Source organism: Peromyscus leucopus, chromosome 17 (genome assembly GCF_004664715.2).
Source record: "Peromyscus leucopus breed LL Stock chromosome 17, UCI_PerLeu_2.1, whole genome shotgun sequence".
NCBI classification, from domain to species: Eukaryota; Metazoa; Chordata; class Mammalia; order Rodentia; family Cricetidae; genus Peromyscus; species Peromyscus leucopus.
In genome coordinates, this window is record NC_051077.1 from 8704930 (window position 1) to 8777018 (window position 72089).

Genomic DNA, 72089 nt, shown 5'->3' on the forward strand with positions numbered 1-72089 from the left:
AAGGCTCCGGAAGACGGACCCGGGCCTCGTTCTGCAACGATCGGGGCGGGAGGGAGCGCTTCCTATGCACTCGGGGACACGGGTGACCCTCCGGCACGCGAAGGGGCTGCAGCCGCCCGTAAGCTGCGGCGCTGAGCTCCTCCTGCGCTCCACGACCCGAGTCGGCTCACGCGTGTCTTGCAGGGAGCATCCTCGGGTCCCCCCACGCCGCTCTCTTCAGGCCGGCCCAAGGCTGAACCAGCCCGCCTAGGCCCCAACCCACCTTCTCACACCTTCCCGGGCTCAGCCACAGCCAACATCCGCAGCCGAGCATGCGTCGTGACGACAGCCGGGTCCGGGCCAATCAGAGCGCGTGTTACGGCCATAGGCCGGCCAATCAGGAGGCGCCTTGTTGCCTCGGAGGTCCCGCCTCACGCCGTCTCCCCGCTGACAGGCGCGGCTCGCCCCGGGGAAGCCCAGCGAACGCGCTGAGGACGAGCGCCCCGAGGCGAGCGCGCCCGGCAAGCCGGGGCGTGCCCTTTCCGCGGTGGCGGCGAGCCGGGGCCGCCCCTGTCCCCGCCGGGTCCGGGGCCCCCGCGGCCCATGCTGGGGGCGGAGCCAGGCTGGAGGGCGGCGGCGCGGCCGGCCCCGCGCGGTGATTGGCGGGCGGCCGGCGGTGGCTGAGGTCCTGGCGGCCGCGCGGGCAACGCAGGCGGAGTCGGCGGCCGGCGAGCCGAGAGGATGCTGCTGTCCCTGGTGCTCCACACGTACTCTATGCGCTACCTGCTCCCGAGCATCTTGATGCTGGGCTCGGCGCCCACCTACCTGCTGGCCTGGACGCTGTGGCGGGGGCTGTCGGCGCTGCTGCCCGCCCGCCTGTACCAGCGCGTGGACGACCGGCTTTACTGCGTCTACCAGAACATGGTGCTCTTCTTCTTCGAGAACTACACCGGGGTCCAGGTGAGGCGCGTCCCCCCCCTCCGCTCCCCCGGGGACGGTGCAGCTTGCAGCCCGGCGAGCACGTGCTGCAGCACCCGGCCCTCCCGCCGCGGGGCGGGGTGGGGTGGGGTGGGGGAGAAGTTTGTGCTTCTCACCGGAGGGTTCCTTCTGGAACGTCCTGCAGAGGCTAAGTGTGTTCCCGGGTCCACCCCACCACCCCCCTCCGCGCCCCGGCCGGCTGTTCCTGCCCGTCTCGGTGCCTGGCAAAGTAGGGCATTGAGTCCGAGGTGGGGATGGTGGGACTGGCCCCGTTTGCACGGCCTGCCGAGGGCTTTTAGATGAGGAAGCCCTCTAGACGCTGACCGGAGTGACAGTTGTGAAGGACAACTCTTCGCCTTGCGTCCCTCCCGGGTGAAAGCGAGAGCCTGGCGAGGAAATGAATACATTGGTTACAATAGGAGCCTCACTGTGGATACAGTTCTCCGCCAGCTTCCACTGGGCTTCAATGCGGGGCTGATCGCTGCTCAGATTGCTTTCTTCCTGCTACTGTTTCTTTTTTTCTGTGGAGGTTGAACTTGGAAAACAATGAAAGTAGAAAGAAGAGGTCTCCCAACATGGCTTAGTGGTATGAAGTCTCATAAAAAAAAAAAAAAAAAAAAAAAAAACCTTGCAAGTGTGCTTCTCTTTTAGTTTTCAGTTTGCAAGAAGAGCTCTGTTTGGGATCCCCTCATGTTCAGGATGGACAGAATGGAGCTGTATCATTTATGTTTTAATCCTCCCCCCCCCACACACACACGCACACACTTCGCAGCACTTTTCATTCTGGGTCAGGGGATGCAGTTGGGGAGAGATCCTTATTGAGTTTGCTCCAGTTGGAAATAATGTCTGAGGAAGGGAATTAGGAGAGGCGAGGAGTCACTTAATATCTTATAAGTGTTTTCCTAGGAAACAGAAAAATCACCGTTCCATGTCGAGGTTTCTGAGCAGTTGCCTTTTAGAATAGGCTATCATTCAGAATTTTCAGGAATTCCGGCTGATGGCTAGAATTCCTCCCTCTGCCACTTTACCAAGTGTGTCAAATGAATGTATGGTATAATCATGGTAAATATTTAATTTCATATATTTTCACTAGCTGTCGGGACAGCTGGGAATGTGACTTAAAGTTGCTGACCTTGCACATGACAAGTACCCCTCAGAGCCTCAGGGACCTCAAGTGCGGCCCATATTCTTGCTGCAGAGAAATTCAGGATGAGTCAGAGTGAAGCAAAGTTAGAGAGTTTATTGATTGGGAGAGAGGGCATGCATTTGAGGACAGTCGAATGGAACATACCCCAGTGTTACAGCAGCTGCGGTAGAGGTGATTTGAGGACTTTTGGAGTTACTAGTATGAAGGAGGTAATCTTAAAACTAAGATTAAGAGAAAGAGAAAAAAAATGTGTTCTTCTCCTTTTCCATATCCAGCTCTAGAAACAAACTAACCAGGGTCTCACCATGTAGTCCTGGTGAGCTGGAGTTCTGTACATAGACCTCGTAGTCCTCAAGCTCACAGAGATCTGCCTGCCTCTGTCTCCTGAGTGCTGAGATTAGAGGCATGTGCTACCATGTCTGGCCTCAACTTTCTTTAGTATATGAAACTTAAAGGGGGTTCATGATGGTACTGAACAAATTTACACGAGGGAAAAATATGGCTAGACAGGAATATAGATCAAAATAAAATCATAGTGAGTAACCGTTCATTGGTCATAAGAGTTTAAAGCATAGGCTTTTTTCTTCCTTGGTTCACTAGCCATATTAGTAATCTTATGTGTAATAAATAGTTTTAGAGAATATGTACAGTGTAAGATAGTCTCCAGGCAGCTGTATCCAAACTCTTACTTACAATTCCTCCTCAGTTCCACCTGAGGAGGGAGAAGGTGAGGGTGAGGACCTCTTTTGTTGTGCAGAAGCAGATTGATTGTGTGGTGTAACATTGGATTCTGTGAAAATATAGGTGCTTTCCTATTCTCATTTTTGAGATCATATTCATTACTGAAATTCTGAATAACTTGTGTATCCTTTCAGGTTTAAAAAATCTTTGTGTGCATGTACATGTGTGTATGGACTGCATGTCCGTAGGTATTCATATTCATGATTATGGGGCACTGTGTCATGGCATACATACAGAGGCCATAGGACAGCCTTGGGTGTTGATCTTCGCCTTGTACTTCAAGTCAGGGTCTCTTGCTCCTCACGTGTGTGCCAGCTCAGCTGGCTTTTGAGTTTCCAGATCCTCTCCTGTGTCTGCTTCCTTCTCACTGCAGGAGCACTGGATTACACACAGCGGCTTGTCTGGCTTTCTGTGGGGTCTGGGGATCTGAATTCAGGACCTCATGCTTATGTGACAGGTGCTCTACCCACTGAGCCATGTGCCCACACCAGTGTAGAGCTTTTTTCAGGTTCCGGTAGTTAGTCACTACTGAAAGTGAGCAGTGTGTCCCTTTTCCCATTTATTCCTTTAGGGTAAGTAATGGGATGTTTCTAAGTTTTATTAATCTAAAATCCATTGAAAGGGATGGACTGGAGGGACTGGAGAGATAGACGTCAGTGCTTAAATGGACTGCTCTTACAGCAGACCCGAATTTGCTTTCCAGAACCCACATTGGTTCTTTCACAGCTACCTGTAACTCTAGCTCTGACCCCCTTGGGTACTAGTACTCACACACACATATCCCCACCCCTCCATATGCGTACTTTAAAATTATTTTTAATCTTAGAAAAAGGGGAGAGGGGAGGAAAGAAAAGCAACTGGAGTCTCTTTAACATTGTAAAAAGTCCATTTCTCGAGGCTACTGCAACAGATTACCTCAGGGTTAGTGGCTGAAACAGATCAAGTTATTCTCACAGCTCCAGAGGCCAGAAGTCTGAAGTCAAGGTTTAGTGTGGATTTCATTCCCTCTAGGATTTTTGTGTCTTTCAGTTTCTGGATGCTGGCCACTCTCTTTGACTAGAGGCCTATCCATATCTGCCTCATAGTGTCATTTCCCCTTTTCTGTCTCAAATCTCCATCTCTCTTTGTATTGTGGTGACATTTGTCATTGGATTGTAACCTATAGGCCCACCTGGATAATCTAGGATAACTTTGATCGCCTCGAGATTCTTAATTTCGTCCTCAAGACTAGTTAAAAACAAAAATAAACAAGACATTTATTTACTTGTGTGGGTACACTTGTTCACGGTGTGTGTGTGTGTGTGGAGACCGGAGGACAACTTTCAGGAGTCACTTCTTGTCGGTCCCAAGGATGGAATTTAGACTGTTAGGCTTGGCAGCAAGCACCTTTACCCGTGGAGCTGTCTTACCAGCCTCAGAGACACCTTTTCAAAATAAGGGAGTGTGCACAGCTTCTAAGGCTTAGGGTGTGGATGTAAGGTTTGCGGGGGGCCACAGTCCAGTCCTTTACAACAGTGAGTTCTGAATACTCAATATTTTGTTTGTATTTCTTAGTTTAGTGTTATAGCTTAGTATTTGTTTTTGCTTTCTTTGATATACAAGTAAAAGGCTGGCTTCCTCTGCTCTGGTTAGCTTAAATAATCTCCTATAATACTTGATTTTCTTATTTATGAATTTGTAAATTTACCTCACATGCCTTAAGCAAAACATGTGATTAGTTGTCTAATTTTCAGATCAAGCTGATTTCTGAATAACAACTGACTTCTTGATAATGTTTTGGTACTCTCTTCTTTTTTTAAAATTTTATTTTATGTGTGTATGAGTGTTTTGCATGTATGTATATGTACCATGTGCCTGCCTACAGGAGCCAAATAGGGCATTGGATCCCCTGGGACTGGAGTTACAGATGGTTGTGAGCCACCATGTGGGTGCTGGGAATTGAACCTGGGTCCTCTTCAAGTGCTTTTAACTGATGAGCCAACTCTCTAGCCCTCTTTTAATTCTTAATTGATTTTGAAATGACTATCTCCTGATAGCTGATAGTGTACCAAAACCCAACAATATGAGCAAACCTTTCAAACAAGACCTCATAGCAGATGTGGCATAACCTTTGTTTGTTTGTTTTTCAAGACAGGATTTTTCTGTGAAGCCCTGGCTGTCCTGGAACTCGATCTAGACCAGGGTATTTTGAATTCACAGAGATCCATCTGTCTCTGCCTCCCAAGTGCTGGGATTCAAGTTGTGTGCCACCACCACCTAGCAACTTTTTTTTTATTTCAATTTTTATTCATACTTTTACATGGTCAGGTCATAACTGACTTTAAGATTATTTCTAGACAGGTTCTTTATAGAGTCAAATAGAACAATTCTAAGCCTTACAAATGAATTTTTTTAAAAAAAGAAATATGGCAAATGCACAATTTCTGCAAATAAAATTGTACTAACCCTTCTTGGTATCAAGTGAACAGCTTAGGCAGATATCCGGACATTGCCCATGAATCACATAGACATGAGGAAGAGATAACTTGTATGTTGAGAGTTTATACATGATAGGACGAGGACATTGGCATTTGGTTTTGCTTTTGTACGAAAAGAACTTGGATAAGAGGCCATGTTTGTCTTTGAGCCAGAGTTGAAGACAAACTTGTGGGGAGCTGAGTAGGAAGTGTTTAATGCTGGCAGAGGGGTGACTGGGACATCTCCAAAAAAGAAATAGCAGCAACTGTGTCGTGCCATCTTTAGTTGCGGTAAAGCTGAATTTATCACATCTCTGATCAAAGACTCTAGATGAGTACTCAGGTTGAGATCGGCACATAGACTGTAGTAGTCATGATAGAAAATGAAATATCTTTATTTTCTTGTTTATATATATTTTTTTCAGACAGGGTGCCACTCTGTAGCTCAAGTTGGCTTAGAATTCACTTGAGGGGCTGGAGAGATGGCTCAGGAGTTAAGAGCACTGGCTGCTCTTCCAGAGGTCCTGAGTTCAATTCCCAGCAACCACATGGTGGCTCACAACCATCTGTAATGACATCTGGTGTCCTCATCTGGACCTCAGGGATACATGCAGGAAGAACACTGTATATGTAATAAATAAATCTTTAAAAAAAAAATAAAACATTCACTCGAGCTTATAGTGATCCTCCTGTTTCAGCATTCTAGGTCCTGGGATTAAAGAAGGAAGCTACCACACCTGGCTTTAACATTTTGAGTGTATATTGTGTGTATGGTGCTTGTATGTGAGTGTTCAAGTGAAGATGTACACACAGGGAAGCCAAAACAGGATGTGGGTTGTCTTCCTCTATTACTCTCCCCCTATTGCTTTAACATGGGGTCTCTAAACTCAGTCAGAAGCTTGCCATTTTCAGCTAGGCTAGCTAGCCAGCACATTTTTGGGATTTACCTATCTATCCATCAATTTTGAAATTATAGGCATGCACAGACATGCTTGACCTTTTTTTAAGACTTGGGAACTTGTGGTTCAAACTCGGGTCCTGATACTTTCAGGGCAAGTACTCTTACCTGTTGAATCATCACCCCAGTCCTTTTAGCTTTTTTTTTTTTAAGTTAATATGAGTGGGCTGGTCAAATGACTCAGTGGTCAAAGTCACCTGCCACCAAATCCGATGACCTGAGTTTGATTCCCAGCACCCACATAGTAGAAGAACTATTCTTAAAAGCTGTCTTTTGACCTCTACAAGCACAAACTCGGGTTGGGCCATATGGGGAGACGGGAAGGGGAAGGGAGAGAGGAGAGAGGGGAACCAGGTGCAGCAGCCTGGAGGCCAAAGGTACAAAAGGGCGGGTAACCATAATATCTGGATTATATAGGGAAGAGTTTCTGGGGAAAGGGTAGCCCAGCCCCTGGACTGGAGAATTCAGGGTAGAGGGTGGGGGGTGGGATGGTGAGAGTGAGATATGCTAGCCATGCCCTGTAATGTTAAGGAGAACCTGGAGGCCAGGTCCACTTTGATATGTTAAATAGGCATCTCAGCCTTTTGTCCCCGGGTTTGAAACTTAACACTAAGAAGCATGAAGTCCTGAGTTCAAATTCCTAGCAATCATATAAAAAGTCATGCATGGCTGTGTGTACCTGTAGCCCCAGCACTGTAGTGGATGGAGACAGGATCATTGGAGCTTGGTCACTACCATCCTAACTTCAGTTTTAGTAAAGACCCTGTCTCAAGGGCAGAAGGTAGAGAGTGATAGAGCAGGGCCCCAGACGTCCTGCTCTAGCCTCTAGGAGTGAGCATGGGCATGCACACATGTGTATACACCACTCATACCCACACCCCAAAATTAATTCATGTTTCAAGTATTCAAGTATTTCTCTTCTCATTGCAATGAAATGCAGTAAAAACTGGTTATTGGTATTTGAACATGTCTCCTCAATACTGGTGAATGTTTTTGTCACCATTGTATTTACACCTAAATTTGTTGTTAACAATTAGAATTTACTTTAAAATATAATTCCCATTAATGGCTTTGACTGCTATTCCCATCTGGCCCAAATATTAGTGTTGTATTAATCAAATTGTAGTAACAATGAGTCTTAGGTTATTGTTTATTTACATATTTATTTTGGGATACAGAGTCTCACTTTATAGTGGACACCAACCTTGAATCTGGATATCCAGCTTGGGTCTCAAGAATAGCTGGGATTATAGGCCTCTGCCATCACCCCTTTATGTAAAGTAAGTTTAAAATTTTCAATGGACCTGCTTTATGTTATAGAATAGTTTGAGAGTACTGGGAACAAATAGTGGTTAGATCTGAGTTGCTGCTGTTTGTATAATGTGCATAGACTCTAGACTTCTCTAGGCTCTGTAGCTTGCACAGAAGCTTCTTTCAAGTTCTCAGAAACAAAGGCTTCTACCTGGCGGCCATATAAAGCTGGTTTGTTCTTTCTGACTTATCGAGCATCCTAAACTTCCTGAGTCAAGTTTGCATCTGATTCTTGCTGAAGGCAGCTAAATTCCTGGGATGAAATATGTTTACTTAGAGTTGGAGGGGACTCCTAGGTCATCCAGTCTGATCCTTGTATCAGGTCTGAATTCTTTCCACTGTCAGTGATCTTAAAAAAAAAGTTAATTGTTTATACCCGCAGTTTTGTTCCTCTTATTTATCATCCTTGTGATTCTTAAACACACTAAATTACTTGCTTTGTTTAGCTGGGAGCAATAGACCTGGGTAGACCTGGGTGTGCCTTTGCTTAAGCAGATTGAGCAAAACCTTTGGTTCAGGAAATTGAAACATTTCCCAAGTCTAATTCTAGTCTAACACAACTTAAATCTGGCTCAGAAACTGGCTAAACTTAAGAGATTTATAAGATAATTTTAGAAAACTGTAATTAAAACTTTATTTTTATACTTTTTATAAACATAAAACAAACCTAGTATTTAATGTTTCTGTAAAATAATGTTTTTATTTATTCTTTGAGAATTTTATACAATACATTTTGACCATATTCTTTTTCCTCTCCCAGTTCTTCCCAGATCCTCTGCCTTGTGTAGTCTTTTATGCCTTATTTTTCTATTTTAAATAACAGATGCTATCTTAGTTGGCATTTCTATTGCTGTGAAGGAACACCATGACCATGGCAACTTTTATAAAGGAAAACATTTAATTGAGGTGGCAGCTTACAGTTTCAGAGGTTTAGTTTAGTTCATTATCATCCTTGTAGAGGCATGGCAGCATGCAGGCAGACATGGTGATGGCTACATCTTGATCAGAAGGCAACAGGAAGTCAACTTTGACTGGGAGTAGCTTGAGCATAGAACTCAAAGCCCACCCCCATAGTGACTCACTTCCTCCAACAAGCCCACACCTACTCCAACAAAGCCACACCTCCTAATAGTGCCACTCCCTTTGGGGGCTATTTCAAACCACCACAGATAGAATGAAACATTCAGACATTTTGAGAAAACCGTATTTCCCCAAATGCTTACTCTACACACATCTTCCTTAGGTCTGTAACTAGTTTGGTGTGAAACTTTAAACTTCTTTGAAGAACTTTAAATAAACATTGGAGTTGGGAGAGATGCCTCCATGACAGCAATATCTTGGATGGGTTTTTATCATGGCATTGCATATGACTGTACTTTCATGGGAAAGCAAAGGGAAGCATGGCTGCTTTTTTTCTAAAGTGACCCAAGTTTGAAGAGCTGAAGAAACTTGGGAGATGACACTTCTTAATGGAATTAGAGGTTAATTCTTTCTGTATTTTCATCTTACAGTTTCTTAGACAGTGGTTGATATTAATAGCTAGAGAATCTAGCACTAAGTAATATTCCCAAAAGGGTTCTCAGAGCTTGGGTTTTCATCTGGGTATCCATATATCAGCATTCGCATGTGCACTTTGTTTCAGGTGCTGTGCTGGTGTCTGATGGGTGAAGAACTGTGTGGAGTTCACATTCTAGTGGGGAGACAAGCAGTAACAAGATGACTCCCACTGACTGCTATGTGACCCTGTTTACCATAGGGGTGGAGGGTGGGGCTTTAGAAAGCTGCTCTGAAAAAGTGCTCAGAGTGTGTGTGTGCTCTGAAAAAGGATCCGTGTGGCAGCTCTCAGGGCAATCCAGGTAGAGATGCTGGTCAGGGTAGTCAAGGAGTACGTATGCCGAGAATGACGGGAATCCTCCCAGGTCTGTTTCAGAAATAGCCAGTATGGGGGCTGGAGAAATGGCTCACAGCGTAAGAGCAGGTACTCCGCTCCCAGAGGACCTGAGTTGTGTTCCATGTCAGGTGGCTTACAACCATCTGTGACTCCAATTCCATGGGGATCCAATGCCTCTGGCCTTTTCAGGCACCTGTACTCATGTGCACATGGCAATACACCTGTACACACAATAAATTAAAAACAAATTTTTTTTTAAAAAGCAGGTGTGAATTTGTGATTGGTAGCAAAGCCTTTACTGAATTCTACCGTATATCAGTATTGTTTATGAAGATCATTCATCCTACACAGTAGGCACCATTCTTAGCTGTTTTTGGACAGAAAACAGGTCCAGACAGTTCACAATGTAGTCTTCAGGACAGTCCAGTTTGGGGGCTGTGTTTGAAGATGCTTTTACAGGTGGTGACTAAAGTGAGTTCACTGTTCTTGGGGTATTCCTGTTATAAAAAGCATGGAGAAACAATCACAGAAAATACTTGATATTTGAAACTGTTGAATAGTTGTTTACTAACTCTTCCAAATAGAGGGAAAGGAACACTTCAGAGTAACTTCTTCCTTGGGCTATTCACTGCTGCTGACAAATTCCTTTGAATCTTCACTTCCAATACAAGGCACATAGTTATATGATTGAGCTAGGCAAAGTGGCTCTCAGTTGATACTAGAGAGACTGACTGTGATACCAGAATTACTGTGAATACTTCAGACATGGCATGTAAGACATTCCAGTTCTGTCCTGCCCTGCCGCACCATTATCTGGTTTCCCTCTACACCGTCTGTCCCTTTTTGCATTATAAAAATAATCTCTGTGGTGTACTTTTGAGCTGAGCCTCTACACTTAAGGTGCAGCTCACACTTGTGCTAGTCCTCATCTGTCATCATCACACCCTACTCTTTACATTATTAACATATCATTTTGACATGGATTTAGTATGTCATTTTATAATGTGTGTGTGTGTGTGTGTGTGCGCGCACACACACACACACACACACACACACACACACACACACACACACACATTCTCCTTTCCAAGATTGTAGTCTCAGAACTGTCAGTAAAGGGCAGAATACCTTAGGGAATCCCACTCTAGAGGTCTGTGACCTTGTGATGTCTTACTTTTAAGGAATGGGGGTTCTAGAATGGTTTGCTAGGATGGTTAAGTGTTTATCTAGCAGGGTTCATAATTGCTGAGACTATTGAACCCCAGGAATATGAAATTGGTACAGCAAGACAATGTAAAAGAATTCTGGGACTGCCAAGGAACAGAGAAACATTTGTTTGCTGGGTTTGAAAGCATGTGGTTTTAGAATTTTTAAAACTGCAACACACCAAGGTTTCCTTTATTTCTTCCATGACCCTAAAAGCAGCTACAGATAGAAGTGTTGTGAAGGTGTTTGAGTGTCTGTGTGTACAGATAAGAGGTACAGCTTTGCTGTTACATCTTAGGCTGGGAATTCAAGGATAGGAAATAAATGAGTTCACATCTAGAAGAGCTGCATTAAGTTCTAGCCATGTAGTAGATGGTAACCACAGTTAGGGACCAGTGTTTTGCACTGATAAAATGGCTATCATTCAGGATAGAAAGAAGTCAGTTAATAAGAAAGAACAGTAACGGTGTAATGAGATAAGGACCAAAATAAAGACATAAATAACTTTGGAAGTAAGGAATAACGCAGCTGAATCCCAGAGTTTCTTTAAACGGGATTGGGGCTGTTCTTGGTATAAGTTAGTGATTCTCTGTGACTTGCAATGAATGTCATTTCTCTGTGCACCTATAGAATGACTTGTTCCTTTTCTGAGTGTGTATTGCTGTAGGACATGTTTGTGTTTTTTTTATTCTTAATGGTTTCTTATATCTTACCCTTATGATTAATGTTCAGAATGAAAAAGCTTTGTAAGTTTCTTTTAAAAAGTTTTTTTTTTTTATTTAAAATAGGATTTTATATAGCCCAGGCTGTCCTCAAACTCATTATGTAAGGTGACCTTGAACTTCTGATGTCCCTTAGTGCTGGGATTTCTGTGGTGCTTAGCTTCAGATCCAGGGTTTCATACATGCAAGGCCAGCTAGCACTCCACAACTGAGCTTTCCCCAGGCCCCCTATGTGAACCTTTGTAGAGAATACTTTCGTTATGACTTTGGAATCTTGGAGAAGCCTGGGTATAATACCTTTTCCTTAGTCACACTGTATCAAGTAAGCCTCTCAACCTTGGTGTTCTTACCCTTAAATGGAATACATTTGTCATGCTGTTTTGAAGACTTTAATGGTTAATCTGCACTGTCAGCTTGACTGGATTTAGAATCACCCAGGAGATATGCTTCTGGATCTGTCTGTGAGGGTGTTTCCAGAAAGGTTTAACTGAGTGTGTCCTCATCACATAGGGATGAGGCAAAAAGAGGAAGCCAGGTGAGCAGCAACATTCACCTGTTTTCCAACCATGGACACTGTGTGGCCAACTGCGTCACACTTCTGCTACCGTGCCTTTCTACCTTGGTGGACTGGATCTACTCTTAAACACACCCCATTCCCCCAGACAGGGTTTCTCTGTGTAACCCTGGCTGTACTGAAACTCTCTAGGTAGATCAGGCTGTTCTGAAACTCAAAGGACTAAAAGAGTGTGCCACCTTGCCTGACTAAAACAAATCCTTCTTAAATGGCTTCTTTCAGATAATTTGACACAACAAGAAAAGTAATTAATAAAAAATTAAATGAGATAGTATATTGTCTAGTTCAGAGTCAGAAAAAAATGAACCTTTCTGAAGGACAGTATCAAGAGACATGCATGCTGATTGTATGAGTTTTGTGATATGTAAGTTTCTACTCACATACCACATGGTAATTGTTTTGTATTCTGATCATTAATCAAATTGTGTTTACTAATTTAGTCTTGTTACAAAGTATAATTTTACTAATTAGTAATATAGCAAATTTGCTCTTTACTTAATGAAACATTGCAAATGGGGCTCAGAAAAAGACCACAGGTTTTGTACATACTACAGTAGAAATTTCTCAGTCAAAATCTTGTGTTTCTTTACAAGGGCATGCCTAGAACAGGTCCTTAGGTGATTCCATTAAGCAAACAGGAGGAGTGTGGTTGCACCAGTTAGCCTAACCAGTCAGCATGGTCTCTTAAAGCCACAAATGTAATGTGAGAGCATTTTTTTTAATATGTAGGAATTCTCTAAAATAACTATAGTATAATAAGTACATGAACCAGGAGTTATTACTATAAATATTGTGCAGTGGTATGTGCCGTTCTTTTATGTGACTGGCAGAATTATTATTTTTTTTTATACCAGTAACCCCTAGAAGATGGCTATTGTATAGGCCTTGGGAAGTTTTCAGCTCTTGAAACCTGGTGACTACTGTTCTAGTTGTCTATGCTGTCCATGGTTGGCTAAAGTGTTAAATGGTGATTGTTTCGTGGACATAAAAACAAATTTAAGAATTCATTTCTAATGATTGTAAAATAGGGTTTAAACTATACATTCAATCTTAGTCAATGTCCTTGTAGCTGCATTTCAGTGCGATTGGAGGAATATGGACTAGTTAGCTGTTTATTTTTTATTTTTTGGCTTTTTGAGACAGGGTTTCTCTGTGTAGCTTTGCGCCTTTCCTGGAACTCACTATGTAGTAGTCCAGGCTGGCCTTGAACTCACAGAGATCCGCCTGCCTCTGCCTCCCGAGTGCTGGGATTAAAGGCGTGCGCCACCACTGCCCAGCTTATTTTTTATTTTTTACTTGATAACAGTTTTGAATTAAAAGTATATTAGATACAGAAAATTATTTAACTATTAATCTTCCCTCCCACCCCCCACATGCTACCATACTGAGCATTAACCATTGATTTTTACCAGATGATGACTGCCAGGTGTACCAGGTATATATAAAGTAGTTTATGTAGTCTCATTTATGTCGGTATAATCCTATAAGGAGCAATTAGTATATTATACTTTATAGCTAATGAGATAGGTGTGGAGAAATCAGGCATAGCACATCCATTCTTGGGTAAGCTGGAGGACTGGGATTAAAATCTGTGTCTTCATCCAAGTCTAATACTTTGCAGCCTGTGGTCCTAGTGATCATGTTGCACAAAGGGCAACCTCTTCTTCAGATTGTGTATCCAAGACCTGTGAATTAAATGGGCAAAGGCAGGTTAACTGTAGAAAAAGTGTCAGGTTTATGGATGTTAGTATTTTTACATGGGGGAGGAACTGGGAAGAAATGACAAACCCTAGTCAAGGGGATGATGAAAAGTGCAGTGACATGTGAAAGGAAGAGTCTATAAGGGATATTGAGCTTTGAGGAAATGCTATACACCTGCGGGTGGTCCTCATATGCAGACTCATACTGGTCAACAGGTTTTGCTGCTGTAGATGGGGAACTGCTTTACCTAATGGAAACTTGCTGTGGAATAATGCTTTTGTACACTGTGGGATGTTCTGTGTGCTGTGAATATGTGTTGCTCTGATTGGTTGATAAATAAAACGCTGATTGGCCAGTAGCTAGGCAGGAAGTATAGGTGGGATAAGCAGACAAGGAGAATTCTGGAAAGAGGAAGGCTGAGTCAGGAGACGCCAGCCCACCTTCCAGGGAGCATCATGTAAGAGCACACAGGTAAAGCCACAGAACACATGGCAGCATGTAGATTAACAGAAATGGGCTGAGTTTAAGTGTAAGAGCTAGTCAGTAGTTAGCCTGAGCTAATGGCCAAACAGTTTTAATTAATATTAAGCCTCTGTGTGTTTACTTGGGTCTGAGCAGCTGAGGACCAGGCAGGACACAGGAAAACTTCAGCTACAGGAACTTTATGTCCCCTTATAGGAAGTTACAGTCTGTCTCTAGGCAGAAAACTGAGGGCAGAGGACTCTACCAATGCCTATTTCTTAGCTGTTTTCACTCAGAATCATTCTTATGCTAAAGGGCATATTTTGGAATGAGTTATGATTTCTTTCAGTGTTATTTATATTTGAGAACAATGAGACTTTTTTCTCAGTATGTATTATATTTTAACTTTTGCATGCTGGAAATAATGGACCCTGCTGAGATAAGTGAAGAAGACACTTTTAAATGTTATTAGTTCTTTTATGTCACCATGACCAAAACACTTGACAGGGAGAAGTGCTTTATTTTGGCTCCCAGTCTTGGTGGTTTTTAGTCCCTCATAACGGAGAAGCCTGGCAGTGGCAACAGGAGTATGTTCACATGGTAATAAACCAGGAAGTGAAGAAAAAGGCCAGAACTAGGGGCCAGTATAACTTTCAAAGGCCAAACTCGTAACTACTTCCTGAAGGTTCCACCCCCCACCCCACCCTCAAAACAGTGCGACCAACTGGAGGACAAAGACCCAAAGCATAAGCTAGTGGGGACCATTCCAGACTCAAAGCATTGCCTAACAAAGCAAGAATGTGGTGTTTGATGGAGATCTTGGGTATTAAATTCTGTTTTACTGCCTTGAGGGAAGGGGAGAGGGAGAGAGGAGAGAGAGACACCTCAAGTAGTATACATGTAATAGAACAAATTAAAAACTGTAGAAAACTGATCAGCATGAGAGATTCTATGCAGGTGAACAGGCTTGACTACAGCAGAAAATTATTTAAAAGTATTTGATTGTCTGCCATCTAGTTAATTAATTGAAAAAAGGAAAATTAATCCTTTTCTCTAAAGGGACTTTGGATGAGCTTTACATTTATTTGCTTTTGTGTGTGTGTGTGTGTGTGTGTGTGTGTGAGAGAGAGAGAGAGAGAGAGAGAGAGAGAGAGAGAGAGAGAGAGAGAGAGAGAGAGAGAGAGAGAGAGAACGAGAACACAGCTTTCAGGAATTGGGCCCTAGGAATCAAACTCAAGTCGTCAGTCTTGGTGGCAGGTGTCTTTATACAGAGTCATCTTACTGGCCTTAGATGAGTTTTGAAAAAAAAAAAAAAAGGATGAATCTAAAGTTACTTAAATAATTATATAAAATTTAAAAACATATTTTCAAAATGCTTTGTGAAATATTTTGGTTAGAGTTATTAAAGTAAATGGGAACTAGAAGGTTCACAGGATGATGTCTTTAAAAGTCTCCAGTATATTTATCATGTTTTATTTATGTTTATTCTAAAATTTCTTTTATGTTTAAAAGGAGACAGTTTTACTGGTACAAAACAAAAGTGTAAACTTAATGATTCCATGAACATCTGTCTTTGGAAACTATCTGGGTGCTCAAGTCTAGGTTAGAAAACAGGCCACAGGAGAATGTGACTTGTAAGTCAGCCTGTACAAGATGTCCTTGGCCCTCTCCTAGGACTGTGAACAGGACACCCTGTGGTACAAAGTGGCTATGATAAATGAAGCCTGTGGTCGGGCTGAAGGTGGAAAGGCATCAGTGTGGAGTGAGTAACTGAGAGAGGCGCCCCAGAGAGGATCATAAAGAGTCAGGCGCATAGGCAATCATATGGTGATCTACAGTTTTTATATGTAGATAGTGTGTAAGTTCTTAACCCTTTAAATTTTCTTTTTAATTTTTTTCCCCCCAGTCTCACTCTAAGCCTAGGTGGCCTCACATTCATATAATCCTTTTGACACAGCCTCCCAAATGCTGGGATTACAAGTATGAGCTACTGTGCCTGGCTTCTTAGCTTTTTAAAATTTGAAAACACTACAACCTTCTAATTAGTTATATATTCATTAATAAAATAGTAGTAGCTGGGTCTGGAGAGGTGGCTCAGGGATAAAAAACACTGGCTGCTTTTCCAGAGGGAGCCAGGTTCTATTCCCAGGAGCCACATGATAGCTCACAACCATCTGTAGCTCTAGTTCTATGGAGCTGATGATCTTTTCTGGCTTCTGCAGGCACCAGGCAGGCATGTATACACAGACATACATGCATACACGTAAAACGATATTTTAAAATTGATAGTAATAACATCTTGACATTTTATATTTTTGTTTGTATATGGTGTACATGTGTGTAATATGCATGTTTGCATGTATGTGGGTGCTTGTGTGCAGGCACACGTGGCATGCCAGATGTCTTCCCGCATTGCTCTCCAATGCGCTCCAACCTTGTATGTTGAGGCAAGGTCTTTCACTTGAACCCAGAGCTTACTCATTTGGCTAGTGTAGCTAGCTGGCTTGCTCCAAGGATCCTGTCTCTACTTCCCTAGAGCTGGGATTACAGGCAGGCCACCGTGCCTGCCTTGCATTTCTGTGAGTACTGGGAATCTAAAGTCTAGTTCATATGCTGTGGCAAGTGCATTATCCACAGAGCCTCATCTCTAAAAATCTCAATCTTTTATATATGTATGTATGTATATTTTATGTATGTATATATATGAATTATTTATTTGTCTTTTCAAGACAGGGTTTCTCTGTGTAGCCCCAGCTGTCCTGGAACTTGCTCTGTAGATCCTCCTGCCTCTACCATCTGATTGCTGGGATTAACAGTGTGTACCACCCCCACTCTCTTCCCCCAGCTAAAATCTCTATCTTTTTTTTTTTTTTTTTTTTTTCGAGACAGGTTTCTCTGTGTAGCTTTGCGCTTTCTGGAACTCACTTGTACCAGCTGGCCTCGAACTCACAGAGATCCGCCTGGCTCTGCTTCCCAAGTGCTGGGATTAAAGGCGTGCGCCACCACGGCCCGGCCTAAAATCTCTCTTTTAAATGAAAACTTTTGGGACTATAGAGATGACTCAGTGGTTAAGAACACTATTGCAGAGGATCAGAGTTCAGTTTCCGGAAGCCATGTCCAGAACCACCCATAATGACAGCTCCAGGGGATGAATGTCCTTTTCTGGACTCTCAACAGCACCTGCACTTGCATGTACATGTACCCCTCATACATATAATTAAAAATAAATCTTTAAAATAGTTTCTTCCCCTTCATATTAATAAATGAAAAACATAACCTTTATTCTTCAAAGAATGGAAGAAATTTGAATTATTTTAGATAGAAGTGTTTATTCATTCTTGGAACTTTAGAAATGTAGAGTCTTTAAAATTGTGTATATTAGATACATAAATGCTATTTATGCATTCTTTTCTTCATTAATAACTATTCAAAGTACTTGTGATGATTTGCATCTCTTTAAGATTTACAGTTTGATTTTTCACTTTGCTTTTAGATCTTTTGCAGTTTTACAAGTTGAGGACTATTCTATAGTTTGAGTTTTTATTTCTATAGATTCCAAGCAGTTGTAGTTTAAATGAAATAGTTAAAAAGAGGCTAGTGCTCAGATATCTCCTCTGAGATAATGCTTTTTGGCTTCTTTATGTTTCAGCTGGATACAGCTGCCCTTTCAGTAAGCTATTGTGCATATGGGCGAAAAAACTACAATCTACTTGTGCATACATATACACACTTGAGTCTTGTATGTTTATATAAGTACATAGGTAAAATCTCTTAAAGGGATGTGAATTAAGTTCTGGGTGCTTTGTTTGTTAGAGGGATGAACTTTCTTGTATCCCATGTTTCTTGTATTCAAATCCAGTATATATATAAAGCTGAGGATATCCTTGACATTTTCTGATGCTCCTGCCTCCATCTCCCTGGTGCTGCAGGTGTGAATTACTATGTCTGGTAAACAGGAGCCTTCTGCACACTGGACTTAGCACTCAACTGAGCTACATTCCTAGCCTCATGAATTAAGTTCTATATGCTACTTTTCTTCCTTGTTTTCTGTCTTTAAGATTAGAGAAATTAATTGGTAAAAACAGAATAGGCGGCCTGTTCTGCCGAGCTTTGCAGTCATACTTGCGTCCGAGAACAGTAGTAGACAGTTCTGTGTTTTAAAGGTACAGGTGTAGACTCTTAAGCTGACCTTGCCATTAATTGATCTTTGGGTTTGGTTTTATTTTGTTTTCAACAAAAAACTTGTGCCATTAACCCACCATAGGTTGTTTTTTTGTGTTGTTTTGTTTTCTTGAATTTGGTCACTTTTCTGTTTTTCTTTTTTTCTTTTTTTGTTTTTCGAGACAGGGTTTTCTGTGTACTTTGCGCTTTTCTGAACTCACTTGTAGCCAGTTGGCCTCGAACTCACAGAGATCCGCTGCTCTGCTCCGAGTGCTGGGATTAAAGGCGTGCGCCACCACCGCCCGGCGGTCACTGTTCTTATACTTTATCATTAAGGATTATGCAAAAGTTAGCTAAGGCTTTTTTTTTTTTTTTTTTTTTTTTTTTTTTTTGTACTGTAATGCTTTAATTCACCTACGTGTAAAATCAGTGCTGAACCAGTCCAGAAAAGGACATTCATCCCATGGAGCTGTCATTATGGGTGGTTCTGGACATGGCTTCCGGAAACTGAACTCTGACCCTCTATAGCCCCAAAAGTTTTCATTTAAAAGATAGAGATTTTACCTGGGGGAGAGGGTGGGGGTGGTACACACTGTTAATCCCAGCAATCAGATGGTAGAGGCAGGAGAATCTACAGAGCAAGTTTTTACTTTAATGCCTTAACTCACCTACATGTAAAATCAGTGCTGATCCAGGTAGTCTTTGTTTCCTTCTGTGTCCTAGAATGTATTGAATGTACTATTGGTGTGTGTGTGTGTGTGTGTGTGTGTGTGTGTGTGTGTTGTGTGTGTGTGTGTGTGTCTGTGTGTGTGGTGTGTATGTCTATGTGTGGTGTGTTGCAGGATGGTTGGCATGGGTGTGTGTGTGTGTGTGTGTGTGTGTGTGTGTGTGTGTGTTACTGGATGGTGACCCCAGGACCTCTAGCATGCATGGCAAGCTTTCTACCAGTAAGTGAAGGCCATAGCTATGGTGTTATTTTATGACCACAGTGGGGGTACCACTTACTTTGTGGTTTCTTCTCTAGTCCTCTAGTCCTCATTATGCTTGTTTTATTTTTAAATTCAATACAGTCTCATAAAGGACAACCTTGAAGTTCTGTCTTTTAATCCTGTGAAAACTGCCTTTTAGTAGTTTGTTTGCAATCTACATTCAAAAGATACATTTTAGTAATATCAACCAAATCATCCACAGGAAATGGAGAAGGATGATGAATGGCGAGAGAGACAGACAGACAGACAGACAGAGACAGAGACAGAGTTGTATGTGTATAACTGACTCTTGCTGAGCAGCCCAGGCTGGCCTCAAATTCCAAATTCTCCTGCTTTATCCACTGAAGTGTCAGGGATTTCAGGCACCTTTGGATGGTTTGAGTGTTGTCTTCAGCATGGAAGCTAGACCTATCTCTAAAGAACCTTAGATCTTATCAAAAAAGTACACACACACACACACACACACACACACACACACACACACACACACACACATCCAAAACACTACTGTGTATCTGTAGTTCTTCTAAATTCAGCATGTACCCAGTAGTCCTCAAATAGTTCTAGTTTATTGCTAAGAGAAGGGTGATTGGTCATGAGCTGGCACCTTTATATTAACCCTGCACAGATCAACTAATCATTTGTTATTTACTTGTGTATAAACTTCGTTAGAAATATTTGGACATGTGAACATACTCACTGTGCAGTTTTCTAAGGTAACAGAGACTTTAGTCTAAGTCCTTGAAATCCTGACGTTATATCATATAGCTGTATTGTTTTCACAGAAGATTTATTAATGCCTTTTTCTTTTTTGTTGTTGTTAAGATATTAGAGAGCAGTTTCACAACCAAGAAGGTAATCCCTTCAGATATTGCAGACCCAAAGCTTTAGCTAACTCTTGCATTATCCATAATGATAAAGTATAAGAACAGCAACCAAATAAAGATGCCCCAAAAAAAGAAAATAAATGAGCATTAGCAGTCCTTTGTTTCCTTTATCATTGGATACTTAAGATCACAACAGAACCAGGACAGTGAAAACCTGTCCTCATCACTTGGTCTAAAGGTGAGATGTAGCCAGGTGGGTAGAGCGGCACACACTGCAGTCCCAGCACTCGGGAGGTGGAGGCCAGCCTGGGCTGCTTGAGACCCTGACTTGATGTTCCAGCTCAGAGAGACCCTTCTGGCTTCTCTGTTCCAGTCTCCTCACTCCTTAGCCTGAGTTTTGTTCCACACACTGGTGTACTAACAGAGGACTCCAACACACGGCTTTCATTTGGTCTTCTGTTCAGAAAACCTCTAATCTCATTGGCAAAAACCATACCCAAGGAATACACCAGCTCTCCATTTTACAGATCCTTAAAATATAGAGTATTTTTATAATATTTGTGTTATGTCTCATTATAGTTGATATGTATATGCCTGTCTTCATTGTATGGTGAAGTTTTATATATTATTAGCAATCAATACGTTTTTCTGGATTTTCTTACAGGGATATCAATCATCCTGTCTTACTTTATGATCATTAACCTGTCCTATATTTAAGTACTTTATAAGCATGAGCTATTTATGGTGTGTGGGGCTCTCAAGAGAGCTCTGATGTTTATTAGTCATGGATAGGGTTAGTTATAGTGTGTGCTTGTCAATTTTCTTTCATCTTTTTTATGTAATTTCATGCACATGTTTTGAATTATCAAAGTAATGATTTTTTTTTTTCTCTTTTAGATATTGCTATATGGAGATTTGCCAAAAAATAAAGAAAATGTAATATATTTAGCAAATCATCAAAGCACAGGTATGTATTTCATTTGCCTGAAATTTGGATTTTTCTACAAATGGTAAATGAGCATTAAAATATACAAACATACATATGTTTTAGAGACAGGATCTCATGTAACCCAAAATGGCCTCGTACTCTTTAAGTAGCTGAGAATGATTTTAAGCTTGGGATACACCTGCCTTCACCTCCCAAGCACAGGAATTACAGGTGTTTTGTACAGGTGTTTTGCTTATGTGGTGCTGGGAATAAATCCAAGGCTTCATACATGCTAGACAAGCGCTGTACCATCTGAGCTAAACCCCTAGCTCATCAAAGTAATATTTTTAAGGTCATTTATTTAATTGAACTTATTAGCTTTAGTTCCAGCTGGTTGTTAGCTACTCTGTGGGTTTAGGAAGCTAAACTGTAAGAGAAATATGTACTCTTAATGGCTGAGCCCTGACTTCAGCCTTAAAAATATTATTTTTTTTTAGCCGGGCGGTGGTGGCGCACGCCTTTAATCCCAGCACTCGGGAGGCAGAGGCAGGCGGATCTCTGTGAGTTCGAGGCCAGCCTGGTCTCCAAAGCAAGTTCCAGGAAAGGCGCAAAGCTACACAGAGAAACCTGTCTCGAAAAACCAAAAAAAAAAATATATATATATATATATATAATTTTTTTTATATTTAAACAAAGTGAGTTTTGTTTTGTTTTTGTTGTTAACATATGAATGTGAAAGGTATGGATTTTTTTCTAGGCTTTTCTTTTGCATATACTAGGCCATCTTTTTACTTCTCACCCATTTCCTGGAATAGTCTATTCGGTTTTCTGCTTGTAAGTTGTATTTCTAGTAGAAGTGGAATTGGTGGATCCATATGTATATATTTTAATTATTAATTCTTTGTCTAGCCTTTTATTTACTTTGAGACATACTCTTGCAATGTTGCCAGGGCTGGCCTTTAACTTATGATTCTCCTGCCTCAGTCTCTGAAGTAATGGATTGCAGTTGTATGCCACCACTGTCTGCACTTTATATTTCTGATTATTAAGTTGCTTATTGGTGTGCTGGTGTGTGACCGCTCATTTCCTGAATGCAGTGTCGTGTTATAATTAGCTCTCACATCTGTAGTTCCTGTTGCCTCTTGAGTCATGGTGGTTTAATTCTAACTTGCTATTCTTCCATCAGAGACAGCATAAGACTAGTTTCCAGTATAGAACTCTATTTACTTTCAGTCAGGTCAAATACATAAAACTATGTATTTTTAAATAATTATCAATAAATTGTAAAAGCTATACATTGAATCCTGTGGTCCCTTCATGAAGTTTCTTCACATGGGACGTCTAACAGGTGCAGAGCGTGAGCCAGGGCAGTCAGGTGATTAACCAAAGTATGCTTTAATTATCCAAGTAATTCACTTCCTCCAAAAATCACACTTTGTGTATTTTTTAAACCAATGGCTGCTTTGGATACATACCTTCTGTGTTTCATTTTTATTGCTTTGAAAAGAACAGTACCTAGAAGCCCAAAGCCCAAACACCCCAAACAATGATAATATTCTGAATGGAAAGTCACTTGTGCCTATGGCCTTGTTTCCCTCCCGTCAGCCAACTCGTTGGGATTTTGTTGCTTTTATACTACGTGCACCGTAGACAATGCAGAGACAAAGGAGTTGAAACGAGTTTGTTTTTCTCTGTTTGACACACTGGTAATTTTATCAGATTGATAGGACAGTGGCTGAAGCTCCAAAGCTGGATAGAAATTTTGATATCAGATGTATTATCCTGGGTCATGTTTATGAGACTGGCTTAGACTCTGCATTTGACTTTTAGCAGAACCACAAAATAACCCGGTGACTGTCTGCTTCTAATTGGCCTGTCCAGACATGCTGACCTTTTCTACCACAGCCTGACCTCCTGTTGTTGAGGGGAGTTTTTACCTGGCTCAAATATCCATGCAGTTTTCTTTAGCTTCTTTCTTCTAGTTTAATGAAAATAAGCTTTCCTTAACAGAACTGCAGTCCTAGCAAGGGCATATGGAACCACAAACTCCAGCACTCCTGGGGGCCATGCAGTAACAGGCCTGCTGAGGAGAGAGCTGAGGCTGGCATTTCACTGTTGTCCATGCTGGCCTTTGGTATTCCTTTAGAGCAGACCTCAGGAAAAGCATTGTAAGTGAGCAGCAGATAAGAATCCTACTTGGTGTTGGAAATTTGAAGGTGACCTGGGAAGCAAGAGATCCAAGCCAGGCCATACTGACTCTTAGTCTAGAGGGATATTCCCCCACCCTGCATCCAAGAGACCTGTTCTAGGACTGATGCCTAATAACACCCAGCCTTTAGGGGTTGAAAATGTTGTGCTCCGAGGTTCTGAATCAACCCAAGCAGACACAAGAGATTACTGCAGGGCAGGATTTAATGCAGGGCAACACAGAAGAAGTGGGGAAGGGGAGGATTTGATTGATCGGGCTGTAGATTGGGAGCTGAACTGTAACCCTGAATGTCAGTTGAAGCAAGTATTTAAGCACAAAAATCACAAACATTTGTTGCCAAGTTACAGCTACAGTTTTCACCAATCAGGATTTAGACATTAGGGACATACAATGCAAGCTTCAGTCCAACCAATCAGATTCATTTGTTCCTTCTGTTGTTAAGAGCAAGCATAATGTTTCTAGAGAACCAAAGATGCATAACGACTATTTTTATGATTTAGGGGATGAGGTGGGTCAGCTATTGAAAAGTTCCCAGCTTGCCTAGGGCTTGGGAACCTGGACTTGGTTTCATCCTTTAGGTAAAATGGAGTCTGAAGTCAAAATGACAGTACCAAGGACAAGGTGATTTTTCTTATTCCCAAAAAGAACACCTCTCTCCCCCACACCCCAAGCAGGCATTCTCTGTGTAGCTCTAACTGTCCTGGAACTCACTATACAGACCAGGCTGGCCTTGAACTCACGGAGATCAGTCTCCCTCTGCCTCTGAAGTGCTACCACTGACTGGCAAACACTCTTTTTTTAATTTTTAAATTTTTTTGTCAATGTGAAGATAGTACCCAGAGCTCCTTGCTTGTTAAGCAAGAACTCTGCCGAACACATACATGTACCACAAACTAAGAAGGCTACATTTTAATCACCTTTAAAAAACCCACAATTTGAGAACATGCCAGAGGATGACTTTGGATTGTATTAGAATTGCATGTTAGTCTGTATATGCTGGAGGAAGGTATGGATTCTGATATGAGAAAACTACACCTGTTTTTTGCATGTAATTCTAGGCTTCCAGAGGCTTCTAAAGCCTGGCCACCCAGTATGGGTTGCTGTATTTGTAAGAATCACAGTGGAACATCTCTGAGAATGTCAGAACTGTTGGTCCAGTCTTGCTCACCCTCACCCAGCACTTGCTGGTGATGCTCATGTAGAGTTGACATTTACATTAATCTCTCAGCTGCTGCTTTTACTTGACATCTTTGTCTCTATAGCCTTACTTACGTAAACTTTTGACTCCAGAGGAGTGATTCCTCCTCTCCCTCTTAATTGTCTGCTTTGACACTGTTTACCTTTTAAACTTCATTACTGCTCATTTAGTTTAGATGGCAGTTTCCTGACTATGTATGGTTGAGTAGATGGTCATAAACACTTGAGAGCTTTGCAGTCTGGGAGACCCTGTGTAAGTGTGCTCCTCCTGTAGACTTTGTGCCAATGGGCAGAGTACTCGGGTTCTCTGAGCCTGTGGGTTAGATGTGAGTGATGCCTAGTGATTGAGGCTTTAAGGCAGTGTGCAAATAGTTACATTCATAATCCCAGTAGAGTGCCTGGCATATGGGTGACATTTAGCAGTAGTGTGGATGATGGTGGTTATAGCACAGTGCTGGATCATGGGCACAAGCTCTTATGGATCATATATCATAACCCAAAGAATTAGAAACTAATGAGACATAACTATTCAGATGAGGAAAATAAGGCTTATTTGTCCATTCTCCCTGCAAGTTGAGGGGAACATGGCTTTGCTTATCCTAACTTAACTAAATTAAATTATTCTTGCCAGAGCACAGAATAAAAATATTTATGGGAATGCAGTACATTCCCTTCTATGTTTTAATCCAGTGTTACCTCCAAAACCTCAATGTGAGTGAATAGAGTAGACATGGTGAGTCTATGCTATGTCATTGAACTATCTAAGTTCTTTTGTATTTGGGACAAGGTCTTACTGGCCTGGAACCTGCGTTGTAGACCAGACTGGCCTTGAACTCAGAGATTTGCCTGCCTCAGCTTCCCCAGCTCTGAGATTAAAGGCATTGCCACCATGCCCCAGCGTGTAAGTTACTTCTTAAGTGTTTTTACTAAAATTTTCAAATTTAAGGGCATGATTCAGGGCAGTTTACCCTATACACATGACATATTTTTAAATATTTATATATTCTCAATAATTCTTAGAAGGTGCACCAGAGTCCAGAATATAGCTACTTAAATATGAAAATGAATTTATTATTCCCTAAGCTTTAAAAAAATAAAGTATTAGGAAAAGATATCAAATTTGGCTTTTAGCTATTTATCTCATTTATATCCAGGATACACACTGGCCAGGGAACACCATTGATTAGTGTTTCTCAACCTGTAAGTCATGACCCATTTGGGGTTGCATATCAGATATTTACATTATGAATCATAACAGTAGCAAAATTACAGTTATGACATAGCAATGAAATAATATTATGGTTGGGGTCACCACAACATGAGGAACTGTATTAAAGGGTCACAGCATTAATAAGGTTGAGGACCCTTGCCATAGAGCCTTCACAGAGTTAGTTCTCAGTGTCTATATAGACAACGTTTATATTAGATATTCTTCTCACGGGCTTGGTTATAAGATTTAACTAGAAATAACTGTTTTGTAATTTCTAATTTAAAATAGTTAATTAAGATTTTTCTTGAAAGTTGATTATTCATTATTTAAAGAGAGAAAATTCTAGAATGTTCCACTTGTATGTGCATTAGGAAAGAATTTTAAATGGTCAAGAGTTATACTATAACTATGGGAAAGTGCCCCATTTTGGTAAGTCCTTAAACTCCAGGCTTTGTAATATTTCCCATAGTTAGTTGGTTGCAAAGCGCGTGGACACCCCCAGTCCTTTTTATTTCTTCTTTTGAAGCATAGTCTCACTAAGTTACCTTGGTGGGCCTTGAGTTCATGATCCTTCTGCCTCAGTCTTTCAAGTAGCTGGGATTACAGGCCTGCATGTCAGACTGGCTGTAATCGTTTGTTGTTTTACAATAAATGTCTTCTCTAATTGACTCCATTTGTTCTCATTTTCATGGCCCTTAATACACTTGACTTCAGATTCTTAGCAACATCCCTATTTCACACCCTTGAATTCCTCTCTAAATCCTAGAAGACTTTTCCTTACCTCTCACCTTGATGTTTCCATTCTCATGGAAGGTTCAGCAGCCATTTATTAAGTCTTAAATTTTTCTGCTTTTTAGGACACTTTATTTCTGTTTATTTCACCTGATAAAGTTTACATGACCCCCAGGTATATAACAATAATATGATCAAACATTTACTAATAATAAATAGTAAAGAGATTTATTTTTAAATACATATAATTTTAGCATTTATTAAAGATGAAAGCATAATGATATGCTTGAATTTGTAAATAAGAAGTTGACTTTGACAGTATTTGATACTATAGGATGTAGACCATTTCAGTGTTTTTCAGAATTGATCAGGATTTTGATTTTGTAGTTGTTGATGCTAAGAAGGTTGTTTCCATAAACACATAGTACAACACTGCACAATTGTGTTTAATGCCATTCCAGAAATTGTTTGAAATTCCATTCTGTTATTAGGTCAAAATTTATTTAATGAAACTCAAGCTAACAATTAAACAGCAGTTTTTAAAATCAAACATTCAAATGCAATACAATTGAAAGGTATACTAGTTTGGTATTTACATGCTGAGGAATGGTAGTGGTGAAATATTAAATATCTTCTGTAATTAAACCATTATATTTCTGTAACAGCAGCATGGGGCATTTACCCACCAACCCCACAGCTCCCCAGAGTTTTGAGTGTGAGCAGCAGGAAATATTAGATAGAAGGATTTATAGCGGAGAATCTTGCGGAGATAAACAGATAGAAAATAAAGGATAGCCTCGAGAGGGCCTGGAACCTTTTCCAATGGGCCCTGACTGTCTCTGCTTCAGGGTATTTACAGAGATGCCAAGGGGTGGAGCAAAAGACCTCCTCCCCCAGCACAGCCAAGTGCAGACCATCTCAGATACCTGCACTCAGGCCCATGATCCTAATCATCCTCCATGTGGACCTGCTGGGTAAAGCCACGAGGATTGGCATTGCATGGTGGGACAGCTGTGTAGTAAGAAGCACATGAGTTACATGTTCAGAATGAAAGCTGCTCAGTACAGCGTGGGGGAGAGATCCCAGAAACACCCGAATCAGTATGCTTTTGATTTTGAATTAATTTTGGTCATTGTTAAAAAAAACTTTTATCCCCAAAGTTTTTTCAACCTCTAAAGTAACCTTTTATAGGATTGCAACCCACAGTTTCAAACACTGAGAAATAAGGAATGCATTTCTACCTAGCACTGTTTACATCACATGAGATCCTTGTTTGGGTGCTGTTCCAGTTGAACACTGTGTCCATGAAGTCATTAATAAAGAGGTAGTGCAGTGGCCTTTTGTCAGAGACTATATATATAGAATATTTAACTGCACTTGTTTTATTGCCATTTTTTGTTTATATTTTCTATTCATTAAAAAAGAAACATTTCTGGTGTTTTTAGCCTTCATTAAAAGTGATTTTGTCCCATTTATATTCTGTTAGTAGATCATTTTAATAATTTGTTAAGTTTTTAAACATTTGTTGTTGTTTTTTTTTTTTTTTTTTTTTTTTTTTTTTTTTTTTTTTTTTTTTTTTTTTTTTTTTTTTTTTCGAGACAGGTTTCTCTGCGTAGCTTTGCGCTTTCTGGAGCTCATTGTAGCCAGGCTGCTTGAATCACAGAGATCTGCCTGCTCTGCTCCGAGTGCTGGGATTAAAGGCGTGCGCCACCACCGCCCGGCAAACATTTGTTTTTTTTTTGTGTGTGTGTGTGTGTGTGTGAGAGAGAGAGAGAGAGGGGGGGGGTGTCCTTGCATATATGTATGTATGTATATGTACCGTGTATATACCTGGTGCACTTGGAACTCAGAGGAGAGCATCACTGGACCTGGAGTTAGAGGCAGAACCACTATGTATGTACCAGACCTAGGTCCACTGCTAGAACAGCAAATGTCCTTAACCAGTGAGCAAAATCTCTCCAGCCCTATGTATTTTGTAGTTTTTTTGTGTTTTATCCTTAAAATAAGAGGTCTTTTAAGAAATGGGGAAAGATAGCTCCTCCTTAATTTATGATTTATTTATTTTTAATGTGTCTGGAATTGGCTGTGTTTTAAGCATTTTAATCATATTTTTAAAAAAACAATTAAAAAAGCGATTTCAACACATGTCTTGTTGTGTTGCTCTGCTGGGCCTGAACCTGATCTGTAGCCTAGGTTGGCTTTGAGCTCGTGGTCCTTCTGCCTCTGCCTCCGTGGTCATGTTTCATTTATCTTGTGCAGACAGTACTCTGAAGAAGAAGAGCTTTTGTTTCTGTGAGGGGAAGGTGGAAATTGACTTTGGCTAGTCATGTACTGACTGGGTTCTTTCTCACAGTTGACTGGATTATTGCGGACATGCTGGCTGCCCGGCAGGATGCCCTTGGACATGTGCGCTATGTGCTGAAAGACGGGTTAAAATGGCTTCCGTTGTATGGGTTTTACTTTGCTCAGGTAACCTTTGTCTTTGCTCTTTTATTTCAAATTCAACACAATTTAATGAAAATATGTCTGATTTTCTTTGTTTTATGGTACTAGTGATTGAACATGGGGCCTCGTGCATGCTCAGTACAGATGTTTTTAAAATGGCTTATAATGGCTTATTTTAAATGTAAGTGTTTTTATTTAGAATTCTGTGTGTGTACACATAATGTGCATGATGCATATGGAGATCAGGGGACAGGTTTTGGCACAACTGCCAAACACCTTCCCCTGGGTGTCACTGCTCAAGCACCTTCCACTTTTTGTTTGAGACAGTCTCCTAGACCTCTGCCATGTTGGCCAGGCTAGCTAGCCAGTGAGCCCCAGGAACTCCCTGTCTCTGCCTCCTGCCATTACTGGGATTACAAGTGTGCACTGCTGTGCCGAGTTATTTACATGGATGCTAGGGATCCAAACTTGGATCCTCATATTTGTGAGACAAGTGCTTTCCCAACTAAGCCTTCTCCACAGCTCTTATTCTTAATGGTGAGTCTCTACATGTCTGGTTTTCCAAATAGTCAAATGGAATAGCAGAAATACAAATACCTAGAAGTCAAATAGAAAATTAAAAGGCATAGAATTCGACAATCAATTATGTTAAGATAATTCAAGGGGCTGGAGAGATGGTTCAGTGATCAAGAGCACTGACTGCTCTTCCAGAGACCCTGGGTTCAATTCCCAGCACCCACATGACAGCTTACAACTGTCTGTGACTCCAGTTCCAGAGGATCTGACACCCTCACTCAGACATACATGAAGGCAAAAACCAATTGCATATAAAATAAAAAGAAATTATTTAGTTTTTTTTGAGACAGAGTTTCTCTGTGTAGTTTTGGTACCTGTCCTGGATCTCGCTCTGTAGACCAGGCTGGCCTCTAACTCACAGAGATCCGCCTGGCTCTGCCTCCCAAGTACTGGGATTAAAGACATGCACCACTGCCACCAGGCAATAAATTATTTTTAAAAAGTCAAAAAAAATTGCTTCAAAAATAGTTAGTAATCTGTAGGAGATAAAACCAGGTACTGAGCTCAGTGTATGAAGTGTTCAATGTGAAGGAATGTATTTCTCACAGTTTTGAAGGCTGAAAATCTCAAGATCAGACTATGGATAGGTGGTACTGCTTTTTCTCAAGGCCACGTTTTTGGCTTACAGACTGCCTTCTCCCTGTATTCTGAGCTGGCCTTTCTTCCACATATATGCATTCTTGGTGTGTGTTCCACTAGCAGGGCCCTAGCTAGTATATTTCACTTAACTGTAATTATTTTCTTACAGACTTTATCTCCATATATAGTCACTGTGGAAGTTGGGGCTTCAATATAAGATTTGAGGGGAACAAAATTCAGTCTGTAATGATGTCACATAAATCTCTGTAGCTAAGTATATATTTTAATTTCCTAAAGGTAGTAAATGTAGACTTTTTTTAAATTATTTTTTATGCCCTTCCCTCCTGGCCAGTAGCCAGCTTTATTTTTTTTTCTTCTTTCCTCCCTCTCTTCCTTCCTTCATTTACTTATTGTTTTTAATTTATTTTGTGTGATTGAGTGTCTTTAGTATATGTATTTCTAGTACTTAGTATATATTTTAAATCCCTAAAGGTTGTAAATGTAGATAGACTTAAAAAAAATTTTTTTAGGCCCTTCCTTCTCAGCCAGTGGCCGCTTTTATTTATTATTTTTAATTGGCTTTATTTTATGTGATTGAGTGTCTTGTGTATATGTGTTCCTGGTGCTCATGGAGGTCAGAAAAAGACACTGAATCCCCTGCAACTGGGTTAGAGATGGTTGTGACCATGTGGTGCTGAGAACTGAACCCTGGTCCTCTGAAAGAGCAAAAAGTGCTCTTAGCCGCTGAGCCATCTCTCATCCTGGATACTTTTAATTACTTTGTTGATGATAGTCATCAATGAGTCAGTAGAAATCAATGAGTTAAGATCCATCACAAGAAGTTTTTGAACTAAATCTTTTAAAGAAAGGAAGAATATTTTAACTGCTAGCAAAATTAAATGTTTGTGTATTTTTTAGTACAGTGCAGCATGCAGTTTTTCTTGGGTTCTGTAGAAATAGAATTTTCAGTTATAAATTGTATAGATGGTAATATTTAAATATTAACTGTAGTTCTGAAATGTAGTTTTATACTTTACTCATTGGGAGTAAAGCTGCCTTTTTGATGACGAAGATGATTAGTTATTTAAAGAGTAATTGCTCTTTCTCTTTTTCTTTTTTATGTACCAGCATGGAGGAATTTATGTAAAACGAAGTGCCAAATTTAATGAAAAAGAAATGAGAAACAAGCTTCAGAGCTACGTGGACGCAGGAACACCAGTAAGAGTGCCTGTTTCCATTCCTCAACTCAGTGTGCAACTTAAGAAATTAAAATCTGAGTCATTTTGAAAACATATTACCCCATAAGGAATAACTAATTCAGAGTTTTGCTGAGATAAACTGTCCTTTTGGCTATCAGGAAAGATTGTTACTGATGATTATAAGGGTTTGGGGGCGGGGGGATTATCAGTATTGACTCAGGAAGAGCAAGCGTGTGTCTTTTAGTCTACAGAGAATGGAGGGTCATTGGCAACTTTACATTTGAGCACTGAAGAACTAGTCTTCATTTTAGATTTAGTTTTAGAAGAACAACTGTTTTCTGTTTGTGTAAATGTGGATTTTTATTGTATAAGTTAAGGTTTACAAAAAGCAAAGCAAAGTCTCCTGATGAAAAATCATTTAGAGTGAGTATTTTACAGAACTTTTCCCCATAAAGGGGGGAAAATAATTTCAATCTTCTATTTCAAGAATGCTAATTGCTTTTTTCCAAATGCCTTTTCCCTGTGGTTCCCTGTCTGTAGTTGACCTTAATGACTGTGGTAAGAACTTGCAGAGTTCTTTTCTTTTTCCTCTCACCTTCTTCTAACATCATGCCTTCCACTTACCAGGCAGCAGCTAGAGCTGCTTATTGGCTGGTATGATCAGTGTTTACTTCTGAGTACCTTCCAGGACTTTCTAAGGTAGGAAGTTGCACCTAATGTGGAGGTGATGGTAATAGGATATAATGGTGAACAGTGGCCCTTTCTCCGTTTACAGCACACCCAGAGAGCAACCATAACACAGAAAAGGGGATGCCTTGGTTTGAAATGGTGTGAAATTTAATAGAAGTTTTGTTTGTTTGTTTGTTTTTAAACATCTTCAGAAGACAGAATTGTACTTTTCTGAAATTGTAAAATATGAAGGCATGGACTTGTGTGTGCCCCTTCTTTCCTCCAACTTACCAGCCAACCCAGCCAGAGACAATTACTTTAGAGTTTCTTGTGTCTTCTGCTGTGGGGTTGTATCTAGGAAGCAAATAAACAGAGGTTGGCCTTGTATTCACAGTCTGCCCTTTCTTTGTGTCTTCTAGTAAAATGGTCATCAGAGTGCTGTGTGTGGAGACTTCTGTGTGTGTTGCAGCCTGTTTTCTCTGGCTGCTTTCATCAGCTGGTCTTTGCCTCTGTCTTAAGCAAAGTAGTATAGGTTTGTTTGTTTTTGTTTTAAACCTAGATGAGCCTTTTTGAGCTTGGTTCTGTGGTTTATTATCACTAATTTTGGAAAATACATGGATGTTACAAGTTCAAAACTCCTGATCTAAAACGTTATAGTTCCTTTTGGAGACTAGAAAGAATAACATTCTTGACTTTCCAGCTTTTAACTGTTGCCTGTCTGATGATTTCAGGACATATCCAAAACCAGCAGCAACTGGTCTGTGCTTCCCTTAATGGCACTTCCTTGGACTGATTCTTCACCAAGGCTTTTCCTGTGATAGGTCCCTTGTGATTACATTGGCCTCCTGGGTAGTTTATGGTGATCTCCGTTGTAAGGGCCAGGGAGCGTCCCTTGTCATGTCACGTGACTACCATGTTGTCACAAGTTTCTGAGATACAGGCATAGATGCAGCTTACTGTCTTTCCTTACATACTGTATGTGTGTACATGTGACATTTCCATGGTTAATAATAAGCTTGATGAGGAAGGAATTATAGTTTACAGTTTTCTTGTAAACATATTATGGAGTATACAACTAATCAAGATTTAAAGTTCTAAGATTATTGCTGTATGAATGTGTTGACTCTGAAAACTAACTAGTAAGTTAGTTTTTTTGAACTAAAATAGAAGGAAATTTTAAGAGCATGCAAATTGCTGCTTGGAGTTTCCTCTAGTCCTTTAACAGTCTCTCACTTTGAAATAAGAGAGTGGGACTCAGTGAAAAAGTAAATGAATTTATGCAGTTCATAGGGAAAGATTGCTTTTAATAGAAAATTATCATTTCAATAATAGGCTATGGGTGGTGGTGGCGCACACCTTTAATCCCAGCACTCGGGAAGCGAGTTCGAGGCCAGCCTAGTCTACAAAGTGAGTTCCAGGAAAAGCACCAAAACTACACAGAGAAACCCTGCCTCGAAAAACAACAATAACAACAAAACAAATCAATAATAGGCTATAATTTAAACATTTAGAAATTTAATAATTGTGTTAATAGCTCTTCATTTTGAATAGTTTTTAGTGTAAAACAGATTTCCACTTTTCCATCAGAGGCTGAAGCATCTCTTTAAAATGATATTTTGTGCCTTAAATACATATTTTTAAAAATACATAGAAGATCATCATAGAAGAGAGGGAAACTGGTTCTTTTGGTAAAAGTTCAACAGATAAGGCGGTGAATGTGGTAGTAGCCAACAGCCTGAACATGGTCTCTGTGATGTAGCTTGCCAGGCTTTCTCTGTGGTTCTCACTCCTCCTGTTCTTGAGCAGGGATTTCATGTATATAGTCGCAGTTGAGAAGAGAGTCCAGAAGCTTAAGGCTGCCCTTTGCTCATTCTTTTCTTGCCGGGCACTGCAGGTTTAACCTCCTCCTCCTTTGTGACCACCTGCCTTGTGTCCATGACAACACCATGATAAATACCAATTTTGGGTCAGCAGCAAAGAAATTAGTACCTGTAGCCAATGTTAAAAAGTTTTATTTATTTATTTGGTTTGTTTTTTTTTTTTTTTTTTTTTTTTTTTTTTTTTTTTTTTTTTTTTTTTTTTTTTTGACACAGGGTTTCTTTGTATAGCCCTGGCTGTCTTGGAACTTGCTCTGTAGACTAGGCTGGCCTCAAAATCAGAGATCTGCTTGTGTCTGCCTCCCAAGTGCTAGAATTAAAGGCATGCACTACCACTGCCTAGCTGAATATTTTTAATAAAGGGAGAAGAAAAATATTATGAATCCAGGAGGGGGTACAAAAAAAAGAATTGTGATTTTTCAATTAATAGAGTGGTTGGCCTTATTTATATAGTATAACAGACAAACTTAGAAAAAGATTGTTGGGGGCTGGAGAGATGGCTCAGAGGTTAAGAGCACTGCTTGCTCTTCCAAAGGTCCTGAGTTCAATTCCCAGCAACCACATGGTGGCTCACAACCATCTGTAATGAGATCTGTGCCTTCTTCTGCTGTGGATATGTATAGACAGAACAATGTATACATAATAAATAAATAAATCTATAAAAAAAAAAAAAGAAAAAGATTGTTGGAATAAGATTTGAAACTAGCCCACTCTTGGCAACTGCCCTAAAAATGTTTATTTCGTGTGCTTCTTTTTTAATTTATTCTTCTCTCATACTATGCGTCCCAACTACAGTTTCCCCTCCCTCCACTCCTGCCAGTTACCCGAACACACGCACCACCCCCCCAGATTCATTCCTTCTCTGTTTCTTTTCCGAAAAGAGCAGGCCTCCCAGGGATATCAACAGAACACAGTATAACAAGACTAGGCACAAACCTCCATATCAAGGTTGGGCAAGGCAACCCACTAGGAGGAAAAGGGTCCCAAGAGCAGACAAAAGAGTCAGAGACACCCCCACTTCCACTGTTAGGAGTCCCACCAAAACACCAAGCTAACAGCCATAACATATATGCAGAGGACCTAGTGTAGACCCATGCAGGCTCTGTGTCACTTTCTGCATAGCATCATAAGCTAGGAAGTCCTAATAATGTGTTTACCCTATTTACTCTTATGAACAGACTCAGTTTGCCTCATTCCTAGTTGGGTAACCTGGACTCCTCCCCAAAGCCATTCATTCATCAAGATTTGAGTTCCTTTTCCAAAGACACACCAAATGCCGCTCATCTGAGCACTCTTCCCATATACTGTAGGACCAGCTGCCTCTCAGCTGGGAGGGCCGTTATACCCACCCTCAGCAATGCCTTAGGGACACATGCTCAGTACCTCTGTGGGCCATTTCCATTTACAGTAGAGAATGCAGTTTGCCTTGTTAACTCTTAACACACCTATAAAGAGCCCTTCCTAGCCCTTATACCTAGCTGGGAAGATAATCTGTTCACCAACTCCACTCTATGCAACCCAATCAGCTCTACCATGCCTGTCAGGACCCATAAATCTTATACCTGAATTCAGACTGATGAATCCACAACATCACTCATTCCATGCTTTCATCTAAATCAACAGTTCTAGCCTGAATGTCAGACTTTGTGCCTAAGCCTAGTCCTGTCAGCCCTGTCCAGAGTAACCCTAACCTTCAGGATTAGACCAGATCTATATCCTATATACCAGCCCAGTTCCCTTTGTCATCTGAGTTCATCTCTTCCATGCCATATCAGTGTTCAGGCTCAACCTCCTGCACATACGGTGGGCTTTCCCAGCTTCCTTCACCCATATCAAATACAGAAACAACAAAAGAGGTCCACATGCCCAGGCCTCATCACATAAACAAAAACATTATATGTGATACTTTGCAAGACAATCTCCACTTGAGGCTCAGATACTTGAAAACTTGGTTCTCTTGTAGTCACGCTGATTACATCAGTTTAGGAAGCATGGCTTTGCTAGAGAGAGTATATAACTGGGGAAGGGCTTTAAGATTTAAAAGCCCCACACTATTCCCTGTTGTTCGAATCTTAGATGGTCTTTTAATAAAAACCCAGAGCCAGATATAAGGATGAAAGCTGAAAGATCAGAGAAGCAGAACAGCCAGCCACTAGCTCTTATCTCTACAAAATCCTCAGTCTGAAGAGAGTTTATATACCTTTCTCTGCTCACACATCACTTCCTGGAATTAAAGGTGTGTGTGCTTCCCAGTACTGGGATTAAAGGTGTGTGCTACCACTGCCTGACCTCTGTGTCTAATCTAGTGGCTGGCTCTGTCCCCTGATACCCAGGCAAGTTTATTAGGGTACACAGTATTTTACCACAATTCCCAGTCCAAACTCTGCTACCTGCTCAAAGTTTGAGACATGAACTCTTCTTTTCCTGATGTCTTATCTCCTATCTGCTTCCACAATTCCCCACCATGATTGATCCCTTTCCTCCTGGAATCCTAAACTGAAATAAATACTTCTGTCTTAAAAACAAACAAACAACAACAACAAATTTGGCAATGATAATGGATTTTAAAGAGTCTTCTCTGGTTGGGCAAAAACCTAATATATTTGCGTGGACACTGTATTGCTTTCTCATTGGTATCACTAAATACCTGACAAGAAGTAAGGTAAAGGAAGAAGGAGGTATTTGGATGTGTGGTTTGGGAGTACTGTGACTGAGAAGGCATGGCAACAGCCGTGGCAGCAAGAGCCTTCTTGCTCAGATCTCTGGGTCTGGGGACAGGACAGGACAAGAGACCTGGCTGTAAATCTGAGTTCCACTTATTCCAGTGGAGCACCATGTCTTGAAGGTTCCACAGTTCCCAAAACAGCACCTGCCACCTGGAAACCAAATGTTCACATTCCTGAGCCTGTGGTGGATATTTTACATCCTAACAGGCACATTTCATCCCTAGCCCTGTAAGTTCATGGCCATCTTATAATGCAAAATGCTTCTGGTCCAACTTCAAGTGTTATGGTCTTATAATTCCAACACTTCAAAACTACAAAGCCTGCTAAGACTCAAGGCAGATTGTTATTTGTAAGCCCCTGTAAAATTAAAAAAAAAAAAATCAAGATACATACTTCAATATACAATAGCACAGAATAAACATTGTTATTTTAAAAAAGGAATTGGGATCACAAGGAAAGTTCAGATCAAAGCAAGACCGAAACCCATCGTAAACACCAAACCCTGGAGTTCCATGTCTGCTAACTTGGGTTCTTGGCATCATGGGAGTTCTACTGGGCCTGGGTAGACCCACACCTTTCCAGCTGTGTTACCAGCAATGCACATTCTCTTGTTAGTCTGACTCTCTTCAGTGCCTGTAGCTTTCCTGGGTCAATATCCTCACTTTTGGAGTCTCCATTACAACTTAGGGCTTCTCCTTTATAGTTTCACATAACAGCTGACTCAGGAGCTCCATGCAGGGAATCAACCCTGCTACATGTTTGTCTGATTGGCTTTCTGGAGCCTCTGTACAAACCTCCATTACTTCTTTATTTCACTTTTAATGCCTGGTATGTGTACAGACCAGCATCAACTCCACGCTGCTACCAAAATCTACTGCTCTTTGGAGAAACAGCCTGGACCCGTTGGACCACAGTGGCCTTTGAAATGTAACTTCAAAATATACTTTCCTAGGTGATTTTGTTTTCGAGGAGATAATCCCTGCTGAGGCTTTTTCAGTTCAGACTCTCTCCTCTCAGATGAATTTGCTATTTTGAAAGCTGGACCCTTCCCTGGATGGCAATCTTTGGCCCTGATGGCATCCTTTGTCTTGGTGAAGAATATGAAGTTTTTCTGTACCAGCATTAACCTCTAATGTAGCTGTTTTCTTCACACCTCCTTTGTCTGCAGCTTTAAACTTGCTCACATTCCTTTCATTCCCAAAGCACATATTTCCCCCCATATCTTTCTGTTCTTTCTCACTGTAAATCTGACCAAGAGTGGTGAGCAGTAATAATGCCAGATCCTGGATACTATTGTCTTGAGAGTTCCTTCACCAAACATATTAATCCATTGCTTTTTAATTCAGCCTAACTCATATTATCAGGAAATAGATAAAATGCAGCCAGATTCTTTCTAGAATGTAATAAAAACAGTCTCTTGGCACAATTCCCAATCTTTATTGTTTCTTCTGAAACGTCATGAACTTGGCCCCACTGTTTGCATTTCTCTCATCCTGATTTTCTAAACTATCATCAGATTGTCCAGTCAAGCTCTGGTTACAATGTTTTAGGGGTTCTCTACATAATAGCCCCAAAATCTTCCACATTCCACCCTCAAACATCTATAAAGGCCTAAAACCAAATGCCAGGTTTACCATAGCAAGAATACCACACTCTGTACTAATTTTCTGTATTACCCACTCTGCTTAGTGCCCTAGTTAAATTTCTAATAAGAAGCAACTTGAGAGAAGGCTTTATTTTGGCCTGTGCTTTGTTGCTATGTTCTGCCGTGCCGAGTGGCACTGTGACATAGCTGAGGCCACCAGAGCATGATACAGTTTGCTCACGTCTGGGTAGGACAGGGAGTGGAACTGGGTTATAATTTTGAAGGCCTGCCTCTCTGTGACTTCCTCCAGTTAGGCCCTATACTTTAGAGGCTCCACAAGCTCCCAACATGATGCTACAGCTGGGGTCAGATGTTCACAATGCCAGACAGCTCTTGGGGACAAAAGGAGCTGCAAATGGAGAATTGCAGAGATGCTGTTGTACTTTATACTAGCTCTTCAGATGAATCACTGCATTTCTTTGTAAGCTTGTTTCATAAATTTATATTCTCCTATAGGTTCATTTAGAAGGAGTTTTATATCCACAGATTGCTCAGAAGAAACATTGCTTCTTCTACTAGCTGTGTAGGGAAATAGTATTGTTGGGGATCATTTGAGCATGGACAAATGGACATAGTTTCCTCTCATGAATCCCTATCCTATTGTTTTCTATAATATTGTGTTTACTTGGCGAGTTTGTCTGTTGGCCACCAATTAAAAAGTGTTTTTACATCACTCAGTTCTCAAGTAGAAGTTTTCTTTTACATGGCCTTAACATTTTTATTTTTACTTTCCTAAGATAATTAAATATAAAAACATATCAATTGATGACTTAGTATCTATCTTGATACTTCGTTTTGTTTGCAGATACTGCATTCTCAGTTTTATGTATGAGTATGAGGTGGCTTAAAGTAAATGATGTAAAAAACACTCGGAGAGCTCTATAAAATGGAATATTGTAGGAGCCTTTTGAAACGCAAATACTAAATTCATAAGCAGTTTTCAGATAGATGTAGTTAGCCTTGATACTTAAGGACATTGCTAGCTACACTCCTGTAATGGTGGAAGATTGAAGGTTGGATATGATGAGTGTGCTCTGTGTGTGTTTGTGCAGACATACAGCAGATTCCACTAACATGTAGAGTTAATATGTGCTAATAAAATTTTAATATATGCAAAAATATTTAAAAATCACAGTTTATTTTTGGGAACTGGAGGTGGGTGATCATTTATCACAGGGCAGCGTTTTGTGTCCAGATTTTATATTAGTGACTAACTAGCATGTTCTAAAACTTTTAAAAACAGTTTTAGATTTTTAAAGATTGGCTTTACCATAAATGTAGAACTACGTTTTATTACAGCCCATGTTGTGGTCAGCCTTAATTGAATCTGCATTTTGGGTTACTCTGCTAAAAGTAAAGGTTGTTTATACATGAGTACATGTTTTCTCACCCTATGAAACACTACCGCAACAGTAACAGTTGGAATTGCTAAGTCAGTGCTAACAACAGTGGACTCACGCAAACTCAAGTTCATTTGTGCCCCACAGATGTATCTTGTGATTTTTCCAGAGGGAACAAGGTATAACAGAACACAGACAAAACGCCTTTCAGCCAGTCAGGCATTTGCTGCTCAACGAGGTGAGTCAAAGTTTGACTATTCAGAAAAATACTTTTTAAGGAAAATGATCTTTGTTTTCTTTAGATTCTTTCTTCCTGGAGAACATCTGTTTCTTCCTTTTTTTTCTTTTTAAGATTATTTATTTATTTATTTATTTATTTATTTATTTATTTATTATGTATACAGTGTTCTGCCTGCATGTCAGAAGAGGGCACCAGATCTCATTGTAGATGGTTGTGAGCCACGATGTGTGGTTGCTGGAAATTGAACTCAGGACCTCTGGAAGAGCTCCATAACCCCTGAGCTATATCCAGTCCATGAGAATATGTGTTTCTCTTAAGAACTGAATGAAAGAATGTCTGATCTTTTACAGAGTTAAGTAGATTCTTAGTAATTTGTGTTGTAGAGGTTAGATTCACATGCTTGTTGTGGCACATATTCCCATGCTGTGAATTGAGTTAAAATGTAAGTAAATGGTTATTCAGAGAAAGTGCACTTTTGTGAGTGACTCAGTATAAAAACTGGTGTATAGCAAAAATCAACATACACAAATATATATGTATCATACAGAAATACAGCTGTATGTGTAATAATCAGAGGGTGGATGTCAGATGCCACAGCAGGCAGGTCTGTTAGTGATGGCTAAGCTAATGTTAAGAGGCAGTAGAAAGACCAAGAAGACTGGATTTGCTCACTCCATGAAGACAGAGCTCATTATGTGCCATAGCTGTATGTTTAAGAAGCATGCGTTAGGGAGCAAACCCATGTGCCATCTCAGCCATCTCACTAGCCCCACTGAGCCCATTTGTTTCTGCCTCTCATTCTGAAACATCAGCAACCCTATTTGTTTTCCCCTTTCTCTGGCCATTAAGAATATCATAAACTCTCTGCTTTCTTAGTTAGGATTCCCATTGCTTTGATAAAATACCATGACCCAAAGCAACCTGGGGAGGAAAGGGTTTGTTTCAGCCTGTAGTTCTACATCATAGTCCATCTTTGAGGGCAGACAGCAGAAATTCAAACAGGCAGGAACCTGGAGGCAAGCACTGATGCAGAGACCATGGAGGAGTGCTGCTCGTTGGCTTACTCCTCATGACTTGCTCAACTTGCTTTCTTATAGCCCCTAGGACCACCATCCTAGATGTGGCATTGCCCACCATGAGCTGGGCCCTCCCACATTGGTCATCAATCAAAAAAAATGCACTCTAGGATGGCCTACAGGCAAACTCTTCTGGAGGCATTGTCTTAATTGACAGTCCCTCTTCCCAGATGACTCTAACCTGTGTCCTGTCACTGAGCCACCACTGTGTCTCTGAGGGTGAACCTTGACCAAAGGGTTTAGTAGTAAAGGGAAGGTAGGTTGTCTCTATTCAGCTCCCTATTTTACCAGATATGCCAAGTATAACTGCTTTTGACCCCATATTTGACCCCATTTCTGAAGTGTGTTTTATAGAACAGAATAATTGAGGAGATCTGGAGACAAAAGCAAAGCAGAGTAAATACCAGAGCAGGTGCTGGATAGTCCATGGGGGGCGGTATTTATTTTTGTCTATTTTTTTTAGACAATTTTCTCTTTTTTTAATATTAGGGTTTTGCTTTGTTTTGTTTTATTTTGGTTTTGGTTTTTTGAGAACAAAAACAACACAGTTTCTCTGTGTTGTCCTGGCTGTCCTGGAACTCGGATCTGTAGACCAGGCTGGCCTCGAACTCACAGAGATCTATCTGCCTCTGCCTCCCGAGTGCTGGGATTAAAGGCATGCACCACCACCGCCTGGCTTAATTATTAGTTTTTTAAATTAGTCCATAAAATATGGGTTCATTATGGCATTTTCGTACAAGTCCCTTAAGTCTATGTCTAGGAATTGGATAAATACACTATGAAGGATCAGTTAGCTAATGACTTCACATTTCAGGAGAGTGTGTACCACATCTTGCTTCAGAACTGAGAAGCACTTGGTTGGGATCACAATTCTTTCTGCATGAAGACTAGAGGGGACATGCTCTCTGACTTAGGATGGAGGTTTCCTTGTATGTAATCACAGAAGGGCTAGGCTTTGTCTTAGTTGTAGACATAGTTTGTGTGGTTGGAATAATTGAACAATTGAATTGGACTGGGTGTTAGTAGGTACAGACAGGCAAGAATTTTCTGTGAGTTTTTTCTCCTCATATGTTGATACCACATCTAACCCTCCTTTTGGGGCTTCCAGTCCTAATCATCTAATAAAAATACTGGTTGAGCCAGAAATGGTAGTGCATCCCTGTGATCCCAGCGCCTAGATCTAAGGTGGGAGCATCAGAAATTTGAGGCCAGCCTGGGTCTGTCTAAAAAAAAAAAAAATCTGGTTAAGGTAACATGCAAGTTTGACAGTGTATGCTTATCAAAGTCCTGAGACGGGATGGTCTCCAGTAGCAAAGAAGGACTTAGCTGACAAGAAATGTTCCCCAGCTTGGTTGACTTTTCAGACTTTGGTACAAGTTTGTGAATAAATTATACTCCTTCTGCCCTGGGGACTGAAGTCAGACATGTGGTTGTGGGAATCATTTTCTTTCCCACACCACCCAGCATTTTAAAAATTCTTCTGTAGACAGTCCCACCATACTGTAGCTGTTCTTCCTTAAGTAGCCACTTTCCCTGGAGAAAGGCAGTAGAAATTTCAAATCGAGTTCTCCCTAATCACTGTTCAGATTACATAGTAAGACCTAGTGTTTCCTGTGAACTTGTCAGTCCACACTCAAGTCAAAAGAGGAAGCAGCAGAAGAGAGTGGAGGGAATGATGAATTCTTCTCCTAAGAAAATCTGATTAGCAAGATGTTGTTGCCCTTCTGTGGTATCTTTCCTACCAGGGTTACCAAAGAGAAGGGTCCCAGTGGGTCATAAGCTTCCTGAGGACCACCTTCCATCAGGAGGTCTCATTCATGTAGAAGGTTAATGAATATATGTTCAGTGCTTTTTGACCTAAGTAAAGATGGTAATGCAGGAGAGCATTCTAAGTATATAGCCAGCTCATAGATGTGAGGTTAGGGCATAAACTTTAATTCCTGGCTATTTGTGGTAGCTAAGGACTTACTTAGCTAAATAAGTAATTTAGATGTTGAACTTAATGTATTCCTAATCATGACCACACTGAATCCACCTGCTTTTTAGGCCTTCCAGTATTAAAGCACGTGCTGACACCAAGAATAAAGGCAACTCACGTTGCTTTTGATTCTATGAAGAATCATTTAGATGCAATTTACGATGTCACAGTGGTTTACGAAGGGACTGAGAAAGGGTCAGGAAAATACTCGAACTCACCGTCCATGACTGGTAAGTCCATATTTCCGTGTGTTGGAGGCTGAGTAGTACATGATACAGGTAAGATATAAACTCTTTTCTTTTCTTTCTTTATTGTTTTAATTGGTGAGTGTACTCACTGCTTTACTGGGGAAGTATGGTGTCTTGCTATTTAGCTCTAGCCTCGAATTTGCAATCCTCCTGATTCAGCTACCCCTGTGTTACGATTGTATAGCCCCTCAGATGGCTTCCTTTATTTCACTTACTGGTGGGTACTAATGTATATCATTTGAAATTTACTCATCATTCTAAATTTCACGTGTCTGATGAGTCTGTGGAGGTCTTTAACCTGGCTTCTTTCTGCCAGAGGTTCACATATGAAACTGGAAAGATCTACAAAGATATGAGGACAAGCTGCTCAGCTAGCAGTGTCAAGGAGTACAGTGATGGTCAGTGTAGCCTTGAACCTTCTTCTTTTGTTGTTTTTGTTTTGTTTGGCTTGGTTTGGTTTTATTTTTCAATACAGGGTCCCACTGTGTTGCTCTGGCTCTCCTGGAACTCAACTATGTAGACCAAGCTGCCCTGGAACTCAAGCTCCTACATCCAGCTCGCCCCCTTCTTTTAATGTTTTTTTTGTCTTGAACCTTCTTTATAGCATGTTTGGGAAGGACATTTGTATTATTGGACAAGAAGAAATTGTGCCTTTTCAAGCATGTGCTATATTTTAACCAAAGGGTTTTGAGTGAGAAAAGTTGAAGTAACTATAGCCACAAAGTCAACATTTGAACATGGGAACAGGTGAATAAAGGAGTGGTAAAAGATTCTGGCCCTTTCAGAGTATTCGTTTTAGAGAGGGGAAAGAGGGAGAGAGGAGAGAGACATATTTGCCACATGCAAAGAGCTCTCTTATAATCCCAGTACTACGGAGGAAGGGGCAGAAGGCAGACGTGCTCTAAGAAATGTCTGCACACCACAGTGTGACGAAGACTTCAAGTTTATTTTTTAAAAAATCTGCGGTCCCTGGCTCCACACATTCCCTTTGTATTAAATACTTCCCTAGCACTCATCTTTATCTTCATGTTAAGCTGTAGGAACATGAAGCAGTTTGATGGTCAAAACCAGCCAGCTTTCTTACATATACTTTGAGGAAGGAATCAGCTTTGAAAGTAAAAGAGAGAAAGCATTAAAACATAAAAGATTTTAACTTTTAACTATTTTAAAAATTAATTTTTAAGTTAGTATACAAAGTAATAGGTTTCATTAGGACATTTCCATTAGGAGGGATGGCTGCTTCTCAAGTTCAGTGTTAGTCAGTGATAGCCGACACAGAGTTAGCAAGTGCTGTGGGCTAATATGGATGGATTTTTCAACCCAAGCTTAATACTGCAAGTCATTAGTTTATAGTTGTTTTGTTTTTTGGTTTTGTTTTTTTGTTTGTTTGGGTTTTTTGTTTGTTTGTTTTCCAGCTTTTTGGGTCTTTATCGCTTTGTTTTCATTGTAAGTTACATTATATAATCATGAATTCTAGAGTAGTAAGACCTGAAATCTTTTTCTTCTTTGTTAGGGTTTCTCTGCAAACAGTATCCCAAACTTCATATTCACTTTGATCGTATAGACAAAAATGAAGTTCCAGAGGAACAAGAACACATGAAAAAATGGCTTCATGAGCGTTTTGAGATAAAAGATAAGTAAGTGGTAACAGTTGCAGCATTCAGAAACTTCAGTTCAACTAAATTTCACTACGGTAACCAATTTGAAAAGGAGGTGTTTTCATTACTTAGGAAATACTAATTGAACTTGCATAGATAAGGCCTTACATACTTCCTATGTAACACATTTAATGCATTGCCCTTGTATAAAAATTAACTTTAACATTTCTACATCAGTACAGCTTTTGGTCTCTGTACAGTGATAACTCAACATGGTCAACTGGGAGGCCTTTATCCAAAGCTAATGGCACAGCTAAAGTGAAGCTAAAGTTTGTCTTGTTTCAAGAATGCTTTTGATGAACTCGGGTTGAATCTTACTCTGTCCTTACGTGCTCTTGTTTTAAACTGTTATGAGTCACTGTAAAGATCATGTCATGGTGGCCTACTGTAGTGTTATCTGGGCAGTAGGCTGCTCTGGGATAAGATGTAAAGGAAGAGCCTTTCTTCTGTGCTAGCTACACAAGAACAGCAAGGCTGTGCACATGGAGACTTTGAAGTACAGGTGAGCACAACACCAGTGTGCTGTGGGAAGAGCAAGGGCAGTTGATATTTTCATAATGATATTGTCTCCTTTCTTGAGTTAGTAAAAATAATACTGCAAGTATAGCCGTTTGAAAATGAAACTTCATATTAGATTTATGCATTGAGTTGTCAAGTGTTAGTACCTGACATAATTTTTCAGCCCATCAATTTAAGATCGCTTTGGTGATGGAACAGTTTAAGAAGACTTATGTATCTTAATATAAAAATGTATTTTCAGAAAAGGACTGGACAGTGTTTAATATCCACCTGTTTGTGTTACAGACACTTAACATGTGTAACTGTTTTTTTTTTTTTTTAATTCTTTGGATCTTTTGCTCTTTGGAGCTCGCCACCCAGCTCCCAAATAAATCACACAGAGGCTTATTCATTCTTATGAATGCCTGGCCTTAGCTTGGCTTGTTTCTAGCCAGCTTTTCCTAATTTAAATTATCCCATCTACTTTAGGCCCTCTGGGCTTTTGCCATTTTCTATCTCTGTATGCCTTCCTTCTTACTCCATGGCTTGCTGTATGGCTGAGTAGCTGGCCCCTGGAGTCCTCTTCTCTTCTTTTCTTTTGTATGTCAATCTTTTCCTCCTAGATTTCTCTTCCTATCTATTCTCTCTGCCTCCAGCCCTGCCTGTCCTTTCTCCTGCCTCACTATTGGCTGTTCAGCACTTTATTAGACCATCAGGTGTTTTAGACAGGCACAGTAACACAACTTCAGAGTCAGACAAATGCAACATAAAGTAATGCAACACATCTTTACATCATTAAGCAAATGTTCCACCGCATAAACAAATAAACACCTTAAAATAATATTCTACAACAAACATGTACTCATCATTACCTCTGTGAATGTGCCCATAAGGCAATAGGAATATTTCCTTTGTTGCATGTGCTGCAGCTATAATCTTACATGTTTTAAGTCAGAGGGGAGAATGAATGAACTATGCTCTTTATTTGTCTTATCTGTTTTTATAATTACATGGGAATAAGAACTTTGGGGAGGTGTCTTAGTCACTGTTCTGTTGCTGCGAGGAGACACCATGACCAAAGCAACTCTTAAAAGAGAAAGAATTTAATTAGGTACTTCCTTATGGCTTCAGAGGTTTAGACCATTATCATCATCATGGGGAGCATGGGAGCATTCAGACAGGAATGGTGCTGGAGAAGTAGTTGAGAGTTAAATTCTGATCCACAGGCAATAGAGACTGAACCTGGCATGGACTTTTGAAACCTCAAAGCCCACCCCCAGTGACACGTTTCTTCTAACAGGGCCACACCTACTCATCCAATAAGCATTCAAATATAGGAACCTGTGGGGGACATTCTTATTCAAACTGTCACAGGATGAAAACTCCATGTATGTTTTAAGAATTTCTTTTTAACTTCTTTGAAAGCTTATTTTCAGAGATTAGATCTAGGGGCTCACACATGATAGGCAAGTGCTCTGCTATTGAGCTATAGCCTCAACCCTTTTCTTTACTTCTCATGGGCTGAGAGCTATGGGAGGAAGGAGTGGAAGTAGTCACTAGTCATATGAGTCAGGTTGCTATAGCTTTTTACAGATGGAACACAAATGGGGCTGGAGTGGTTGGTGGCTCAGCAGTTAAGAGCTCTGCCAGAGGACCTGGGTTCAGTTCCCAGCACCCACATGGTGGCTCACAATTGTCTGTAACTCCTATTCAAGTGGATCTGACACCCTCTCTGGCCTTTGGAGGCATTAGACACACACGCACATGGTACACACACAAGCAAAACACCCATACACGTAAAATAAAAGCAAATGTGTGTGTGTGTGTGTGTGTCTCCCAAAGTCTTCATCAAAGGCTTGTACCAAGTGTTTTGTGTTTCACTTCCTGTGTGGTAAGGATAAGCTACAATACTGTAAACCAGTAGTGAGCTCCCTGCTGAGCTGCCTCTGATGTCTCTTCTCCTACCTGGGTTTTCTAATGAACTGTACTTGCTCAGCAAGTAATTAGTATCCAGTAGATGATTTTTGTTTGCTTGTTTCAACACCAAAATGTCCAAAACTGAAAATACCAATTCTGTTGTTTTTCTCTCTGGCCACAGGTTGCTCGTAGAATTCTATGATTCACCAGATCCAGAAAGAAGAAACAAATTTCCTGGGAAAAGTGTTCATTCCAGACTAAGTGTCAAGAAGACTCTACCTTCAGTGTTGGTCTTGGGTAGTCTGACTGCTGTCATGCTCATGACGGAGTCTGGAAGGAAACTGTATGTGGGCACCTGGTTGTATGGAACCCTCCTTGGCTGCCTATGGTTTGTTATTAAAACATAAGCAAGGAGCGGGCTCTAGTCATGTCTCTTACTGATGGCTACACATTACGTCACATTGTTTCCTGAATTAAATAAGAAGTTTTTTAAAAGCCTTGTTGATTGAACACTGGATAAAATAGAATTAGTGACCACAGCCAACATGCGTTGATTTGGGGCAAACACACGTGGCTTTTCAGGTGCTGGGATTGCTGGAAACATGAAAGTTAAGTGGAGTTTATGCTATTTTTCATGTTCTTCATGAACTGATATCCACTTGTGAAGATTATTTGGATTATATAATTTGATGTTGTTTGTAATTCAGATGGCTGTATTTTAACATTACTTTGTAGCATATTTCACTATATTGGTTATCTTCCATTTTGATTACTTGGCAGCTCAAACTCTTTATCACTAAAGTATTTTATATTTTTAAGCTATGTGATGCTGGGTTTTTGTTAAATTTTGCAAGTCAACGAAAGATACTGTAATTATGTGTTGAGATGTTCAAAGAAAAAGGTGAGAAATATTCATGGCAGAAAAGGTCTGTCTATTGTATATTTTTATTATATTGCTCTATTTAGCTACTTTTCTTTATATTTACAAAGTAACAAACATTTCTAATATTTATTAAAATTGCTTAAGTTGCATACCCCCCATTCTACAGAGAATAATGTGTAAAGTGTCAGAATAGAGTTGAAGCTCTGTTATAACTGTCTCATTTGGCAGAGCTTTAAATAGCCCAGCGTCTGAGCTGCTGAGGTAGTGCCTCCCAGCATCTGTGCTGTGAGTGCTTATAAACTGAGGGTTCCTGTTACGTTCATATCAGACTGGACATCCACAGAGCTCTAGGTGGTGGAGGTTGGCCAGCATCCTGACTCTGTCCTAGCACGTGCCTTCTGCCTGTCTCCCTCTGCTTTGGCACTGCATTTGGTCTGAGCGTGTGCACTCTGGTTGCTTGCTGCTTGTTCCAGCCCCTGCCCTCTGGCTTGGTGTCCTGCAGTGGTGCTGTTCATTGTCTGGGTGCAGGCAGTGCTGCCCGGCTCAGAGGGCATTTCCCTGGCTCCTGTGGGTGAGCCTCCTTGGCTGCTGCAGAAGCGGTTTGCATTTGTTTATGTCAAGAAATGTCAGGATTGGGTAAACGTCATTTCTCTTTAGTTTTCATGGACCCACACTGTTGATACATATCACCTGTGAACAAGAGCTACCTTCCAGGACCAAATCACACTGTTCTCAGTTGTAGAACAGTGTATCCTATGGAAGGAGGCTTACTAAAATTTGATTTGCTGTATTTTTATGTTGTGATTTAAGCATGATTGCCTACTAGTCCTTTAAGGTAACATTTCTGCATACGTCATACAGATTTTTGTCACAAAATTATTATACCAATGATCGAGTTGAAATACACCATTTTAATCACAATAAATTTTTTTTAATTGAGGGAAAATTTGCCTCTTATATTGTTTTCCTAAAACCAGAAAATAGGCCTTTTTAAATGTCTTTGAAGTGTCATGTGCTGTCACTTGGTTTCTGTGTTTGTGTATTCATATATGGATATGTATATTAACATAAATATGTATATCCATATATGAATATGCATATCCATATACGAGTATGTATATTCACATATGGATATACATGTTCACATGTGGATATGTATATTCATATGCAGTACACATACATCCACAGAATATAGTGGCCTAAAAACAAAAAAAACTTGTTCGTCATGTTACTGTGCCGAATTGTAATCATCTTTTACTTAAAAAATGAAGTGGAGATCAATCTTACATCTTAGCTAAATATGTTTTCTTAGCGGTCCTATTAGAGCTTATTTTGACCAGATCAAAATCAGTACAAGTTATGAGACTTTAGACATGGCTGAGGGCTGGAGAAGCAGCTCAGCAGTTAAGAGCAATTACCGTTCTTGCAGAGGGTTCAGTTCCCAGCGCCTGCATGGAGGCTCACAAAAACCTATAATTCCAGCTCAGTTGGAATCAGACACATTCTCTGGCCTCTGTGAAGAGCCACATGCACATGCATACATACATACATACACATAAATTAAAACAGATCTTTAAATATTATGTGTATGCTGTGCATTTGAATTTTAGAAGACAGCACCATTAGAATTACATGGGTATAACTGGTTCTTTTTAAACAGAGCAAAGCGGTCTGCATATGATCTTTTGAACGTTAGCACTGTACTTACTCTTCTCGAGAGCAGTCAATGTGGTAATTGGAAATAAATTGTATCAAAATGTTTGAAAAATTAGAAGCATCTCTTCAACATGTTAATTTTGACTTGACATAACTATTTTCTGAAAATTAACAGCCTACCTGTGAATCCGTTCATATAATATAATTTAAGATTTTATTTATATTACTGTTGAATTGCAGCTGAGGGGCTACAATAGCTTTTCGTTATAAGAGTGCCATCAGTGTGCATGCTTTTATGTTTTTCAGAAAGGGTATTTGGATGAAAGTAAGAAATAAAATCTCATTACTCTCGTGTCTGTGCTGTCTAACATTTCATGACTCAGGTATGCATAAAAGGTTTAGTGATTAGTTCTGCATTCCAACTTTATAAAGCTACAATTATTTTTTAAATATTGAACAAAGTTTAAAAAAAATACATTGAAATACCCAAACAGTGAAGCAATACGATAGTTGGACTATATTAGCTAATTTTCCTACTTTAGAGGATATGTGCCCGTGTTTGTGGTTGGCAGTTCGGGGATCAGCAGGTGACCCCCGGGAAGCATGTCAGGTGTCATTCAACAAGGCTATAAATAAAAGTGCTAATCTGGCCAGTTCTTAGACACTTGGTGGCTTCTTCCATATTTTTTTTTCTATGTGATTTTCTTTTTTACTTAGAGTAGTATCAGTTTTTTTTTTATTGTTTATATATACGTTATTTTCCCCTTTATAATATAAAATGCTTTATCAACCAAATGATCTAACTAGATTAGCTATTAAGAAAAAAACTAGAAATTAAAATCTGCCAAAATGTAGGCATAAAGTAACTGACTCCTAATTGTGTACCAGATTCACATTTGAGACAGAAATGTCTCACAAGATAGTAAGGTCAAGTATAAAATATTAAAAATGAGTTTTAACCTTACAAATTGTTTTTGAAGTGCTGAGATTGAAGACTGGGTATAAGGTTTTCTGGCAGGCTCTCCAGCACTGGTTTATGGAATGTTAACGTATCTACAGGCAGGCTGGTGTCTCCTTGTTGTCTTTTAGACTGAAGATTGCCAGACTTAAAATATTACCAGTTGCATAAAATTTGCATTATAGACTGAATATGTAACATTTAAGCATTAGTGTGAAAATCTGTACTCTGATGAAACTAACATTTGGTATATTCAGATAATTAGATATTATGTAGGTAAAGTATTTATGTGATTGACTGAATTTAAAACGTCTTATTCAGCTATCATGGGTAAAAGCTGGGTGTTGTGGCACATGGCTGCAGTCAAGGTACTCAGAAAACCCAGGCAGGAGGATAGCTGCAATTTGGAGGTCAGCCTGCTCTACGTAGCAAGTTCCAGACTAGCCAGGACTCCATACTGAGATCCTCTTTACCCTGTCCACACAGACAAAAGAAGTTATATAGAGAATCACTTTGAATTTAGTTGTAGTGTTTTTGTTAAGATTTTATTTGAGGGGCTGGAGAGATGGCTCAGAGGTTAAGAGCGCTGGCTGCTCTTCCAGAGGGCCAGGTTTGATTCTCAGAACTCACATGGCAGTAACTGAAGTTACAATATGTAACTCCAGTTCCAGGGGATCTGACACTCTCACACAGACACACATGCAGGCAAAACACAAGCACACATAAAATAAAAATAAATAAGTTATAAAAAATGTTTAAAAATATTTAATTTGATGTGTATTTTTAGTTTGCATATGCTGAGGTAGATCTGTTGGTTTTGGTAAACAGGGAGTCATACATGGAGTTTTATTAGGGACCAGAAATCTATCTGTCATAATGTACCTTATTTAACACTTATATGTATTATTTATGTAATTTAACTACACTTGATTGTTACCCAAGCAGAGAAGTTCCTTGGAAGAGCTGCTTCCAATAGAAATCTGCCATCAGAGCAGATGCTCAGTATATTCCTTTTGATGATGAGACAGGCCAATGTTTCCTCCAGACTATTGGTATGTGATTTATATCTGAATAGATAAATAACAAAGATATGTTCTACAATTTCATAAATCCTCATCTGTAAAACAAAATGGGAATACTGCTGACACAGTCTGTTTCTGAAGTGATCAAGTAATCAAGTTCTGAAGTAATCAAGAAGTACTTGATAACTGCATTTCCTTATGCAGCTTCAGAATAAATCCTGAAAGAGTCCCTGGGTTCACTGGTGCTTTGTAATTCAGCACAAGGGAAAATACGAACCTCAATTTTTTTGATAATAAAAATCTACTGACAAAAAGTTACATTGTTAGATAAAGTGTGTTTGTGTTTTATGTGTATATGTATGTTTTATTGCAAGATGTAGCTATAAAGCCATATTATTTCAGGTATGTATTTTGTTGGAGATTTGCTGAGTTCACTGTGTGCCAGGCACTGCTGAACCTCTCTCTTGTAGGCACCACCCTATCTGATCCATGAGTAGTGAGTCTGCAGGCAGGCCACTACATGTTGAGTCCTTCTACCACTGGGTAGCCATCCAACCTTGGACAACTTTCAATAAACTGTGCCCCAATTTTATCACCTGTAGAACACTGCTAAGATGTTAGCCACAAAGGATTGTTGAAACCAAATGAGTTACTACAGATAAAACAGCCAATGCAGAGCGTCGGGAGAACACAGCAGATGTTAATGCAGGTTCATCTCTTGTCCTCATAGATGACTTTTGGGGCAGACCGAGCTTGAGTGAAGTCACATCAAACCCACAGTACTGTGATGTAATCTAATCCTTTCCTCTTTCACAAAGAGACGATGGGGTGTGAAAGAGGATGGTCCTGGTTGTGGTACAGAGTGTAGGTTTTGTTTAGGATTTAATCAAGTGATATGGAGGTATGACAAAGGGAAGAACATCTCCATCCTTTATAAGTCGCTGGGCCTCTCAACCACTGCTGGATAGAAGGTGGATCTTCAGGGCTGGGTGGGCCTGACTGCTCCTGCTGAGGCTCAGGTGAAGAGAATGGCATGTCCTCTGCAGTGATGCCTGAGGAGTTCCTCCTAGCATTCTGCACTAAGGAAAATCCTAGACTAAGTCTGTGCTGATGTAACCTTCAGGACAGGCCTGTTGGCACTTTCCTTTATCTGTAGTGGGGAGTGTGCTGAATTCTGTTGGGGAGGTCAGTGTGGTGATGACTCCATGGAGTTCGGATTCTATATATAACGTTTCACTCAGCTCAGCTCTACTTGTCAGAAGTGTGGGTAAATGTTGTTCATTATTTTCTGATATATATTGGAACTCAGAATTGTCAGAAATGTTTATTATTAAACATTTTTCCTTGTCACTTAAAACCATACCTATATATTGACTTCTATTCTATGCCTGCATGAGCCACTTTCTGCCTGGACCAGGAGTAATTTCGATAATTGTCTGGACATCTACCATATTTCCACTTGCTAACATTCTTATTTGTTCGAGGCCTCTTCCCTTCCACTTTCTTACCTGCACTGTCCCTTCACTATGCTGCAGAAATAGCAGAGAAAGCCCTCTTGTCTCCTAGCCCTGTCATGGTCTCTGCTCCCTTGCTGGAATGGAAAACAACCAACAGCTAGTGTGGCAACCGTCTTTTCTCTTTGTAATAGAAATGAGAGAAGCTAACTTGCATTGAAGAACCGGGGTACCTCTGTGTCACTGTCTTTCCCCCACCTCATTTCTCCCGGGGAAACCCATTATAGTTTGGGTGGCCGGAAGTCCTGTTCAAGGTGGCAGCTCCTGTGGTACAGTGAGGGCCTTATTGCTGAGTTGTGGGAGGCCAAAGGGAAAAGGGACCAGGCTATCCCAAGTCCCTTGATGGCATTACTTCATTCGTGAGGGCTCCACCTAGTGCCCAACCCTTCCGAAGACCCTTCTTTTCAACCTTGTGACATTGCTGATTAAGTTTTCAGTGCTTGAATTTCGGAGCGACATTCAGACCATGGTAAACCCCTCATGATCACCGAGTCAGATACTTGGGAGGTTCTTAAGGAGTTCTGAAGGAACTACTTTTAAAAGTAGATAGCCTTCCTGATGAGGTTGGATTGGGGTCCTGCTATATACAACTCCCCTCCCCTCAGAATGAACAACTTGAACAGCTGGTTTCTTTTCCAAAGCACTGTAGAGTTGGATTCATCTATTATTAGGGACCCAAGTTCTCCTCTGACTGCACCGCTAGCCTCAGCCTCACAAAATGTACTTCATAGGCCATAGTGGTTGCCAGAGGCCCACAATCACCTCTCATTAAAGCCAGCAAAGGAAACAGTAAAGGACAAAGGGATGCCTGTGTCCCTCTAAGGCATTTCCGGAGAGTTCCTAGTGTTTCTACTTAGAGTTCCTGACTAGGACTTATTTGCAAAGGTTTATTTAGCTGCAAGGGAAGTTGAAAAGTGAAATCTTCAGCACTGCTACCCCAAACAGAATTGAAGATCTGAAGGATGAAAATGTTCTGAGAAGAGTGGCAATGTTCACAGTCCTTTGAGTATAAATGCTGAAGATTACTTTTAAATGGATATGGTGAATTTTACCAGTCAAATCAGTAGAGCAGGCTGGGGATGTGGTTAAGTTGGTACAGTGCTTGCCTAGCATAGAACACCATAATTTGATCCCTGGCACCACATAAACATGCTGTGGTAACACTAATCCCAAGCACTCAGCTTGCAGATGCAGGAGGATTAGAAATTCAGGGTCATCCTCAGCTAAATAGTGAGTTGGAGACCACCTTGGGTAACTCCCTGCTGCAGCCCGAAGGAATATATCATAAGAACTCAGGGAATTCCTCCAGAGGAAGCCAAATCCCAAGGAGTTTTTGGTGTTATTTGGCTTGTTATATATCAGCTGTATTCTGTTAGGAAAATCATGTGTGCCTTCATAGTTTTCCCAATTGACTTTTCCCTAAGAAGGACTAACAGTGTGGACTGATCACTCTCTGGACATACACATTCCAGGTATTTGGAGAACAGCCTTGGGAAAGGCTTTCTCTGGAATCAGATGTCTCTGGAATCAGATATCACTTAGCCACTTTCAAGGACTACAGGAAACACCACCCAGGTGGGCGCCCAACTTCCGAGGACTGACAATGATAACAGCCCATGTACAAAGTCTCCTGACTTAAATTTCACAAGGAAACACCGCCCAGGTGGGCACCCAACTTTCAAGGACTAACAATGATAACAGCCCACATACAAGTCTCCTGACTTACGATAAATTCCACAAGGAGACACCGCCTAGGAGAGGTGGACGTTAAGTAATAGCTTTACACAATTTAGCTTGGACCCTCCCTTTTTATACCGGGACTTCCAGGGCACAGGATGGAGAAGAGAAAAGAGAATGGAAGAACTAGACGGGTAAGAACTTGAGAGGAACAAACTGAGATGGGAAAGAACTAGATTGAAGGGCTAGAAGAGAGTACTAGAGGAATGAAATGGGAGATGAGGAAGAGCCAGATGAGAGAGAAGGAGATGGGAGAGGAGCTGATATGGGGAAAGAACTAGATAGGTGAGAACCTAGAAAGGACAGAACTAGATGGAAGGAATTAAGATAGAACCTAGAGGGGACAGTAGATAAATATAGAGAGAAATCAGGCAAGAAAGGAGCTAGGCATGAGAGCAGAATAGAAGCTGTGTAGAGAGAGAACTATCACAGAATAATAAAGTGTATGAACTAAGGAGTTTTGTGTACATAGATTCATTTCTTTTCATCAAAGATTAATTATCAGCTGGTTGTAGATTCTTCCCGGACCCTGGGAGGGGACTATCGAGGGGCTGGACCCCCTTAGTCCCTGATAAATCCCACCTTACCTTTCAAGACAGTATCACCGAATCTGGAATTCACTGATTTAACAGGACAGACTGACAAATCCCAGCAGCCTTGCCTCTGCCCTCCCTACCCGCCCCCCCCCCCAAGTACTGTGGCTTTTTTTTTTTTTTTAACATGCATGTTGGGTATCCAAACTTATGTCCTCGTTCTTTCATGGCAAGAACTTTACTGACTGAGCCTCCTCTCAAGCCTAGAGGTTTGTTCTAGTTTTTTTTTTTTGTTGTTGTTGTTGTTCTGTTGTTTTTGACTGGCAGAAATTCACCGTGACTATTTAAAAGTGCTCTTCAACATCTATTTGTGTTCTTTTTTGTTTTTTGAGACATGGTCTCTCTACATAGCCCTGGTTGTCTTAGAACTCACTATGTAGATCAGGCTGTCCTTGAACTCATAAGGATCTGCCTGCCTCCACTTCCCAAATGCTGGGGTTAAAGGTGTGTCACCCTGGCCTATTTGGTTTCTTAAAGGGCAGTTTCCAAGACCATGAAAGAGAGCTATAACGAGAGAATTTTTGTAAAGGTACCATTTAGCTAATGTGAATTGTGAGTGTGTGCCCCAAAGTCCTGAAACATATCTACAAAATAGAATGGGATTTTCATTATCTTGTTCACCCTCTTCTGTTGGTTTGATTTTACTCTGAGTAGTTTTCACTAGCAGCTTTCAAGGTGGAATTACAGTAGTTGAAGTTTAATCTTAGTGAGAAAGACAGGAAAAAACATAGTGCAACTGTACCATTGTTCTGCAACTTCTCCAGAACTGTTTCCCTCTTAATGTCTGTGGAGTGCCTGCTCTGCATTAGGTGCCAGATAATGAGATGCCAACATTTCTTGCCCACTGTAAAGCAAGCTTGGTGAGCACTAAGGATGAAAGAATTCCACTGTCCCATGAACACCACTGAGTATGCAGGCACCCAACTCTATCTCCTCTGCCATGCACCTGGTTCAGATTTTGGAAGACATCATGAGCATGGTGCTTCGGAGAGCTGAAGGATAGCTCCAGGGAATGGTGGCACATTAGGGTCACATCTTTTTTTATTATGTAGGTGGGTATCTGCACATGAGTGTAGTGCCCATTCAGGCCAGCAGAGGGCATCATGTTCCCTGGTTGTGAGCTGCCTGGAATGGATGCTGGAAACTGAACTTGAAGAGCATTGAATGCATTTAATCACCATCTCTCCAGTCTCACACTCTATCTTTCAGTATGACTAGTTTGTGGGGGCAATTTGGGGAGACCTGGGTGTGGGTCAGTTACTGTGGGAATAAGTTCTGGAGCTGACAGGACTGGATCCCTGTCTTGTCACCAGCAAGCAAGGGAAGCTGTGTAGTGCCTTCATGTCTGCCTCAGTTCCCTTAACTCTGGAAAGAAGGACCTGATGACATCACTAACTTCAGGCCTATTTTAAGGATCCGTCTATGTGACGTATTTGCAATAGTGCCTCTCCCTTTCTGAGCAGCAAGCATCGGCTGTTGGCTCAACTACCACTTCTGTGCTGTGGCAGGAAGTCCAGTAGGAAATGGCCTGCAAGATGATCGCAGCTCCAGCATTTGTTGCAGACCCCTTTGCTCACACATGTTGTAAGATTATGTTCCATCCTCGAGCAGATAGCTGTTTTGTTTTGAGACAGGCTTTTGTTGCATAGCCTAAGCCAGCCTGGAACTCATGCTCCTCCTGCCTCTCAGTCCCTTGAGTGTTAAGAATGGCAGTAGACATGTACCATCCTGCTCCACCGCTCCTCATATTTTGTTTGAGGTTTTCTTTTATGCTGGTCTGATGTGTGTGACAAGTGCAAACCAGGCATGGTGAAGGGAAGTGAAGCTTGTGTATGCCCACAAAGACCAATCCTAAAACAGTGTATGCCTGCTCCTCATGTTTGTTAGCATTTCAGTCTTATTTGGTCCTGAGTCTTTCCCCCTCTCTGTTTCTAAAAACTGAAATGAAGGGTGTGAGACATAAATCCAACCAGAGGTCTGTCATGTGTCTGGATGCAGAACCCTTGGGTCTACTGTTCTCTCTTGCAAGCTCCCGTTCCAGTTACCTCACTTACTGGTTGTCTGGTGCTTGTCTGACTTGCTACATGGATCACTTTCTTTCCTTGTCTGTCTTATGACTGGCCAGCTGCAGTCTCCAGTGAATCTGGAATGAGACATTAAACTGGCCTCAAGGTCTCCCACTATGCAGAAGTATTGCTCTGAGGGTCGAGACATGTGGGGTTTGGCTGGATCCTATGTGTCATATTTCTGGACCCCCCACATCTTAAGACATGGCTTTATCACATGGCTGATGACAGCCCATTCTTTTTTGTTTGTTTGTTTTTTGTTGTTGTTTTGGTTTTGGTTCTGGTTTTTTGAGACAGGGTTTCTCTGTGTAGCTTTGCGCCCTTCTTGGAACTTGCTTTGTAGACCAGGCTAGCCTCTAACTCACAGAGATCCGCCCCACCTGCCTCTGCCTCCTGGGATTAAAGGTGTGCGCCACCACTGCCCAGCAACAGCCCATTCTTTTTTTAAATTAAATTTTTTTTTAAAAAATTTTAAATGTCGAATATCATTTCTTGAAGGGGGTAGGAGGACTTAAATACAGGCTTACAGCACAATGGGAGGACCTGGGAGGGCAGAAGTTCGCTACTGATGTTTTACAATCTTGCATCTAAGCTGTTAACGCCCATTATTCAGGATACACAGACAAGGAACTTCCCTTAAGCATTCAGGAGGGTGGAACCTGGCAGGGAATTAGCATAGGGAGGATATCAAGGTCAAGGTCCGCAAGCAAGGCAACAGTTACGCAAAACGGGGGCCAGGGCCCTGCAGGTCCCCCTTTTATTAAAAAATGAGCTTCTGACTTGCAGCCCATTCTTGTGTGTAGTTCTCAAGTGTTTTACCCTAGGACCTAAAGCCTAGGACTGTCTTCAATCATCTCTGCCACCTGCTGCCGAGCAAGCCTGTGTGGTGATTCTTCTTTCGCCTGCCTCTTCTGTCTCAGCCCTCCTCCTCAAGTCTCTTCACTGAGCTCTAGGGTAATGCAACTTACAACTCCCTGACTGCTCTAAGACCCTAAGCCACTCCACCTGGCACACCAGCACTCCCCAAAATGGTAGCTGCACTCCTATGGAGATATAGAGTTGAGAAAATACGAACTGTGCTAAAAGTCTAAAATGCATGGCAGAGTTTGAAAACCAAGCACAAAACAATGAAAAATAGTTCATTAATATTTATAATCATTATGTAATGTTTTGGAATTTTGTGCTTAATAAAATTAATTTAACCCTTCTAAAAAATGTGGCTACTAGGAAGTTTAATATTGGATGTGTACATGGCATATTTCCCTTAATGAACATGGAGCATAAGATGACAAAGGACAGGACATTTCCTTCAACTTTCCCCGCCACAAATTGTGGCCATGTGTGGCACACATTAAGCCCTCAAGAAGTGTTTCATTCAGTAGATAAAATGTGAGATTGGAAAATCCACAGCTTAATCACAGCATGTTAAGTATTTCTAAAGTTTTTATTTTACGTCTTTAAAATTACATTTGTTCTTAGATAATTTCTCACATGTAGCATAAAGCAGTTACATTTTAATTTTATGGGACACAGTCAAGCTGTTTCAAAAAGTAAGTGGTGTGATGAATAAGCATTGATAAGATGTGGGAGTTACAGTTTGAATGGTCACCCAGGGATTGTTGGTCTTCAGCTATGTGCAGCCAGGAAGCAATCTGAAGTAAATATGAGAAAGTTGAGGTATGCTTGCTCTGGATTGGGGTACAGCAAGTACCATTCCACTCTATTCTCCATGTCGGTCCTTGCCCATCGTGGTTGGTATTGCCAGCTTGACAGGGTTAGAATCACATAGGATAATGCTCCGCCATGTCTGTGAGGAGTCTCTTGACTGGATTAACTGAGGTTGGGGTGCTCACCCTAACTGGGTAGTACCATTCCTTGGGGTAGGGTCCTGGACTGAATAAAAATTTCAAAGTGAGGTAAACACCAGCTTCCATTTTCTCTGTTTTCTGACTGAATGCAATGTGATCAGCTACCTCACACTCCTGCCATGATGTCATCTCTATACCCTCAAACTAAACAAAATAAGCCCACCTTTAAGTTGCTTTCATTAGGCATTTTGTCACAGTGATGAGAAAAGAAATACACCCCCCCACCCCACCTCCGCAATGGGGATTGGACCCAAGGCCTTTGTACATGCTGGGTAAGTGCTCCACCACTGGGCTCTATTCCCAGCCCATTTTATTTTGAATAGTCTTAGTTGCCCAGATTGGCCTTAAAGTCATAATACTTCTGTGTTAGCTCCCCAAGCAACTGGGATTGCAAATGTGAGCCCCAGAACAGTATATATACATTCATATGACTAGGCCATGTGTATATATTCACATATGTGTGTATGTGTGTGTATATGTCCATACTGCATTATGATTATAGTAAAATACCACTTTCCTCTGCTCCTCTAACCCAACTAGGAGTCGAATCTGTGAACTCTTGTAATCTGAGGACTGAAAAACAGTGGAATCAACTAATGTTACCTGTAGCTATGATTCTAAGCAGTGGTTACTGGGAATACTTGTTCCTGTATTCTCTTATAAGGAAGCACTAGAATGTTGCTCACCTGCTCACACTTGCACAGGGTCCTCCTGTTGACCTCACAGGCCAGTAAGCAAGGCTTTATGGTTTGAATATGACATGCCCCCCCAACAGGTTCACATTTGAACATGTGATCCCCAGATAATGGAGCTGTGGAGGGAGGTTATGGAAGCTGTCTAGGAGGCGGACCTACCTCGATGAATTGGGCTTCTAGGGGACTGGCGTTGAGGGGGATGTGCTTTCCCGTGTCTGCCCTGGTCTCTGCTTTCTAACTATTGTAATATATCCAGATACCTCACTCCCAACGCCACCACCCTGAAATGAGCCACTGCCAACACCAAGTGAGCTTTCCCCTTCATGGTGGACTCTACCCTTGAACCCTGAGCCAAAGTAGATCCTTTTCCTTTGTTTTTGGCTAGATTTTTGGCCATGACAATGAGAAAAAGTAATGAATATAGCATCACTATTTTATTTTATAGTCCAGGAAATGAAGTCTACCAGGCGGTAGATGCCAAAGGCTATCAACCTTTAAGAGCTTCAAGGAATGGGAATACTTGTCCTTCACCAGGTAAACCTGGTGGGGATGGAGGGGGAGTGAGACACTGATATGGCAAGAGGGAGGGAGGGCTTGACGTTCACTTCAAGTCACCGAAACACTAAGGACCAATTGTGTCCCGTGCCCTCCCTCAAGCAATAGGCGAGGGTCAATGTGAGCTCTGAGGATCTCCAGTGGAAGTATGCATCTGCTCTTGAGGTCAAAGTCCTTCGTGTGGAAACTAGGTCTTTCAAGGACTCTCAGATATAAAGATAATGACTTCTGTGGTAATTTCCACCAACTGGGTGTGTGAGTCACAGTGCTCACTGGGCCAATATGGTGGTCACATTGCTCACTGGGCCAATATGGTGGCCTGGACAATCACACAGGATAGGGTGAGGATGTGCATGCCACCCACCCACCCCCACAGCAGTTATAGCAAGGCCACTCCCACAAAGAGCCTATTCTTTTCAATGCTGGCCCTATGTATCTCTTTTTTTTTTTTTCTTTTTTCTTTTTTTTTTCCGAGACAGAGTTTCTCTTGTGTAGCTTTGCGCCTTTCCTGGAGCTCACTTGGTAGCCCAGGCTGAGCCTCGAACTCACAGAGATCCGCCTGCCTCTGCCTCCCTAGTGCTGGGATTAAAGGCCTGCGCCACCACTGCCCTATGTATCTCTTATCACTCTTTTTGTTCACAAGATTTCTTTCCTTGGAAGATGTGATTTGGACAACAACCTCTCAACAACCCCTACACACCCAAGGCCTAAACAGAACAGTCTGTGGTGACATACACTCCTTTAGCAGTTCTCAGCCTCCCTCTCATTTTGTCTGGGAAGGCCTCCCACAAGCTCCTGGACCATAAGGGTATTGGCTCTGTCCTTATGTACAGAGGTGTCATTGGGACTGATGTGTGGCTAACAATGAGCAGATGTCCAGTCACTCATCCTACTCTAGCTTGCTCACAGAATGCAAAGAAGGAGTTGAGTCTTCAGCAGCTGTTCCCTTCCATGGAGCATAGGATGGGCATGGCACCCAGACCCTGGCCAGTCTTTCCCCGAGTCTAGTGGAAGCTCCTGAAGACCTCCAGTATGGTGTTCAGAACCTACCCAGCTTCTAGCCCAGCCTAGCCCTCCAAGCCTAATCCTCACAATGTCCTGTCTCAAAAAAGTTAGCCCTCTCTTATGTGCCATGAGGTTGTCCAATAGAGGGGAGAAGACCTTTTGGTACAGGGAACAGATGTGCCAGACAGCCCCCACAAGCCAGCTCAGGCTTGGCTCTGCCCTGGTGAGATGGTTAACTATAACCAGCACCCCCACCCCCATATGTTGAAGCCCCAACTCTCAAATCCCTTAGCACACACTGCATCTGGAGATGGCCTTTTCAGAAATTAAGTGAGGTCCTCAGGGAGCCCATAAACCAGTCAGACTAGTCAGAGGGAAGCCCATATGAAGACGTAGGGAGAAGGTGGCAACTACCCCTAAGTTGAGGGGGCCCAGGAGAAAGCAGCCCTGCTGATAATGTGGGCTCAGGCTTCCATCATCTATTACCAATGACTGCTGGAGTCTCCCAGTCTTTGGCACTTTCTTGCAGCAATTGGGGCAAGCTAGCCCAGAGATCAAGATGTCCACTCGGGAGAAGGAAGCTGTCCATAAAATATGTGGACATCCCTGCAGACACTCTATACCCACGGCTTCTGAAGCTGCTGTGACCCTGTGGGGCTGACAAGGCTCCTCTGCTCTCTGTCCACCAGGCTCTGTTTATGCTGGGGTTGTAGGCCAAGCTCTGCTACCATCACTGGTGGGCCAAGTCCATGAGGAGCCTGTGCCAGCCAGACTGGATGGAGACAGCCTAGCCACTTTCAGACCTCTCCCCTCTGAAAATTGCCAAAGTCTGTTTATGCCTCTTGTCACTGAGGTTCTAAAAGCAGCTAGGTATCCATCTATCTGTCTAGACATCTGAAATCTATTATAGGAGAAGTGCAGCTGTTCTTGGAGCAACCTGGGAGTAAGAGCCAAGTTAAGTTCTTTTTGAATTATTAATTCATTAGATGCACTGTTACTGTTTCATTCTGAATAATTAAGAAAGATTGATGCTGCTTAACCTCTGACACAATCTTTTCTTTTAATGCACTTCCCACTCCTATCCATCTCTCAAAACCCATCTCAAGGCTCATTCCCCATCACGGCTTCTTGTCACCGCCCCCAAGCTCAGCAGAGCTCCCCTTCATTATCAATGCTTCTCAATCTAATGATGGAGTCTCACAGACCAAACTCTTGTCCACCCTAGAACTCCCGTATTGAAGTCCGAGCTCCCAATCCAGTGATGCTTGAAGGTGTGTTTGGGAATTAAACAGGGTCAGTGAGTCTAGGAGCAGTGGTTCTCCACCTTCCTACTGCTGTGACCCTTTAATACAGTTCCTCAGGCTGTGGTGACCCCAACCATAAGATTATCATGTTGCTACTTCATAACTGTAATGAATCATAATACAAATATCTGATATATAGGATATCTGATATGTGACTCCAAAGGGGTCTTGACCCATAGCACAGGTTGAGAACCACTGGTCAAGTTATCAGACAGGAGGGAGCCTTGATTAGAAAATGCCTCCATAACACCCACTTGTACACAAGCCTGTAGGGCATTTTCTTAATTAGTGACTGATCGAGGAGGGCCCAGCCCATGGTGGGTGGGGTTACCCCTGGGCTGGTGGTCCTGGCTGCTATAATAAAGCAGGCTGAGCAAGCCATGAGGAACAGCCAGTAAGCAGCACTCATCCGTGGCCTCTGCAGCGGGTCCTGCCTCCAGGTTCCTGCCCCATGTGCAATTCCTCCTGTCCTCGATGATGAACAGTAATGTGGACGTAAGTGTAAGGAAAATAAACCCTTCCCCCTCCCTGTCTGCTTGTGGTCATGGTGTTTCATCACAGTAAGAGCAACCCTAATTAAGACAGAGGTTGGTACCAGGATAGTGGGGTATTGCTAACAGACCTGAATCATGTTTTTTTAGGGACCATCGTGGAAGGACTTTGGAACTTCCGAGCTAGGAAAGCCATTGAGTGTTGAGAGCTCAGTGAGCTGTTCTTCTGTAGGACCTTAGACGATAAGAATGGTGACAGCAGTACAGAAGATGAAGGCCTGGCCTGAGAAGTTTCAGAGGGGAAGCAAAGACACTACTGGGCCATTTGTGTGAGGAATCTGTGGAGTCTGGTCATCTGGGGCTGAAGAGTCAGCTGTGATTAACAAGAGCCCGGCACCCTCCAAGTGCAACTTTTGCTTTACTGGGACAACTGATGCTGCTTAGCTGGAGCTGAGAAATTAGCAGTGATGGAGAAGAGACCAGCATCATTGAGGCAAAATCTTCTGGGAAGTATTTCCTGAGAGTCAGCACATGAAAGTTGTGTGCCAGAGGTGGCCAAGGTTGTACCTAATGCTGGCAGCTGAACGTCATTGTGTGAGAGCCACCCAGGTGGTACTACTGGTTTTGAAACCATGAAGGGTCATGGACAACAGCCGAGGCTTGGCACTGTGAGAACCCAGGAGAGGCCATCAGTGAAAATGCAGTTCAGTTGCAGCGGAAGACCCCAGCATTTTGGAGGTGCCAGTGCCATGAATGATCACCAAGAGGAGCAGCAATTGTGGAATGGAGCCTCCCAGAGCTTGGAAGACAAGCTGTGTGTGCTGTGGAGAGCGGAGCTGGAGAATGACCCAGGCCCTTTGGAGGAGTCCGGAAGACAGGAAGTGAATCCCAGGCATCAGACATTGAATTGCTTACACAGTTGGGAGTTTGGTTTTGCTTTGATCTGATTGTGACTGTGCCCTGGTTCTTTCCTCTTGAAGTAAGAAAGTATTTAATTTACTTTTGGTTTTTACAGGAGCCCAGAGATGAGAGACTGGATTTTAAGAGAGATTTTAGGCTTTAAAAAAGACTTTGGATTTTTTTTTTAATTTTTTTTCTTACTACTCACTCTTTAATATCCAAAGTATTAAGTGACAAAGTTTTTAAAAAATAGAAAAATGCACACATACAATGAATTTAACAAAAAAAAAAAGAAAAAATCACCCCGTTTTTTAATAAAATAAAAACTCACAAAATCTCGTTCCAACATGTATGTATCATAAACTGGCTTTAAGAGTCACATAGGGAGAACAGGTACTTCTCCCCTAAAGTACCCAGAAGGAGTCTGACCACCATTAGGAACGGGGGCGGGGGGCAGGTCGGGAAGGGCAGCTCAGTGGCAGCAGCCAGCGGAGGACAGTTTTAACTCAATCTCCCACAGCTTCATCAGCAAGGCCTTCAGGACGTCTTCCATCTGCTTTACAGACTTCTCTATTTCAACTCTGCTTTCCAGATTGAGAAGCTCCTTGTCTTCCGACACGATTTGCTTTTCGGAGGACCCTAAAGTGTAACTTTCAATGGCTTCGACGCTGAGGCAGAACAAGTCCCTCTTGGAGTCCAGGTTCTTGGGAGTGCATCTGTACACATAGCCAAGGCGCAGGGAGCAGCCTGTACAATACAGCGTCCCAAGAATGCAGCCGTCTTCGCCTTTACACTTGGACAGTTTCTGTTCTTTATCCACAGACACATTGGAGGAAACACAGCGCAAGAGGATGCAGTTGCTGTCCTCCTGGCTGGTCACCCAGGTGAGCGAGTGGCCCAGCGGCCGGCGACAGCGCGAGCACAGGAACACGAGCGGGTTCTCCCCGGCGGCCGCCGCCGCCTTCTCCTCGCCCGGCTCCGCCTCCGCCTCCGCCGCGTCCGCGCTCGACATGCTCGCCCACTTCTGAAGCAGCCAGTAGCGGGGCGAGTCTTCCGAGAGCCGCTTCTCCAGCAGCGAGGGGTCGCCCCCGACTTTGGATTTTTAAGTAGACTGAATTTTAAAGCTTTTGAATTAAGACTGGTACTTTTAAAGTTTATTAAATGTTTTATATTGTGATACTTGTATTGATGTGTAGTCTTGGGGATGAACAAGAAAGGAAAGGTTATGGCTTAACAGTGATATGTTTGTGTGTCAAGTTGTCAAGGGGTCAGTTGTGCTGGCTTATTTTATGCCAACTTGACACAAACCATAGTTATCAGTTAACTAAGACAAGGAGCAAGGGGGCTGCATAGCACTGCGCCCTGCAGGCTGGTATCTATGGAGTTACCTCCCCTTGGTCCTGGATTCCAGCTTCCAGAGCTGTAAGGTATAGCTGTCTGTAGTGGAATTGCCCATCTGGCACCTTGTGACAATAGCTGAGCTGACTAGAATGCAGGTGATGTCACTCACCTTACAAAAGGGGCTCCTGGAGGAAGGGGCCTTTCAACTCTGCACTCAGCACCTGGTGAGATTTCCCTGGGTGGAAAGTCCACACGGTGGGATTTCCCTGGGCATACGCTGAGTTAGCAGGATGGCCAGGGTGACCCAGGAAAGACTCTCAAAACAATGAGGTCATGCCTTTCTGATGTGTCTCCTGTCACCTGACCTTCCCCTCTCCCCAAGAGTTCTAGAAACCAGCTTTCCTTTCCCCCAAAGGAGCCTAGAAGCTGCAAGTGTCCCATCTCCTAGGTGTGGGGGAAGGAGAGGAGGTTGTGTGGGTCTTGTGAGTTCCCTCCATCTGACCTCGACTTAGTCACATTCCAGTGTGGCTGTCCATCCCTCATCAAAATGTAACATAAACCCAGGGGATTTCCCTACGGTCTTTGGGGCTTCGTTCTCTATGGCTCCGGCGTCCATAAATCTGTCGTTAAGTAAATGTATTATACTTTTATCTTGCCATCTGTAATCTGCCGGTTGCAGGAACGTTGGTCAGGCCCTTTGTGCTGGGTGAGGGAAAGGCTCCCACCTGCCCACCCCTGTCTTTGCTTACGCTTAGGTAGGTGTTGTCTTTCACCTCAGCCCTGTGCTTTCAGGCAGGTGGGAAGCACGTGCTCACTATCTCACAAGCAGACCATAATAGCTCCCAGGGAATCAGGCCTTGCTGTTCATTTCCCTTATGCGTGGGCTTTCTGTTTGTCCTGGGATGGCAGCAGCCTGAGGATGCCAGTTACAAGCCTGTTCTGTGACAGATTCCCTCAGAGCCCAAGCCTGCCCTGCTGCCCAGACTGTTGCCCCCTCCCCACCCCAGTCGGAATTGACAGGAACATGCACAGAAAGTCGGTTTCCCCGGGACGGTGAATGAAGTGACCCGCCCCTACCCAGAGGATGAGCTGGTACTGAAGGATTTACAGCCAGCCCTGGTAAACAGGGTGAGTGAGCCACTTTTGGCCATCTCTGGGGAAAGGCCTCTTTGTGGATGCAGAAGCAGTAAACAGCTCTCACTTCCTGAGGGGGAGAGCAGCCAATCGCACAAAGAGAAAGAAAGAGAAAGGCAAATCGGCTAGCTGGAGAGAAGGGTCAGAGTGGTGGGTAGCACCAGGCAGCTCCATGAACGAGGGGCTGCCCTGGCTGCCAGAACTTCCACTGGGGATTCTTTCTGGGACTACTCCAAGACTAGCTTTGGGGTTCAGGACATTTGCCTCCTCCACCCTGTTCATTTTGTAATTCTGCTCTACATTTGGGCTTCATTTTCTAGTTTCCCAGTTGAAGTGGGACGCCAACCGGGGATTTGGCACCACCTAGTGGCCAGGAGAAGAAAAGCCGCCAGTTAAGTTTTTGAATAGCTCTGGATCCAAGTTCCGAAACAATAGCTTGAACACAACGATGAAAATAATACAAAGTAGCGAGAACAGCGGACCCTGCGAGCCTCGCCACCATATTCACACCAGTGAGCCCTCCCCTCTGGTAGGCACCTCTGTGGGGAGAGCGTTGCTTCTTCTACCAGCCAGTTCTTTCTTTTCTAGTCTCTTTTAGTTGTTTGTTTGGTTAGGATTTTGTTATGTAAACCAGTTTCTGTGCTTCAGAAGTGCTGAGACTGGAGGCATGTGACACCATACCAAGTTTGGCTCATCCTTTAAAAAAAAAAAGCTATGAGTAGTATTTGCTCTGTTTTCTCAGGAGGATTTGGATCATCCTGCACACACGCACGCACGCACGCACGCACGCACACACGCATGCACACACGCACCACCCAGTCCTTAACTTTTCACGAGCTTTGCTCCTGATAGGAGAAACTCCCCAGGTCAGTGCACACATCCCAGGTAGCTAGGGAGAGATGGTGCCAATGGGCTTGTCCCTGGTAACCTGATCCTTGAGTCTCTTCGGTCCATCTGCTGAGACTGAGCCAACAGCTGAGAGCCACAGCCTTGTTTTTTCAAGTGTTGGGGCAGAGGTGGTGGCTGACTGTGGGGATGAGGTCCCTTAGGGATGGGAAAGGGTCCTACTACCAGAATCATATTCATCCACAAACTCACTCATCAGTAACTTCAGTCTAGTTCTTTGAATACATATACAAAGGCTACCTTTTGGAGAACCCAAGAGTATTCTACTTCTGAGGATGTATGGTGAGGGATTTTTACACAATTATTTTGTGTAAAAAGAGGTATCTATGCTATCTCATTGGGAACCAGACAGAAGAATCATAAGAATCAGAAGAGACTAGCTAGGTGGACAGTTTCCAAGAACTGAAATAGAGGGGGCGTTGCCGAGCCCAGCATTGAGTCCTGTGGTGTGTGGGGTACAGAAGCCGCAGACACGGAGGACACACCTCGCAGAAATTTATTCCCCTGGTGATCATCCTTTTGGCTCCATGGAATGATAAAGATCACATGAAGCAAGGTTTTAAGAAGGCCTGAGGGGAAGAAGTCTGTTATGGCATGTTGCCAGAAGGAGATGAAAGTCCCCTGCAAACGGGAAGTCCCATTCATCACCTCAACGAAACAGAGTGTGATTCTAGGGATTTCTAAAATATGTGTTCACTCTCGTATTAGTGTCTGAAGAAAGTGTAACCCATTCAGAGAAGTCCCAGGAACTGGATGTTGATCTTAACTGGGAGCATTTTCCTATATAGGAAACTTACCTTTAGGCTCAGTTCAGGGACTCTTTCCCTGGCGAGACATAAAGAAGTGTGCAGCCCCTCCTTAGAGGGCGCCCATGACAAACCCAAGTGCTGTTTTCACGAAGTCCAACTTGGGGAGCCAATGAGTTTACTGACCTTGCTTACAGAGCTGGGTGAGGCGTCACTAGCACGAGTGACAGCGGCCACACGGCACTGGACAGACTCGCCCCAGCGTGCCTGAGGACTTCCCATAGTTGGATAGATGGGCTCTACCGGCTTCCGTTAAACGTCTACACTTTATTAACTCTAATGCCATGGAAAGGCTACAGGCAGTTAGGACGGAACCGCATACAAAGTCTGGAGTGTGGGAGGGGTGGATGCTCCCCACCCTCCTTCTCATACATAGAATGTCAACAGTCCACAGGCCCCATCTTGGGGGCGGGGGTTCTCTTGGCAAGCGGTCCCATCTGCTCAGATGACGATGGTGGCTGTAGCGCTCTACAACAAGGCCAAAAGCAGGAACTATTTTCTTGTTTCTTTCTTTCTTTTTTTTTCATTAAAAATAACCCTCTTGAAATATAACAAGAAAAGAGTGAAAGGAAATTTACAACTTGGGGAGCTGTTTGACTCCAAGATCTCCCCCGGGACAGGGTGGATGCACTGACTCTGTGGCCGTGTGTGGAATCGTTAGAGAATGCCCTTCCCGGGACTGGATGGGATGACTGAGGCACATTTTCCATCTGTGATGTCTACGACGCTGCTGTGAGAACAGTTCTCACTGGCCTCCGACCAGCCCCAAATCCATGTTTAGGTGACAGTTTTCTTCCACATGGAAAAACCCCAGTGAGTAGAGGAATCCCACCCTGGGACCCTGTACACCTCATGACTGTCAGATGTGTTTCCTAGTCTGTGTCCCCGAGGAGTTTATCCTCAAAATATGAAAATTGACATCGTACAACTAGAATTCTCCCCAGCCATGGCTGTACAGTGTGGGTTGGAATCCTTGTTCATGTGGCTCCTCACTGCTGATGGTTTCAGTCCTATTGTTCAGAGAACAACAGAAATTTGCCTTTGCACAAGCAGCATGCCCTAGTCCAAGCACCTAGTTCTAAACACTGTGTACAAACTGAGACCTTAAGGCAGGCATGGTGCATTAATCACAACTCTTGGTGAATTCCAAAGCCAGACTGAGCTACACGAGGTCCTTTCTTTAAAAAAGCAGTGGAGGTCTGGGGAGACAACTTGGGAAGTAACATGCTTGTCATGAAAACATAAAGGCAACATCCAGCCGCCCAGAACTTACATGAAATCTGGGAGGGTGTGGTACCCCACCTGAAATACCAGCAATGGGAGGCAGAGACAGGCAATTCCCACAGCAAGCAGGCTTGCCAGAGTGTGGATATGGTGAGTTCTGGATTCAGTGAAAGATCCTGCCTCAGTCTACAAGGTAGAGAGCAATTGATAAAGATGCCCAGGATCAACCTTCACCTCCACACACATGCACATACACGCACTCCCTTACACACATTTGAACATTCATACACACATGCAAGAACACCAAACACATATGCAAAAAACACAATACAAAACTCAAGCAAAAACAAAAGCAGTGACCTCAAGAAAGTTGCTCTTCTCCAACCATTGTGTATTTGTACAAAATGAGACTGAAAAAAAAAAAACCTTAGAGTTGGGTGGGAAAATCTCAGTATATACATACATACATATATATACACATATATATAATCTCAGTATATATATATATATATATATATATATATATATATATATATATATATATATATAAAATCATCTCAGTATATGAGAGGGAACATACGTTGACATATTGGTGACATCAAGGTTACAAAGAGATTGCTGAAGTTGTAAGGACTGACTTTTAGAATATTTGTGAATATATGTCACATTATTTTTTTGCTTTAAAATTTTATATCTTGGTGTGTGTATGTGTGCTTTGTCTATATGTATGTATGTGCAACACATGTGTCCCAGGTGACCACAGAGATCACAAGAGAGTGTTATATCCCTTGGAACTGGAGTTACAGGTGGTTATGGGCCACTACGTTGGTGTTAGGAGACAAGCCCAGATAGATACCCTGCAAGAGCAGTCGATGTTCTAGACCACTTAGCCACCCTTCCAGCCCCTCCCTGTGTATTCTTAACAGTGAGCCAGTGATAGGCAGCACTGTGTGTGTGCACAGTAAGTCAGTCAACTTGAGTGAACTCCCTATGGCTTCTGATGTCTGTTACCTTTTCATGGGCAGGGGCCTCTGTGAATCTTCCCCCGTACTAAATGTTATGGACTGTATGTATGTGATAAGCAGGCACACGGGGTGGGGTGGGATGGGATGGGGTGTGGTGGGGAGAGTGGGGTGGGATGATATGGACTGTACCCTGTATATGGGGGAGAGTGGAACTCCTCCAATGAAAGCCTGGCATTCACACAAAGCAGACAGATGCATGAGGCTACATGGTTTGTGCCTCCATTGATGGATGGTAGTGAGCCACACCATCAGACTTTCTCACTGTACAATATGGAAGCTGACCCTGGAGAGGCAGGTGCGCTTCAGGCAGGCTGCGATCTAGGTGGTGTGGAACATCTGGCCCAATCCCACACACATCTGGCAGTAGTCTCTGGTCTCAAAAGTGAGACCCACCTCCTCTCCCCCAATACAAGACCCTTTAAGACTCAGATCAATATGTCTTATGCCAGAACACCTATGTACGAGGTATTAAAGAAACCAGTTTTAAAATATGTTTATCATCTTGCCTAGGAAGGGAACAGAGGTTTGAAAATAACGGAGCTAGACTGCAGAGAAGTTAGTACTATGCGTTTTGGCCATGGCTGACTTTGATGTCTCTAGCTGGCATTCCTTTGGCTTCTGCTTTCCAGGCATCTGCAGACACCAGAAGCTCCCATAGGTATGGGGTTCTGAGAACTGGGACTGCAGCTGACAGTCAGAGGTCATTGGAGACTGCATCTCATTGCTCTTAGTTCCTTGTCTCGTGGCTGTGATGCAATGCTTAACAAAAGCTACTGTTTCTGTTTCATTATGTTGCTGTGAGAAAACACCCTGACTAGAGGCAACTCACGGGGAGGAAGCAGCTTACTCTCACTTATAGGCCGTAGGCCATCATTGAGAGAAGTCGGGGTAGGAACTCATGCATGAACCGGAAGCAGAAACCAGGGCGGAACACTGCTTGCTTGGCTCACTCAAGCTCATCTTTCTTCAGCTCAGGATCACTTGCCAAGGGGGTGGTATGGCTCACAGTGGGCTGGGCCCTCAGGTATCAATTAACAAAATAATTCCCTTCCCCTAAGACATGCCCAAAGGCCCATCTGATCTGGGCAGTCCCTCAACTGAGACTTCTCTTCTCAGATAACTCCAGACTGTGTCAAGTTGACAGTTAAACTAGGACATCAACGTAAGGAAGGGTTTACTTCGGTTCATGATTTGAGTGATAGTCCATCATGGCAGGGGAGTCATGGCATTGGGAGTGTGAGGCAGCTGGTCCCATCATGTCTGCAGTTGGGAAGCACAGAGGGATAAATGTTGATACACAGCCTGCAATATTCTTTCTATTTAAATAAGACTCCCAGCTCATGGAAGAGGGCCAC

At 42.0% G+C, this 72089-nt stretch overlaps 2 protein-coding genes across 2 annotated transcripts; one reads left to right on the forward strand and one right to left on the reverse strand.

The window, feature by feature from the left end:
* The first annotated feature begins 468 nt into the window (after positions 1-468).
* Positions 469-48880, forward strand: Agpat5 (1-acylglycerol-3-phosphate O-acyltransferase 5). The gene is made up of 8 exons (XM_028882065.2): positions 469-939; positions 21001-21070; positions 28733-28848; positions 31108-31197; positions 39583-39673; positions 42799-42960; positions 44492-44615; positions 47233-48880. Exons 1-8 carry the CDS (start codon positions 721-723, stop codon positions 47456-47458), a joined length of 1098 nt encoding a protein of 365 aa, XP_028737898.1. The 5' UTR covers positions 469-720; the 3' UTR covers positions 47459-48880.
* A 15873-nt stretch (positions 48881-64753) lies between these two features.
* Positions 64754-68707, reverse strand: LOC114701870 (protein Mis18-alpha-like). The gene is made up of 3 exons (XM_037211894.1): positions 68612-68707; positions 68165-68300; positions 64754-65390 (listed from the first exon to the last, which is right to left on the reverse strand). The coding sequence occupies exons 1-3, from the start codon at positions 68705-68707 to the stop codon at positions 64771-64773; spliced, it is 852 nt and encodes a 283-aa protein (XP_037067789.1). The 3' UTR covers positions 64754-64770.
* Positions 68708-72089: the final 3382 nt, after the last annotated feature.

Excerpts from the sequence above, each read along its gene's own strand:
- Agpat5 (XM_028882065.2), top strand. The coding sequence starts at position 721 with ATGCTGCTGTCCCTGGTGCTCCACACGTACTCTATGCGCTACCTGCTC. Across the intron at positions 39,674-42,798 it reads GGCATTTGCTGCTCAACGAG|GCCTTCCAGTATTAAAGCAC; the intron begins GTGAGTCAAAGT and ends CCTGCTTTTTAG. Across the intron at positions 42,961-44,491 it reads GAACTCACCGTCCATGACTG|GGTTTCTCTGCAAACAGTAT; the intron begins GTAAGTCCATAT and ends CTTCTTTGTTAG.
- LOC114701870 (XM_037211894.1), bottom strand. The coding sequence starts at position 68,707 with ATGGGAAGTCCTCAGGCACGCTGGGGCGAGTCTGTCCAGTGCCGTGTG. Across the intron at positions 68,301-68,611 it reads CACCCAGCTCTGTAAGCAAG|GGGACTTTCATCTCCTTCTG; the intron begins GTCAGTAAACTC and ends TCCCGTTTGCAG. Across the intron at positions 65,391-68,164 it reads GGGGAATAAATTTCTGCGAG|TCGGGGGCGACCCCTCGCTG; the intron begins GTGTGTCCTCCG and ends AAAAATCCAAAG.